This window comes from Pempheris klunzingeri, chromosome 11 (genome assembly GCF_042242105.1).
Source record: "Pempheris klunzingeri isolate RE-2024b chromosome 11, fPemKlu1.hap1, whole genome shotgun sequence".
Lineage (NCBI taxonomy): Eukaryota > Metazoa > Chordata > Actinopteri > Acropomatiformes > Pempheridae > Pempheris > Pempheris klunzingeri.
Window position 1 is genome coordinate 26,144,435 of NC_092022.1, and position 72,089 is coordinate 26,216,523.

Here is a 72,089-nt window from a genome sequence, read left to right on the forward strand (position 1 = left end):
TGATGGTGGAAAAGTTGCCCAATGCTGCAAAATAAAAAAAAATAAATAAACGTAAATTGATAATTCCCCTCAAATGCATTAAGTCAGACAAATAAACACTCATTAATGTACCGATAGTACAGCGATGACGTATTTCCACTTCACACCTTTGTTTTTCAGTTAATCACCTGAACTACGTGTGGCCGTGTTTCTACAGCAGCCCAGAGCGGACAAAAGGGGCATTTTGTGGTTTTTACGTTGAATCTGGTGACACAACTTCACCGGCTGGAAGCGTGGATGTTTAAGAAGAACTGGTTTGGGTTCCAGGTTATGCAGCCCCCTGAATGTGTGGTGTCGATCTCATCGGAGACGTTATTCAGCTTTAAAAAGAGAAGTTTTATGAAACACAATAACTGACTGCGTTAGTAGCTGGAGGCTTTTACAGACGTCTGTTTTACAGCGACGGTTCAGTGAAAAACTGGAAGCAACGCTGAGCGGCGTTCTGATTTAGTGTCGTCAGAAGTCAGACGGATGATCGTTCTTGTTATTCAACCCAAGAAAAAAGCGAAGGCGGCGTGAATCCTCGTCGGCCACCAGAGCTTCTCCAAAGGGAGGGTTCAGCTCCTGCACACGGCTCATTTAATGGCCACTGTTCTGTGAATATCAGTTCATTAACAGCCGGTGGAGCCAGTTCTCCAGTCGGTGCCACTAAACCATCGCAGAAGAAGAAGAGGACACATGGAAGATAATGTATGAATGTCGGACATATTGGATTCACATAAACTACAATGATTTAGAGGCTAAACTCTGACTGTGTGTGTGCGTGTGTGTGTGTGCAGATGCAATTAGAGCCGCTCGCGGTGTGAACGCCTGCTAAAGCTGTGTTTTTATTCTTTCAGCCAAGTACATCACATCATAACACACACCCAGCTGTACCCACAGGCTCACATTTCACTGTGCAACACATTCCTCAGTGAGCGTGTGTGTGTGTGTGTGCGCTGAAAGGAAGCAGAGGGGGTAAATGTATGAAACTGAATCCTGAGGGTCACCGTTTGCTCCGTAACACCGACCTCATGTTGACAGTCTGCAGGGAGACACGACACATGTGTGCTGACCTCTCTCTCTCACACACACACACACACACACACACACACACACACACACACACACACACACACACACACACACACACACACACACACACACACACACACACACACACACACACACACACACACACACACACACACACACACACACACACACACACACACACACACACACACACACACACACACACACACACGCCAGACAACTCAAGTTTGTCGTGTGAGGGTTGAAAGTTCTTTGCATTGACAATATAACACCACATCCAATAAATCTGGGTTCAATTACGTCGAACAGCGGGCGTTTTCAGGGGCGTCAGTGTTGGAAACATCGGAGCTTAGCGAGTTATGACTTTGACGGTGTTCTGAAGACGTCGAAAACTCGACAAATATAACAAACGCAGCATCAAAGCGACTAAAAGTGTGTTTCCAGCCTCTCGTTTTAAAGAACAAATATAGCTGAGAACATCAGATCTGTGTGAAGCGACGAGGACGCAGAAATGTCCCAGATGGTTTTCCATCCTGGAGCTCTTTTCATACGTCTGCACACGAGCTCACGCCTGCTGGTACTCGGCTACTGTTGCATGAGCCTGACACACGATACGGGACACAGTTCAGTTGAAGCCTGAACTGCTTCTCGATCCGATCTGGTCCAGTTCGTTCCGATGCTCTTATTTCTGCTCCGAGCGTCGAGGACGGATCCAGTAGGACGCTTGAGCTACGATACACGAGGAGTCCGAACTGTGGCTCACAGGTAGAGCGGGTGGTTGGATCCTCAGCTCCTGTGGGTCAACAACCTGCTCCTGAAGCTCCTCAGTGTGTGAAGCTCAGATTCCTCCTGTATGAATGAATGATGGGTGAACAGGTGAATGAGGATGTGAGGTAAAAGCTTTGAAATGACTAGAAAGGAGCTAAACAAAGTAAGTAGCTCCAACTGCTCCTCTTTTCTGGTTTAAATAAATGAAATAAAACTGGTGACACTCAGCTAGTAAGTTGTTGAAGGAGCCGCTGATGCTATTAAGGTCGTTTCAGCGAGCCAATAGGAACCCTGGAGTGGACTCAGCTGTTGGGTGTTACTCGTCTTAATGGTGCTACTGTGTTAATCAAGAGAAGTGAACCGGCTGGAAAGTAGTTTTAGACGTTCAGTGTTTGCCGCCTGCTTCTATACGACACGTTTGTTTGGCTTTGACGACTCCAGCTGGAGCCTGAACGCCTCCTTCAGAGGTTTCTGGGTTCCTTTAGCCCAGTTTACTGCCTCCTGGGCCCAGTTTCTATTTGTTGGGAACGTGTTACTTACAGATGTGACAGCTGTGACTCCTCCCAGTCCGTGATGTGGCTCTCTCTCTTCTTCATTGATCACAGATTTCAGACGTCAGGGTTTCTTCTTCTGGGGTTCTGCTGCTCGTAGGTTCCCGGGCAACAGCTACAATAAGAAACAAAGAGAGGAAACAAAGAGAAGCGTCTTTGAACATGTAACTGAGTTTTTAATCCACTGAAATAGTTGTTTGGAAAAATACTCTTAAGCTGAGGTGCTTTTACAAGCTTTTTCCAGAGCTTTCAGCACATCAGACGGGCTTTATGAACGCTTGGGTTCAGTCGTCTCATAACAGAGACAAACTTCTGCACAACAAGTGAACAACCTGCAGAAAAAGCGAGTAAGTGGACCTTTAGTTGATGCTCACTGTTCTCCAGCACTCAGATTCTGACGGGGATCCAAATACTCGTTTTCTGTTAACATAACGAGGAAATGTTGAAGAACAATGTTGATCCTAAACGCTGGCGTGGCTCCGTCTGCTTCCTGAAAAAGCCCACTTTAGCTGAAGTATTTAGTTTAGGTGTGCTTCGGTAGTTCCTGGTTCAACGGTTTGAAAACAAAAACAGAAAACCAATCAAAGACTAACATGCTCTCATTTATCCTCAGCTGGTCAAACACGACTAAATCTAAACTACATCTGTTACAACAACAATTTACAACTGTGTGTTTATTGCACAGATTGGCGCCGACACCGATCGTACGAGTCAAATGTTCACTGACGCCTGCTGGTGAGGAAAATCAGGACAACAACCCTGCAGCATCGAATCAGCTTCAGGCTGCAGCGACAGCGTTTGTTTCTGAAAATCTTCACACTGGTTTGGGGGCAGTGACGCAGCTGGTTAGCTGCTAAACATGCTGAGGAATTATACTGTCAACCATATGGAGTGTTTTTTACGTTAAATCCTGCTAGCATAACGTTAGCTTTGTGGGACTACAAACATCTCCTGTTGCCACGTCGTATCTATGATCCGTCCTATTTCCTGGAGCAGTGAACAACGTTTCCACTGCATGAGAACATAATGGGACGGTGATGATTGTTCCAGGTGTTAGTCAGACCTGCAGGAAAACTGAGTTATGGCTCCTGAAAAACTTTAGACTTTGGTCGCAAAACGTTTGAAAATATAAATGAATGGTTGTTTTCTCTTTGGTAAGTGACTGTGGGTGATGATTGTGTTGTTCCCATCCTCCACGTTGTCCCTTAACTCCTGATTACGGACACCTTGTCGGGTGTCACTTCCACGACCGACACCTTTGTGTGACCGACAGAAAATCACTGCGACAGAAGAATGAAACCAGCGAAGGAGGCGGCTTCCTGCAGCAGCACATCAAGCTCTGATTGGATGAACACCTGGATCAAACCCAGTGTTCCTATTGGTTAGCTGTGACCAGGAATAATCATTAAAACCCAGACAATGTTAGTGAAAACATTTGCAGGCGCAGCAGAAACAGCTGAATGTGCACCAGACTCCCCCACATTTCAACACACTTCACAGATAACGACGCACATAAACTACATCTTATCTTCTCACATAGTTTTTTGTGTGACAAAACAAAAAAGGTAAGATATATGACAAGTGAGACCAAAACACACAAAATTAATGAACAGATAGGAGAGAACATGTTGTGCAAAGTAAACTATGGAGTTAGTTATGAAAAGCTGCGGTAGGTGTCTTAATCTGAGGAGGTCTGGTGAGACGGTGACGACATGAGAGACAGAAGCAGCGAAAACACCAAGCAGAGAAACATTAACACGTTAATCACCCACTGTTTCCTGATAATAATAATAATAATAATAATAATAATAATAATAATAATAATGCCGGTGAGCGAAGCCGTAATAACATTAACTGTTAAGCTGTGACAATGAGCCAGCAGCCTGAAACTCGAGCGGCTAAATGGACTTCAGCCATCATTCATCTGATTATCCGCACGTGTGACAAAGCAAAAAAAATAAAAGTCCCATCAGGATTTTGGTTACTTGGAAAAACAGCTTAAACGAGTAGTTGATTATCAGACGAGTTACCGGTTGGTTTTCTGTCGTCGCCGCCATCAAACATCATTTCACTTATTGGGATTGTTGTTTTGAGACACACCTGAAAAACTTCGTCACCCCCCCTTTACACCTGTAGTTCCTGTTTATCTGTCCCAAAATATAATAATAATGATATTAAATCTTTAAAAACAGAAAATGTCAAACAGGTTTGAGCCAAAAGTGTGTTTGGAATAACAATAAGCTGCAATAAGGAGGAAAAGTATGAAGGAGAAAAAAGATAAAGGGATGAGAGAGAGAGAGGGAGAGAGAGAGAGGGGGGGAGAGAGAGAGAGAGGGAGAGGAGGAGGAGATCGACATGGAGAACATGGTGAGTAAGAGGATTGAGGGGGGGTGTGTTTGTTGTGCGTACCAGTCGGTGCAGTATGTGAAATGTGAACTGAAGAGTGTGTGTGTGTGTGTGTGTGTGTGTGTGTGTGTGTGTGTGTGTGTGTGTGTGTGTGTGTGTGTGGGAGGATCCTCTCTCTCTTAAAGCCCGGTCAGAAAGAGGGAGATCGTCAGAGCTGAGACTGAGAGGCACTGAGGAGGGAACACACACACTTTTACTGACCCACACACACACACACACACGCAGTGACACACACACACTCACACACACAGACAAAGACAAGCGGCCTATTGTACACACACACACACACACACACACACGCAGTCACAGACAAACACACAAACATTACTTCTTCTGCACACACTTAAACACACACACACACTTTGCTGGACTCTGGACTGACCACTCGAGGATACATCCTCCAGGACTCCGTTTCCCATCATGCACCAGCGGAGCCTCTCTGAGCTCCAGGGGGTCTCCACCCAGCGGGGGGCCTCGACCCGAAGGACTACCCAGGATCGAGCCTCGTGGAGCTCCAGGCCGAGGAGGGGGTCCGGGCGCCGCTGCCTCTGCCCGCCGAGGGGAGCTCCTCTCTGGGCATGGCTGCTGCTGGGGGCCCTGGTGGTTCCTGGAGCCTGGAGCTTTCTGAGCGAGGAGGAGGAGGAGCTGCTGGTGGAGCTGCACAACCATTACAGAGGACTGGTGTCACCCAGCGCCTCCGCCATGCTGCCTCTGGTAAGACACCTGCAGCCTGCAGGGCTTAAAATACCACCGTGCATCAGCTTACACTTGATTTGGGGCATTAACGTCAGCACAGACTGACACGAGAAGGAAACAACGATAGTGACGTTGATATAATGAGGTAATATTGTCCATTAAATGTCAGATCATCCTCTGACACGACGGTTTCCTCCCCGACTACAACTACAGACACACAGGCAGGAGGATCTGTGAAGGCTTTCGATTCTTCCACGTGTGTTTTTTTGTGTGAAATGATTAAAACAAATGAATAAAAAGGATAAAACGCTTCTCAGAGTCACTGCATCCTCCAACCGGAGTGAAATATCAGTGATCACAGGCGCCGAGCTGCTGCCGACTGGTTCAGATGTTGTTTCAGAGTCTGACAGGAGAAAAAAACCTCTAAATATCTGTAATTTCGTGGGAATTAAACTGTAAAAAGAAAAACCCTCACAAACGGTCAAAGGTCAATACAGTCAAAGTTCATATTTACTAAGACGGAGCTTCGGCAGCCGACACGAGCTTCCAAATATGATAAACAGATCATTCCACGGCTCTGACGGATAAAAATCATGTTGGAATCAATAGAATCATTTTTTTAAGGCGGTATTTTGTGTCAACGTTGATTCGAGGGACAGCGAGCGGCTTCACGATGATTCCAGACCCGACTGCGTGCTGCATCGGCGCCAAACGTCATCCCGCACTTTGACTTCGTAGTTTGCCGACGTTTGTTCTCCGACCAAAACTTTATCAAACCAAACAGTTTACAGCAAATTTAACTCTTCAGTTTTTTTAGTTTTGAACATGAACTCTCTCAGTTCTGATATTTTGGTCTGATACAGGTGAGATTCAGGTCTGAACACTCGTAATGACGTCATCATCGACGCCGTTGGCCAGTACAAATCGGCTCCCGCGTGCTTCCTCACTCATTAACATGAAACGCCACAACTAAAAGTGTCAGACTCACTTATACATAGAACTAAGCGCTAATTTCAGGGGCCTCCATGTCAGTTCAGTCGGCCACATTTAGGGAAAAGGTTTAAAAAGGCTAAAAACACTGATGCTGCCATGCTTACACTTAGAGTTATGTGTCACTCTGGGAGAGAGGCGGTTCGGTTCGTACGACTGATCCGAACGGCCAGACGAGAAGACAACAGCAGTCAGACATGTAACAAGTGTTGCAACAAATGAAAGAAGGGAACTGAGCCACATACGGTGTTTTATAAAGTCCAGCAGCAACAGTTTCCAACCAAAGTCCTCTGAAATACAGATCCCTGACTCAAAGGAGAACTCTGGTGTTTTAAAAGTGTGTTATTCTAAGTGTGTGACAGCATCATGGAAAGGATCCCTACAGAGAGAGACCTGGAAGATCCTTTTGGTTTAACCACAAACAGCCGTTATATCGCTCTCTGCACACACACCAGACTCCATTCACTAAAACAGGGATTTAAGAGAACAGGACACAGGAGCTGCTGCTCTGCTGCTGCCTTGATCTGTTAGTTTGTCTGTGTTACACAAATATTGTGTTGGATCTGAACTCACCCTTTAAAACACCAAAGTCACACAATAACACAAACAAGCTAACCGGTCGAGGCAGCAGTAGACCAGCGTCTCCTGTGTAAAATTACTGTTTTTGTCAATGGAGTCTGGTGACTTTGAAGAAAGAGATGTTTCTGAACATTGTACTGCTCTCTTCGCCACCAGACTCCACTCACAAAAACACCAATTTTACCTCACAGAACACTATCGTACTTTTAGTGTTTTAAAGGATTAATTCAAAGTAACGAATAAATATCACTGTGTAAAAATACTTTATTAGCATAATTACCAGCAAAATGCACTTAAACTATCAAAATTAAGCTCTAACTATGCAAAATGTCCCCTTTCAGTGTTAAATAATGAAGCCATCAAGGTCCTGAAAGCTGATATACATGTCTGCAGTCCATAATACACTCGTACACAAGTCATCATGATGTACGAGTGCGTGTTGACGTCACATAAATCCCAGCAGAGCTTCACATAACTCCAACATAATCCGTCTAATCAGCAGCATGACCCAAAACACCTGCGGCCTGTGACAAAGCATCACATTAGATGAGCTGATCGTGTGAGTTTTGCCTGTAAAAAAAAAAAAAAAAAAACTCCATAAATGTAGTGAAGCATCAAAAACTGGACTCACTTAAGCACAAACACGCCAAAATGTAAGAACTCGTTTGAGACTCGTTTTGGCTGCGTTCAGTTTAATTGCAGAAGGTTTAAGTCGGACTGAACAGCAGAAGTTTTCAATGAGGCCTTTCACAGCGAGGCTCAAACTGAGTAATCCACAGGCCTCCGGACGTCACGCACTTGTCATTATGCTCGTAAAGAGACGCTGCCGTTGAGTTTTACTAATCTAATTTTGAAGCAATTTCAAGCACTCATTGAGCTGCATTGTACCGGGATGATGGGATATCTCCAAAACCTCAGCAAGCCACACTGAGAGCAACTGGCAGGGATCAAACTGTGGGAACGAGAAAAATGTGTTTTAGGGCGACCAAACCCAGAGGAAGGAACAGATGGATCCACACCAGTTAGACATGAAGACACCCGCTGGAATAGCTCGTAAAGCAAATCACTGTTGGCTCTGCGAGAGAGCGAGGAGAGGATGCGTCTCTGATGAAGACTCCTGGGTGTGAATGTGCTTCGTCTCATCTCCTGTCGTTCTCGGCTTTAACAGATGAGCAGCACATTACAGCAGTGACGTGCCACACCACAGATACCAAGTCCCAGTGACCTGATACTGTGTGTTTGTTAAGTCAAAGTAAAAAGCTTCATGATGAACACAAGACGTCACACTGCTCGGTCTGATTGTTTAGTTATCAAGAACCATGATGCAAGAAAAACTAATTACTGAATAGTTGCCTGTTAATTGACGGCATCTGAACATTTTAACACAAACAAAACTCAAACACTCACAGGTTTTTGTTTAGGAACATCAGCATATTTACAGTTTTCTCTTGAAGTCTGCTCCCTGTTTTTTGCTCACAACCTCTCCGCTTACGCAGCCGTATTTCACATGTGACTATGACAGGCGGAAGAGAAAGTAGTTCCTACCAGCTGGGTGTCATTTAGTTACTTTCCACTGTGTTCTTGTTAGTGATGAACCACACGTTTACTCCAAATTACTAAAATATCGATATTTTAATATGAGAATTGATTCTAGAACATAAATATCTGGTATCGGAGGAATCGATATGTCAGCACACCACTACATTACAGTGACATCCAAGAGAAAATGTGTTACAGCAAAGGTCCAGAACATCTTAATGTCTAACTGGAGTCAGTGTGATATATGTTGATGTAGCCTAGTGTGATCAATAACTGACTGTCAGATCAAATAGATTCAGTTTGATCTTAAAATTGATTTGTCACTTCACATTTAAGTAAACAGACAGAGAGGTGGAACGTTCTTGTCTCATTTAGAAAATAATTTGAATAACTGTGCGTCTTAAAATAAAGTTCATAACTTGAGAGAAATAAAGTTTAGCAGCAGCTTTTCCCTTTTTTCTTCTCACACAGTCTGAACCGGCTTCACAATATATAGATCTCAAACCCTCGTAGCGTCACGTGGGACGGAGCTTAACTCGAACGTGATTGGTCTGTGCGTTTCCTGATCTGCTCACACCTGATCACAACGCCGTAAACACTAGAAACGCTGCGCCGGTTAAAATAGAAACGTCTCGTCAAATTTAAAATCCCCTTATAATTCAATGATAACAGGTCCAGGTCCGTATAGGGCGGCGTCTGGGTCCAGACCGCCAGTTAGTGACCTTTGATCTAGAAGATTCAGAGAATGATGACGTCTCAGATTCGAAGGATGACGGTGAGATTAGTTGCTCCGTACGACCAACACATGCTCCCCTGAGGATGACTCCCTGAACCAAGTGTTTCCAGGCCGATCACAGATGCATTTCCCTTATAATTAATATATTTTATCTCCCCTGTATCATAAAACACAAGTTGTTTAATAGTGAAACTTGGCAGTAGGGATATTGGTGGTTTTCTTACTAAACCTACATCCACAGTGTGTTTTAAAGTGTTTGGTATCATGAAGCCGCTGCATGTTTCTACAAACACGTTATACATGTCTGCTTTTTCTAAGATGTTCTTGGAGACGTCTCACGACTGTCCACATTTTGTTTTAATCGTCTCCAGCTGGGAGTCGCTCCTCCGTGTCTATTGTGCATTGTACTGGGAGGGGGGGGGGGATAACGGCGTCCGTCAGCAGCGCACCCACAAGTAAAAAGGAGTTTTAGCCTTTGAAGTTACTTTACTGAACATCAGACACACATCTCATCTTATTAAAGGTCCCCGAGTGTGTATGAGGCACAAGGAGAGGAGGAAGGTGGTGGATAAAAAGGAAAGTAGAAGAGGGAAGGAGACAAGAAAAGAGGAAACAAAGAAATGAAACGGACTGTTTTCTGTTTCCTCTTTCGCTCACACACACTCTCTGGTGCCTTTTGCTGGCAGTTGTCTTGTACTTATTCTGTCTTGTTCTAATTATCTGTGTTTGCATCTGATTTTTGTGTCCCTTGGTTTGCTGATGAAACCGCTTTAGCAGTGCTGCTCTTGATTTTCCATCTCTGTTCACCAGTCAGCTGCCTTTTGTGGACACTTCTGAACATACACAGCTTCATTTTGAAGGAGAAATCCTTTATCTTCAAACCTGGGCCCTATTTCTACACATGTTGAGTTCGAAATGACTCACAGGTAGTAAAAGTGTTGGAACTGGTCCAGTAGATCACCTCAGCCAGCAGCCACCAAACGGGCTGCAATGGCTGCAACGTGATCCTTTGGGACAACTGCACCTGATCACAGTAGGTCCACTAAAAGAGCTTGTTTGATCCACTGACAGGCTCAGAGTGTTATTCTAAGTGTGTGACAGCATCATGGAAAGGATCCCTACAGAGAGAGACCTGGAAGATCCTTTTGGTTTAACCACAAACAGCCGTTATATCGCTCTCTGCACACACACCAGACTACATTCACTAAAACAGGCATTTTACACGGTAGCTGCTGGTCTGCTGCTGCCTCAGTCGATTAGTTTGTTGGTGTTATTGTGTGACTTTGGTGCTTTAAAAGTTTAGTTGAGGTCCAAGAACATAATTGTGTAACACACAATAACACAAACAAACTAACAAGGAAAACACTATCAAGGCAGAAGTAGACCAGCGACTCCTGTGTGCAAGGTAAAAAAATCCCTGTTTTAGTGAATGTAGTCTGGTGTGTGTGCAGAGAGCGATATAACGGCTGTTTGTGGTTAAACCAAAAAGATTTCCTCTGTTGTTCCTGTGTGTTTGTGTCACCTTGAAGATGACTCCATGGCAGTATAACATGCCGTCCACATTGAGAGGGTTACTGCCTGCAGTGGAAAAACGAAATCGAGGAAAGTAGCTGGTATGAAACGCGAGACGAGCGAAGCCGAGAAACATGGCGTTAGTATGTCAGTTAGTAAGAGGGTGCATCAGGTGAGGATGAATCGACAGGAACTGAACCTCCAGTTTGTGTTTCATGTTGCATCACGCTGCGATAAGCCTGCTCAGATAAGTACCGTCATTAGCATTCATCATGTGAACCCCCCTTGAGCATCAACAGAAATGAACGTGTGAAGTACCAGCTCCTGTCTCTCGGCTTCACGGGAATATTAACGACTCAGAACTTTTCCATTTCTCATGCTTGAGAACAAACAGGTGAGTCAGGCGTCAGATCAAATCTTTTGTCTGGAGCTTCGGGGCAGGTCGGGGCCGGCAGACACGAGCTGCAGCTGCTTGAGCTCCTCATGGGGGTGCGACGATGGCCGACATGCTTCAACGGAAGAAAGGATTGTGTATTTATTTTAGTGTGGTTCTTCTACCTGCAGAATTTTATCGCGTCTAAAAGCTTCCAAAGCTGCCATTTTATCGAGTCATGAAGAAGTTGTTCCAATTTGAACTTACAGGGCTCGGATAAGAAGCTTGTCTGGAATACCTGAGGCGAGTGAGCAGTCTGAATCAAGGGCTTATCGGGAGAGGATCATAAGACAGGATTCCTCTTAATCTGAACACCCGCCTTGATTGCATGTTTCATCAAGCAGCGATTTCAGCATCCAAAAAGCTCTCACTTTTCCCCCATGATTACCTCCGGTGATGCCTCTGCTGACCATGAAACCAATATCTTCATTCATCGAAGTTGATACTATCGAGCAAGTTGTGGAGCTGAGGCTGTTATAGCGCTCTCTCCCAAGCCACCAAACTCCACTGACAAAAACAGTTATTTTACCTCACAAGGACAGGGGAATTGCAAGTCTAGCTGAGGTGAATTTGGTGCTTTAACATGTTAGTTTGAGGCCAAATTAGTCCTTTAAAACACAAAAGTTATACAATAACACATACAAAGTAAGCGAGTGAGGCAGCAGCAGACCAGCAGCTCCTGTTTCCTGTTCTCTAAAATCCCTGTTTTAGTGAATGTAGTCTGGTGTGTGTGCAGAGAGCGATATAACGGCTGTTTGTGGTTAAACCAAAAGGATCTTCCAGGTCTCTCTCTGTAGGGATCCTTTCCATGATGCTGTCACACACTTAGAATAAACAGACATGAAAAAAAAATAGACATGAAATTTTATACAAGCATTCGTGGTGCCCAGAGGATGAACCCCGGTGACACCGTTGATCCTTTCACTTCTCATCTGGTTGACACTTTTGGCTCAGAGTGAAATGCCTCAATAACCTTTACACGCACTGCCAGTAAATGTGGTTCGGACATTCATGTTCCCCTCAGGATGAACTTCCATAACTCCTCATCTAGCGCCATCATCAGGCCACGATTTTAATCAGCTCATTACTTCGGTTTATGACGAAACACCTGAAAAAAGAATAACAATCCCCATCTGCAAATGTTAGCACGCTAATACGCTAAAATAAGATAGTGCTGTCAGTGTGAGGTTGTTAGCATGATGATGTTAGCATTCAGCTAAAGCCTGACAGCTGCAAGCACCTTTTGTTGGTAGTTTATCTGTAGTCTTGTTGGAGAAACACATTTCCTTTGGCTGATAAATGTTGCACAGAAGTGATCACAATGGATGGCAGAGATCCATCGCAGTAATCCACCCCCCCACCCCTCCCTACTTAAAACCTTAATTAATTCTCTGGGTGCGTTAATAGTCTCCGAAAACAAACCGCTTTTCCACACGGGTCAGCAGATCAGGTCACATTTTAAAATCGAACAGCAGCCACATTTCAAGGCACCAGAAATGCTGAGTAAACTGCAGCCTGGGTTCCAGAGACAGATGGGTGTTTCCCCCCGCGGACTCCCTCCCAGTGTCAGACGACAGGGGGGGGAGTCAGCACTCAGGGTTGAGCAACAGAGGAGGAAGACGAAGAACACGATGTTTAGACAGAGAGAGAAATGAAAATTAGGCAATGAATGAACGAGCACCCACAGAGGAATGTGTGTGTGGACCAGGAGAGGTCTCAGCCTGTCTCCACCGGTATGGAAGCCCCACTGGGACATTTCCATATTCATGTTTGTCTTTCTGCTTCTCAGCTGTGCTGGAGAGACGGAGAGAAAAAGGCCAGAGGGAGAGAAGGGAATGGAGGGTAAGAATCAGAGAGAGGAGGAGAAGAAGAGAGTGAGAAACATGGAGGAAGAGAGGATAAAGAGAGAAACGGAGTGGTTATAAAATCAGGGGAGCTGGAGGTCAGAGTGCTGAACTGGGAGGAAATTAGAGGACAGATTTCTGTTTTTATTGGCAGAAAAAAAACCCTTGCAACCTTTCCAGGCAGATTAACGTTCAGAGACCAGCAGACGGACCAGATAAAACCAGCAATGACACCAGTGTGTCCAGTTCTGACGGACCTGAAGGAAACCAGTCTAACCGGACTGAGAAACAAATTTAACCAGTTCAGACAAAACTAAAACCAGCCTAGCCAGATGCAGCTTGTATGTGGTGCACGGACCAGAACAAAGATGACAACTGGGGAAATAAAGTCTGGTTAAAACTGGTCAAACCAGTCTGACCAGTACCAGTAAAACTGAGAGAAACCAGTTTGACCAGTTTAAATGCAACTGGCCCGGGCTACATAGAAAACCAGTCCAGATCAAACTGAAACTAATCCGACCAGTTCAAAGCCACCAAACTTCATAGACAAAAGTAATAATTTTACCTCACAAAACATCGTAATTGCTGGTTTGAATCCAAACTAGTCCCTTAAAAATGAATGACTGTTTACTGTACAGCTGTTATATATCACTCTCTGCAAACACACCAGACTACATTGACTAAAACGGTAATTTTACCTAGCAGAACACAGGAGTCGCTGGTCCCCCGCTGCCTTGATGGTGTTCTCCTTGTTAGTTTGTTTGTGTTATTGTGTGTTACACAATTATCTCCTTGGATCCGAACGAACCTTTTAAAGCACCAACGTCACACAATAACACAAACAAACTAACCGATTGAGGCAGCAGTAAAAACCAGCAACTACCATGTAAAATGACCATTTTTGTGAATGGAGTCTGGTGTGTGTGCAGAGAGCGATATAACGGCTGTTTGTGGTTAAACCAAAAGGATCTTCCAGGTCTCTCTCTGTAGGGATCCTTTCCATGATGCTGTCACACACTTAGAATAACACTCTGAGCCTGTCAGTGGATCAAACAAACACTTTTAGTGTCATTTAGACACCAGAATGTGTAAAAAATAGGGTTAAAATAAGTTCTCTTTTAAAATGTTTCTGACCCCACCTGTTCAGATCAAACTGAGCCACATAACAAACAGCACTGGAGGCAGTCTGATCAGATCAAATATTTAGAAAATAAAAAATAAACAGCAGCAAGAGAAAAACCAGTCTGACCAGTTCAGATCAAACCGGTGAGATTTCACAGAACAAATGACGTGTAATCTGGGGACTTAAACCAGCTCAAACCTTCCTGCTGTGGCTGAGATTTAAAACAAACAAACAGTCGGTGAGATCGCAGCCTCGGAGCCCCGAACCTGCAGCAGGAAACCAGACCTGCAGAGGAAGAATGTAAATCCCCTCAGCGGGGGACGCTGTAATCCTGCAGTACTGTAGTTCACCCCCTAATATTTCATCATCTGTACTGTACGCTGCTGATTATTGGTGCTTAGAAACCAATAAAAACAAACCACGGGGAAACATTTTTCCTGAGCAGCTCGAGTGAACAATTATATCACAGCTCTGCTCCCAGCCAGCTCCGTTTCCAACACACGGGAGAGTCAGCGAAGAAGCTCAGACAGAACGGACCGAAAACACTCAAAAACAACAACTGAAACCAAGCTGCACTCACAAAATACGGAAATAAACAGTAAATTATGTTGAATAATATGATTACATGAAATATTATTGAACTAAAAGGCTGGCATGAGCAGTTCCAAACAATCGGCTCCATTGTTGAAGGGGATGAACAGACTGCTGGGCCTGTACACAGGGCTTATTAACAGTCATCTGTGAATACAATAACATCATGTCTCAACGCCAGCAGCAGGGAAAATACAAGCATGACCTATAAAACGTGCAATATCTGTATCATTCCTGCTTAAAAGTGAAATTACTCAAGTAGTGTGTGCTCAAAGTTTTCACTGCTCTACGTTGCCATCAGACAGCCCTTTCTGAAGGGGAACTGAGGCCGTTATATCGCTCTCCTCCAAGCTACCAGACTCCAAAACCAGTCATTTTACCTTGCAGGTGAGGGGAATTGCAAGTCAAGCTGCTAATTTGTTAGTTTAAATCAGAATTAAACCTTTAAAAACACACGTGTTACTGATTAAGGCAGCAGCAGAGCAGCAGCTCCTGTGTGCTGTGAGCTAAAATCCCTGTTTTAGTGAATGTAGTCTGGTGTGTGTGCTGTTTGTGGTTAAACCAAAAGGATCTTCCAGGTCTCTCTCTGTAGGGATCCTTTCCATGATGCTGTCACACACTTAGAATAACACTCTGAGCCTGTCAGTGGATCAAACAAGCTCTTTTAGTGGACCTACTGTGATCAGGTGCAGTTGTCCCAAAGGATCACGTTGCAGCCATTGCAGCCCGTTTGGTGGCTGCTGGCTGAGGTGATCTACTGGACCAGTTCCAACACTTTTTGTACAAATTAGCTATTTAGATAAGAAATATATAAAAAATATGGCACAAAACGTCACAAACTAATCGATTGAAGTAAACCAGCAACTGAGGTAAAATCACCGTTTTTGTCAATGGAGTCTGGTGGCTCTGAAGACGCCCACAGCAGTACATTGCTTAGTGACCTGCGCCGACCGCCATTTACCGTAGGTAATACACACCGACTATGGATAAAGACCTCACAGTATCCCACTTCAGATAATCTGAAGTGTCCCTTCAGGACCACACTTGAGTATTTTAGTTACATTCCAGCACTGGACGTCTATGTGTGGACATTTTGTCGTACAAAACCACAGAGGTTTAAATCTGAATACAGTGAAACAAAAATCAGCTGTTCACAGACCAGATGACCTCCAGTACGGCTGACAGAGGTGACGGTGTGTGTGTGTGTGTGTGTGTGTGTGTGTTACACTTCATGACCATGTACATGACCTGAAAGTCATAACACAGACCAGATGTTGAGAGCCTGGAGAGAGGGAGGAATGTGAAGGAGACCCCTGACTATTGTTTGTGTTGTGTGTCATCACTGGACAAATAAACACACACACACACACACACACACACACACACACACAGAGGAATATTAAACTCGAGGTCCTGTTGTTCATTCTTTTGGTATCTTTGCTGCAGTGACTCAAACCAGAGGACGTCAATCTGTCGCCATGAAGACGGCCCGAACTGTAAAACTGATTTACATCACAGGGCTGCTGGGATCTTTAAAATACACCTCGAAGGATGAACCTTCATTTCTGAAAGCTCGCTGCTGTAGTTTTTAGGGGTTTGGGGACTATTTTCAGCGGCTTCATTTGGTTCACTGGTGGTGTGTGTGACGGTTACTGAGCGGGTTAACGTTGCTGTGGTGCCGACGGCAGGGAGTCCTGCGGTCGGAGACGATCTGGCTGTTTGTTGCAGCCGGCAGCTCGTCTAAATAAACAGGACCAGCAGAGGAAAACCATTAGGCTGCGGTCCACATCACAGCGCTCGAGTTCAACCACACTGGTTTGTGTATTTCCAGGCTCAGTTCTCCCCTCGGACTCCTCCTGCACAGGACGGAGGAAGTGTAGGCAAACTACGGTGATCTGCCTCACAGAAAATGTTAACGCCAATCAAAATGAGTTGGCTTAGAGTTGCTTCTCTTCCACTGACCTTCGTCAGACAAGAGAGAGGTGAAGTCCTGCCCCCTCTGGTGAACCTCATGGGACGTTATTTCAAGAAAAAAATCTGTACGATTGTCAACAGCGAGAGACAAATAAAGTTTAGATCCTGTTTGAATTGCGCCACGAATCTCACACATGATGTTTGTCAGTTTAAAGATGTCGGTAAAGTCTCAGTTTGTGGTGAAGACGGTAAAGAACCATTCAGTCTGGTGTCAGACCTGCTAGCTAGCGAGCTAACTCTGCTACGTCCCCGTGCTAACGGCCCTCATGTTCTCTGAGCTGCTGTGTTGGATCCCAGACTCCTGGTCCTCTGAGGAAGGATCCCAGACTCCTGGTCCTCTGATGATGAAGGATCCCAGACTCCTGGTCCTCTGATGATGAAGGATCACAGACTCCTGGTCCTCTGATGATGAAGGATCACAGACTCCTGGTCCTCTGATGATGAAGGATCCCAGACTCCTGGTCCTCTGATGAAGGATCCCAGACTCCTGGTCCGCTGAGGAAGGATCACAGACTCCTGGTCCTCTGATGAAGGATCCCAGACTCCTGGTCCTCTGATGATGAAGGATCACAGACTCCTGGTCCTCTGATGAAGGACCAGACCCTCTACCTGCTGCTGGACCACATCCTGGTACCAAACACACTCACAGCAGCTTTAGCGCCGCCGGCTAGCTGGACGCCATGACAGGTCTGGGTATCGACTGTCTGATGACGGATCTTTAAAAGTCTGATACATAAAGTTTCTACCTACGTTACTACGTTACTTTGATCAGCTGAGGTGATCCACTGGACCAGTTCCAACACTTTTTGTACCGACCAGGGCCCAGGTTTAAAAACACTAGACTCCTCCTTTAAATCGGGGACAGTAATTGTTGAAACACGACACTTGAGGCTCCTTCTGTTCGGCCGAATCAGAAATCTCTGCAGCCGACGTTTCACCACATCAGCCTCTGAGGAGGAAGCTGCTGTGAGGTTAAACCCCAGGGCATGATGGGAAGGAAACACGGCTGGGGATGGAGGTCAAGGTCAGAGGTCAGGCCACGGATGAGTGGGTGATGAGGACGTTGTTCAGAGGAAGGAAGGAAACAGGACAGAAAGAACTAAACCTTTGTATGAAGGAGTGTCGACCTTTGGGCGATGACTCGGTCGGGGTCAGACACGGTGCGCTGTTCATAAATCAGAATGTTTTTCTTTCCGTCTTCCTGCCTTGATATGACATTAAATATCATTTCAACAATGTTTTTCTAAGTAGAGGCTGTCAAATTAAGCCAGACATCCATCATCGGAAATAATCAGCTGAAGTCAGCCAACCTGTGGTTGATTTTACGATAATGGGACATAAATTATTTAATTACTTATGATTATATAATAAAAATGAAACAAACAAGCCACACAACACAATTATCACGCTAATTAAAAGCAGATTTGACGGAGAAAAAGACTTTGAACAGTTATAAAACAATCAATTTTATCTCACGAGCAATAATATGAGAGTTAGTTTGAGCGCAGTAACTTCCTGTGTGACAATAATGAGCCAAATAAACACCAGCAGCTTCGGCAGGTCTGACATCCAACAGCTCAGCACGTTTTACATGACGACATCGAGGGTTTCGTCCCTCTGCAACACCACGAGAAGCCCGTTTCTTTATAACATGACGTAAGAGACTAATGGGACAATACGAAAATGTTAGCATGCTGAGACGCTACATTAAGATGGTGATCATGGTAAATATCGTAGAAATCTTCTAACAAAGAGATTTTTAATCGAGAACGCTGTCCAGACTTTTCTGCTCTGCCTTTGGTGCTCTGCAGAAATGGGAGCCGGGCCTGAAGCTCATCGCCGAGGGCTACGCTGCTAAATGTGTCTGGAACCACAACCCAGAACTGGAGGACACCGGAGAGAATCTGTTTGCCGGGACGGGACCCCTGGACCTCCGAGAGGCTCTGGAGAAATGGTTTCTGGGTAAGTTTGTCCTCCAGCAGACGCTCTTCTTTCATTATGCACCTTGTTCTTCAGCTTTTTCAGGAGTTGGTGAGACCAAACCACTCGAAAAGGAGAGTGAATATTGGACTTTTTACTTTTTACTTTTTCAAAGATGGATGAATTCCATTTAGCTGATTCAGTTTCAGGGTCCTGGCAGTGTTCAAGGACCTGAGCTTTAATCCAACCTGGGCTAATACTTATAGTTAAACGTTAACTTTTTTCAACCTGAACCCCTATTTGTATATTTTGGTGTCTAAATTACCAGTAGAAAGTGTTGGAACTGGTCCAGTAGATCACCTCAGCCAGCAGACACCAAACGGGCTGCGACGTGATCCTTTGGGACAACTGCACCTGATCACAGTAGGTCCACTAAAAGAGCTTGTTTGATCCACTGACAGGCTCAGAGTGTTATTCTAAGTGTGTGACAGCATCATGGAAAGGATCCCTACAGAGAGAGACCTGGAAGATCCTTTTGGTTTAACCACAAACAGCACACACACCAGACTACATTCACTAAAACAGGGATTTTAGAGAACAGGACACAGGAGCTGCTGCCTCAATTGGTTTGTTTGTTTGTGTAACACACAAGAACACAATTATTGTGCCACATTAGAATGAACCCTTTAAAACACCAAAGTCACACAATAAGACAGACAAACTTGCCAATCAAGGCAGCAGCAGAGCAGCAGCTCCTGTGTTCTGTGAGCTAAAATCCCTGTTTTAGTGAATGTAGTCTGGTGTGTGTGCTGTTTGTGGTTAAACCAAAAGGATCTTCCAGGTCTCTCTCTGTAGGGATCCTTTCCATGATGCTGTCACACACTTAGAATAACACTCTGAGCCTGTCAGTGGATCAAACAAGCTCTTTTAGTGGACCTACTCTGACATACTTAGTCTCTTCCCTGCATCACTGCAGTAACTGTTATGGTAGATAGTTACTTTTGTAGTGTGGTATTGAGACTTTTACTTTATTTCTAACTGTAATGTGATTGGCTCCTGTAGAACACCTGGACTACGACTTCCACAACAACAGCTGTGACGAAGACAAGATGTGTGGACACTACACACAGGTCAGACACACACACACACACACACACACACACACACACACACACACACACACACACACACACACACACACACACACACACACACACACACACACACACACACACACACACACACACACACACACACACACACACACACGTATCTCTGGGCTGGATTTAAACTCTGTGTGTGTGTGTGTGTTACAGATGGTGTGGGCAGACACACACAGAGTCGGCTGTGCCTTCCACCTCTGTAACAACATGGAGGGACTGGAATGGGAGAGAGTCTCCTTCCTCGTCTGCAACTACTTCCCGGCGTGAGTACTACTACTTCTACTACTGCAATGATACTACAACTCTACTGCAGTACTACTGTTGGAGCCACGGCTAATACTCCTTCTACTGTAGTATTACTGCTATAGTAGTACTGCTATATTACTATTACTGTTATTACTTCAACTACTACTACAACAAGAACTAATACTTCCACTACTTTCTCTACAGCTGCTATTATCATACCTCTTGTAGTACTATCCCCAAGTTTACTGCTACTACTGCACCTCTAGTACTGCAGTACCGTAGTTACTACTACCCCAGTTACTATTACCGGTTCTCCAACTAGTATTACTACAACTAACTGGGCCATTGTTTAAACATCTACTACTGTTCATCCCACTAGTAGTACTACTACATGACTTTAAAGTATCACTACTACTGCAACCATTACTACTACTAGTACTACTGTAGTACTGCTACTACTGCTAATAATAGGACTATGGCTACTACTCCTTCCACCACCATGGTACTATTACTGCTAGTACTATTAGTAGTATTACTGCTGGTGATGCTCTTCATCCCACTACTTGTGCAGTAATACTAGTACATCAATATAAAGTATCACTACTACTGCAACCATTACTACTACTATTTCTACTGTAGTACTACTACCACTGCTTCAAGTACTAATACACTAATACTACTTTCCTACTACTATTACCACTAATAACTGTAGTATTGCTGCTGCCACAAGTACTCCATGACTATACAGTATCACTACTACTGTAGTAGTACTAGTACTACTGACAGAACTATGGGTACTCCTTCTACTACCACTAATACCAGCTGTACTTTTATTACAAATACTTGTGCTAGTATGACTAATAACTGTAGTATTTGCATGTACTGCTGCTGCTACTACTGCAAATACTACAACTGTTTATCCCACTACTACATCACTACAACTACCACAAATACTACTGCTACAAATACTGCAACTAATACTACTACAAGTAGCATCGATGCTGCTCTCAGTGGTTCGTCTACCACTACTACTACTACTAGTCCTACTGCTGCAGTACTACTACTAATATTACTGCTATAACTGTTACTATTACTAGTATTAGTACTTGTTCTGTTGATGATACTGCACAGCTGCTGCCTCCATCACTGGGTTTAACAGTACAAGTACAAGAGCCACTGCTGGAGCAAGAGCTCCCCTCTGTGGAGAGCAACACTCTTCTTCACTCTGTGTGTTGAATTATTATCATCATCACTTCACAATATGCTTTACTTTCTATTATCTCCCCCTCCTTTTTTATATTCCCACTGTTTACTTTATTGTTTCTATTTTCATACTTCCTCTACTGCGACATTGTAAATTGCCTCAATTGGTTGGTTGGTTTGTGTAACACACGAGAATGCAAATATTGAGCCACATTAGAATTAACCTTTTAAAACACCAAAGTCACACAATAACACAGACAAACTAGCCACTCAAGAGAGCAATATAACGGCTGTTTGTGGTTAAACCAAAAGGATCTTCCAGGTCTCTCTCTGTAGGGATCCTTTCCATAATGCTGTCAACCACACCAGACTCCATTCACAAAAACAGCTTTCATACCTCACAGAACACAGGAGTTGCTGGTCTGCTGCTGCCTTGTGCGTTACTCTGTGTGTGTTATTGTATGTTATACAAATACTGTGTTGGATTTGAATTAACCCTTTAAAAACACCAAAGTCACTCAATAACACAAACACACTAGTTGATGGAGGCAGCAGCAGAGCAGCAGCTCCTGTGTCCTGTTCTCTAAAATCCCTGTTTTAGTGAATGTAGTCTGGTGTGTGTGCTGTTTGTGGTTAAACCAAAAGGATCTTCCAGGTCTCTCTCTGTAGGGATCCTTTCCATGATGCTGTCACACACTTAGAATAACACTCTGAGCCTGTCAGTGGATCAAACAAGCTCTTTTAGTGGACCTACTGTGATTAGTTATGTTATAAATTGTTGTTTTTGCATCCCTGTACAGTAACTTTAACTTGTCGCTCATTATTTTTATAGTGTTATATCTCCTTCTGTCTGCTGTGACATTGTAAATTTCAACATCTCATCTTCTCTTATTAGAGTAATGACCCCCCCCAGTTATGATATATACTGCAGTACAACTCTTAGTGTGTGTTTTATGTGTTCTCAGAGGGAACTATGAGGACGAGAGGCCCTATGTGGAAGGCGACTGGTGCTCCAGGTGTCCCGAGAACCTCCAGAAATGCGAAAACAACCTCTGTGGTACGTCACGCTCTCTTTACTCCTCTGCTCTCATCCTCCCCTTCGCTCGAGAGTTTCAAAACACACCCAGACAGATTCAAACCCGCCAGACTCTGGTGTTTAAACCACAGTTTCTACGGTTCAGCTCTGGCTGCAGGTTTTATGTCCTGCAGGCTGATGATCGCAGTACTTTGTTAGGTGTAAATCACCCCTGAGTAGTTCAGCAAAGTAACAGCTGTACTATTAGAGCAATAGATGTGGTTACTACAGCTACTACTACTACATCTAGTACTGGTGCTACTGTACTACCACCCCCGCTACTACTACTGCAACTAATACTATTACTGCTATTAGCAGTCCTAGCTGGTTAGATTTCGATGGTTAATTAAACACATTTGTTGAGGTATGGAAGTTATATAACAGCCTGTTTGCCCGCAAGAGACAATCTGAGGTCATAAAAAAATCATCTTTGTGTGTTTTCTTTGCTGACTCAGTGGAGGAGCAGGAAGAAGGGGAGGAGGAAGAGGGGACAGTCCTTCCTCCGCCAGCAACATCCGATCCTTCCCTTCAGCCCGAAGAAGGCGGCGTGGAGGAGGTTGTTCCTCCTCCTGCTGCTGCTACGACCGACCCTCATGTCCAGCCCGCCGCCGCCGCCACCACCCTGACCACTACTGCCAGCATCAGCACCGACTCCGAGGACGCCCAGCCGCCGGCCACCCCTGCTCCGGGCACCCACCCTCCGGAGGTCCCCTTAACAACACTGAGGGAGGAGGTTGTGGTTGAGGAAAAGGTGGAGCAGGAGGGGAAGGAGATGGAGGAGGAAGAGGAGAAGAGAAAGGAAACTGCAGATAAGATGGAGGAAAAGGCCGAGAAGGACGTAACAGGAAATATATTGAAGAGGAACAACAATAGTGCTGGTTCAGCATCTTCACCGTGTCTCCTGCTAGCCTGTCTGACTGCCATCCTCACTCTGAGGTTGTGAGGAAGAGGAGGAGGGAGCAAAAGAAGAGGAGACAATGAGTTCGCCTCATCTCACCACCCTTGCGTTGACTGCACACTGCCTTGTTAATCCGCCCCGTGGTAACAAACACCTCCCCCATCTCTGCCCCTGCACAGTAATATGGGTCAATTAATAATTCACCCTCATCAGAAAACAGCTGCCATCTTTGATTCGCAACATCTGCATGTAGTCTGGGCCGAGATCTGGGTCAAATAATGTGCATAACAACCTGCTTGGAACAAAACCATTACTGCCAGTGAGTTTACCGCCCACTGACAACTACTAAATCAATATGTTGAATAAAAGGATCGAACACAGAAACGATTAGAGAGAAAATGAGGTGAAGCTTTAGCAGCAATTATTCAATTATCAATGCTAATTGGCTTTTTCCTCCATGAGTGAGATGTTCAGATGGTCAGTCAGGACGTGGTTAGCCTAGCTTAGCATAATGACTGGAAGCAGGGGGAAACAGCTAGCCGGGCTCTGTCCAAACGTCAAAAATTACACCTACACCTGTAAAGCTAATTAAGATGTACGTTTAAACATAAATGGAAAAAAGTCAAAAGTTGTCATTTTAAGAGGAATTCCATAAAAACAGAGCATAGAGCAGTTAGCATACAGCTAGCACAAGCTACCTGATCACATGGATGGAGCATAAACAGCCTTAAGGTCATATGTAGGAATTTTAAGCTTTTCACACGTCATTTAACGCCGTTTGCTTCACCTGAGCGTCAAAACTTCATATTCTGAAGTAACGTCGGCAAAAATAAATTCGTGAGAAGCTGAGAAACAACTTCTGGTTACACTTTCAAAAATAAATCTTGCTAATAAACATGATCCAGTTACGCTTTCAAATTAAAGTTTGCTAAAAAAAAAAAAGCCTGGTTACATTTTCAAACATTTCAGGTGACAGTGGGGACGTCCTTAGGTTCAGGAACAGATGATGGTTTAGGTTAGAATAAGTCTAAATAAGAATAAATGTTAGGAAATGGTGAGCAGATGACCTGAGGCATTAACATGTTATGTCGTAATTATGAACAAAACCCTGCTGACTGAAAATCAGTTCCTCTCGTCCTCGAGATTAATAATCACATTTAATTTCCCGTCATTCATTCAGTCTGTTTTCACGTTCGCTGCTTTCTGCTCAGAAACTCAGAGTCAAAGTTGAAGCTGAACATGTTTCCTTCGCCGTTGTTTGGCCCTTTGATTTGCCGCTGAGATGACGTCATGCATATCATTCTCCTTGGGCTTTGGGAAAGTTTCACAAATATAAAATCATAATAATAATTTACTTTTGTAGCATTTGGAAATGTCATTTCAACAGTTTATCTGATGTCTCTTATGATGGAGGTTTATGGGGAAAATGATTTTTGGGCCCATTCATAGTCCCGCCCAGCAAAGCTCTGATTGGACGATAGTTTCTCAAAATGGTGCACGACACCAGAACTAATTCAGAGCTCTCAAACCAGGCTAGCTGTTTCCCTTTGCTTCCAGTCTTTGTGCTAAGCTAAGCTAATTAAAGTCCACACTTTACTTTGGAGAGAGTGAGTAAAAAGTGTTTGATGTGACAGCAGACTGACGGGTTAAGTGGGTTTCAAAGTTCACCATCAAGTGACGCTGTGTTGTGCTAATAACATCTGATGATGACCAAGTTTTCCAACCACAAATGTGTTAAACTACAGACGCAGGATGCCAAAAAAAACAACTGGGTGTAGCCACCGTGACATGGACAACCATTTCGAAGCCTCTTGTTTGTCATTTTGGCCGTCGCCAACTCAGTTTTGTGGAGCCAGAAGTGACCATATTCGGACGAGAGGGTGGAGCTAACTAGCTAGCTAGCTAGGTTAGCAGGTGCATCCATAATTCACGTTAACTGGGATGCTAGTTTAGGCTGCAGAAAAACAGGCTTAAAACTAATTGTACTTGCAGGAAATACCAAACAGCCGACTCTACAGTGTCTTAGTGTCAAAGTCAAACACAGACAACGCCCAAAAACAAGGCTACGTCAATTTAAATGTACAAAGCACCATGTATACACTCTGCTACCCCTGTGGCAGCAACTTGTCAATCAGCAGGTAGCCCCGCCCTAAAGCCCCGCCCCTCTTCCTGGTGTATCTTCCTCTAAATGGACCATAATTTACTAAACGAACATCCTGCTGTGCTGAAGAAGACTGTAAACTAGAGACTGAGAGCAGAAACTCATCAGGAAACTGTTCACTGAGCTGATAAATCAGGAGAGAAGTCGGCTCATTTCCTCATTGACTTCCATCCAATCAGACTTCTGTTTGGAGCCGGTGGAGTCGCCCCCTGCTGGCCAAATTGGCTTCACTTTTCAGACCTGGAAGCTACGTCCACTTCTTTTAAGCAGTTCTGTGACATTTAAAAGTTTAATTTGGCCTTTGAGCTGAGCTGTGGATCCGTCTCACTGAGAACCAAACAGGGTTCAAGTGCCGTAAAGAGAAGCTTCTCACCAGGTGAATGAAAGTCGGCCGCTCAGACGACCTCTTCGTGTTTGGCAGTTGATTGTCTGTACCTGCAGGGTGAAGGTGGAATCAGTCAATTTAAATAGACAAAAATCATCTCATGTGTGAAAATAAAGTAAAAGCAATTCTTTGTGTTTGTAGTGTTTAGTAAATGCGGGAGAAATGATGCTGAACAGTTTTTGTGTTTCAAACTGACGACCCTGCTTCTTCTTTGATCTTTTTCCACAAATATATATATAGATAGATATATCTATCTATATATATATATCTCTACTGTACATCATATACTCTCTCAGACTGGAGCTACAACTGGACAGAGTCTCTAATACTTTACATTATCTCTGTTACACTGTCTTAGACAGCCAGAAATGACCATAACCATCTTTAATAACTTTAGCAGAGATTGCTGTAAATGTCTGTATATAAGATTAATAAAGAAATAAACCTCATTTCTTCTTTTTGACAATGAAACGTATGCGGCTCTTTTTTCCACCATTTATCCTTTGAATCTTTGTTCAGATTGTGATGCACTTACTTCATACACTTAAAGGAGGACATGCATTTTCAAACCTGGGCCATATTTGTTTATTTTATTGTCTAAATGACTCACAGATACAAAAGCAGACCTTATTTATAGATAAGGACCGTTGTGAATTGGTCTCAACAATAAACAGATATTTGGGGAAGGTCGGCCTTCACAAAGAGTTGTGTTTGTATTGTAACACCTCTTGAATTTGCCCCCGTGTTATGACAAAAACTCTAAAACTGAACTGAAAGGAGCAAACCCACTCTGGAAACTATAAAACCTGACAGAAAATACAGAACTAATGAGATGGTTTGACCCAAACGAAGACGCACATTTTCAAATAATTTAATAAAACACAAACTTACATTGCAAACAAAGCAGGCAGGTGGATGTGAAGGTAGAAACAGGCTGACGAGGGAGGGGACGACAGGTGAACCAAGCCAGGAGCAGGTGCAGACAATCACAGGGGCGGGAAAACTGGACAGGAAGTGAGGTAGGACAAGATGAGACTCCTACAAAATAAAACAGGAAACAAGGACCGGACAAGACCACAAAATAGATCCAGGTGACACAATCACCTGTTAGACCACAGCCACAACTTTTTCAGTTTTGTCACGAAACTCTGAACCAATCGGCCTCTCAGAAGACCAGCTGCATGACCTCGATGAGAATATCCCTGATAGGATTTGGGATCTCGTTATTGATCGTTTGGATTGATCGTGACCAGTTTGGATGCCAGATGCATACACCAGCTACAAGGGGACTTATGTTTAGCTTGTGCACCTCTTTAAACAGTTTCTGCACCTCAATATCTGAACGGTTCTCCTGTATTTGCAATACAAAATAGACCCAAAAACATTTATGCCAACTTTTGAGGAATTCACTTTAAATGGATCTCTTGAAAAATGTTCTTGAACCTGGCCTCCCTGCATCTTTTCTGCTCTCATGATTGCTAATGTCAGTCACAAGCATACACTCTGACTTTCCTTAAGTTCTTGATGTTTTATTCTATTGTGTAATTACGTCTGTGTACTTATTTAAAGGTATCTGTCCTTTGTCGTCGTCGTCGTCTGTAGTGTTGACGCTGTTGTGCCACATTGACACACTGAACAAATAAAATGTACAAAGACAAAATAATCATCAAAACACCATGAAGAGGACGACGGGAGCCAAACTTACAAAGAAAAATTAGGAAAAATAAACTAACCACGTAGTAAACTAAACCAAGATTGCATGTTGGGGGGCTGCCTGAGTACTTATTCATTTATGATTGTCTTAAACAGCTGGTAAGCATGATCTAGTAGTAACACCCAGAAGCTAACATTAGCTAGCATAGTGTCAGCTAGCTAACACGCTACTTGCCACTGTGCATTTCAAAATGTACATTACAAACGCATGAATGCTACTCCCACAAAAGCTGCCTCGCCAAGTGAATTTCCAATTACCGTAAATAAGTAAACATGATTTAGTGGCAACACACAGAAGCTACCGTTAGCTAGCATAGCGTCAGCTAGCTAACACGCTACTTGCCACTGTGCATTTCAAAATGTACATTACAAACACGTATGCTACGTGAATGTTACTCCCACAAAAGCTGCCTCGCCAAATGAATTAATAAGTAAACTTGATTTAGTGGCAACACACAGAAGCTACCGTTAGCTAGCATAGCATCAGCTAGCTGGCTAACGCTGTCACCATCCAAACAAATATTTCAGTGCTGTTGACAATCTTCTTTTTCTAAACATTTAAGTGTAATATATTCATTTAAGTTTCTGCAATATAAAGAAAGAGGTGAAAAGAGGAAGCGAGGGGTTTCGTTTTGTGTCTTTGTTTTATTAAAAAATCAGAATGCAAACTGATTTTCAAATCATCAATATACAATTGGTAAACGGCATGAACGCCCGTTGGAGTTTAGCTCAGATTCAGCAGCTCGGAAAGGACCGGATCCACGTCGAGGAGAGCAGCGATCAGGGCCGAGCTGGCCACAGGCCCCTTTCGTCGCACCATGTCGATCATGTCTCGTGCCTTTTCCACTCGGACTTTCCCTTTGGCCACCTGCATCTCCTCATCGTTCAAAATGCCTTGTTGGAGAAGTCTGTCCAGGATCTGGTTCAGATTGGGATCAGAGACTTTGTCCACAAAGTTAGACCGGATGGAAAACAGCTTCTTATCTGCTGGGACTCCGTCTGGGGCTGGGCCACCCGGAGCCTGAGCTGGGCCACCCTGAGCCTGAGCTGGGCCACCTGGAGCCTGAGCTGGGCCAGGACCTGCAAGAGGAACAATCAATCAATCAATCAATCAATCAATCTTTATTTATATAGCGCCAATTCACAACAGGCGTTATCTCCAGACTCTTTCCATAAAGAGCAGGTCTAGACCAAACTCTTTAATTAGAGAGACCTGACGAATCAGGAATTCAAAACAAAAAACAAAAGGAACAAGACAAATGTGTTCAATAAGCAGCTCCCATGGAGGAAAAGAACAGGATCAAAACTGACGCTGATGTTTCTGCGTCCCAAAGACTTTGAACCCTCAGTTGAAATCAGTTGATTTGCTTGCTGAAGACTCGCCACTGAGCTGTTTTTTTTTTTTACATTTAACAAAATAATGCCAGCAAATTACTAAAGATCACTGGCAAACTCCACGACAGTCAGACGTGGCCTTTTAATGGCATGGTTCTGTTTATAATGTGTTTTCTTATGACACTGAATAAAAAGACATAATTGAAGGCCTCTGTTAGCTGTTAGCTCGCTAGCTTGCTGACTGCTGCACTGATTCTAATAATAATAATGCATTTTATTTATAATGCACTTTATATCTGACAGTACAGACCTCAAAGTGCTACAATTTTAAAAACCAGATAAAACAACATGATTCTGAGGTAAATTCTGCTGTCAGGAGACGTGAGCGACAATTTAATGTTTGTACGTTTTGCGTCGACAGCAAGGACGATGAACGGCGGTGAACGGGGTGATGTTGATTAGTCAACAGACGTAAAAACAATCTGCAGTTGTTTTGATATTTGAATAATTAATTTCAGACATTCGGAGGATTTTCTCAGTTTTGTATCACAGTTTTTTAAAAACTATTTTGATATCTATGAACCAAAACGATTAATCGATTAAACATTAAACTTCGGCGTGTAAAACATCCACGTCTCTACACGATAATATCTCCTATGACGTTTATAAACAGCAGAAAAAGACTTGTTGTACAGCGTCTGCTACCATTTAATGTTTTATCCACAGTCCTGAATCAAAGAGAAATCTCCACCCACCTTGTGCTCCCATCAGCTTGGTCACCAGATCGGGCCTCTCCATCTCTTTCAAAATGAGCACGGTCACCTCCTCAGCTAGAGCGGACTCGTACCTCTGCACCATCAGATCCACCACCCGCCGCCTGTCTGCGTTGTATATCTGGCTCTCCTGGATGGGCTCGATGTCGCCCACCTTCTTTTTCTTCAGGATCCACTTGAAGTCATTGAATTCCTCGTCGTTTAAGTCACGCAGGATTCTGAAGAGCTTCATCGCTACCATCTTGGCTTCCTGGTCACATCAGAGCACATGGTCAGCGTGAGGGACGGTTATTGACACTTTCAGAAAGTCATCACACCACCAAGAAACACCAGCGCTTTTCCATAATCAGGGGGTTTTCAGTCTGACCCCCACTTTAGGAAACAGCAGAGCTTCTAAGCCACCAGCCTCCATTGCCAAAACAGTCATTTTAACTCACAGAACGCAGGAGTTTCTGATCTCCTGCTGCCTCGATCGGTTAGTTTGTTTTGCGTTACACTGTGACTTTGGGGTTTTTCGCACTCATTTCGGATCTAAACTGAGGTGTCAGTTAACTGATTGAGGCAGCGGAAGCACGGCGAACTCCTGTGTTCTGTGAGGTAAAATTACTGTTTTTGTCAATGGGGTCTGGTGGCTTTGAAGCGAGCGAAGAGAAAGAGAGAAAAGCATCAGTTTCCAGCCAAAAGGGCTGTCTGACAGCAAAATAAAGCCGTGAAAATATTCTGAATATAGCGCACACTGTCACTAATATTAATTTTTATTCTTATTTATTTTTTCTGGAGGCTAAAATCCATCTTCCAGCTGCCCCCCGTTCCACAGCAGGACATCACTTAAGGTCTGTGCTCCTGCTCTGGACTCCTGGCTGCTTTTCCAGACTTCCATCTACTGTAGGTAAAAACACTGAGGGCGGAGAAGGAGCTCATGCAACCACACTTCAGATAATCTGAACTGTCCCTTTAGGTTTGCAGCATAACCTCGGCGTTAGACTGGATTCTTTCTGAGCTGCCGTGTGATTTAATGTCTGCCGCTCGGCCTCGGGGCCTCTGGATCACTGTGAAGTTAAACATTAGCCACAGGTTAGGAGCAGACTTGCATTAAAAACTGGTCGGTCCTGTCCTGTACTGGTGGATTTACTGATAAATCTTTGCAGCAGGAAGAGCCGTCAGAGGAGCTGCTGTGTGGCTCAAGCATTATCTCAAAACTCAGCTGGATCTCAATATTTCACTCTTATTTTGATGATAATTGTATATTTATTAGTTGATTACTAGTAATCAGATTGTCTGAACATTAAATGTTACAGTGAGGAAGAAAACACGTTTTATTCTGGTGCTAATGTCCCAACAATGGTTAGGTTTGAGGTGAATGTAAGAGAAACGGTGGTGTGTCAGGCCCTGCTGAGCAGTGTTGTGTAACAGCTGGATGAGGAGGAGGAGGAGGAGGAGGAAGAGGCCGCTTTTACGCAGGACTCTTCACCCTCTCCTCTGGATGAACATGAAAGAAGAGGAAAGAAATGGACACCAGAGTGGCTGGAGGAAACTTACTATGTAACCTGGGTGAATGATGAGGGTGGAGACCCGCAAACAGGCCGCAAGACAGCGACCGAACACCAGTGGGTCAATTAACCGACTGGCAAGTGCGCGCATCGGACATCGGGCATCGGGCATCGGGCGCGCTCCCGACTGACACCGCCTTGGTTTTATAATACTTTTATTTTAGCAGAAAGTGACAGTGAGAGTGAGTTTGGTGTCTCTTCCTCTTTTTCCTCCTCTGACTCTGTGAGGTTTGAAACGGACAGAGTGAATTCTTACTTTCAGTTTCGCCGTTTTCGCCTTCCCGCTTCTTATTCTGAGGAAATTAGGAGTGTGTGAGAGTGTGTGTGTGTGTGAGTGTGAGTGTGTGTGTGTGTGTGCACTAAATGACCGAGAAAGAGTGTCTTCTTATGAGCGTGAGTCTTTAGTGTTCAGTCTTAAGTTTCAAATAAGCCCTGAGAAGGAACTCTTCCAGTGAACCAAGAGGAAATGCAGAAAACTTCAGATAAATTTACGCTGAAACATGTTTTCATAGCCCCCCCCCCCCACACACACACACACACACACACTCCTTAATGCACCGCTCCTGTCTGATCAATAATACTAATAATAATGATAAGGTAATAATGTAAAACTCACCTTGTGTCACCAGAGCTCCTCCGCCAGCAGCAGTAGTCACCTTTCCTGACAAACTTTCAGAATAAAAGCACCACACCTCCGCCCTCCTCCTGAGAGCTTCATGTTCGTCCTCTCTGGGGGGTCTGACTCCTCTGAGACTATCATGGGATCATTCTGAGTCCTCAACAGGACATCTTGGGCTTTCTAGTGATTTCTTAGATTTAAAAAAAAACAAAAAAAAAACATGTTTTAATTGATTTTGATTGGTTTTATGAAGATATACTGTCTGCTTTGTTTTTCCTCTCTAACATCTGTTCATGCAGCCGCTTCGTCTTTGAGGAAAATAGTGTATTTTTTTAACTTTAAAATAGTTAAAATGAGCAGGACTTTGGACCTTTAAGGCCACGAAAACAGAAACAATAAAACATCAGAACAAAAACATTCAAATTCAAATATACACGGTTGTGTTAAGTATCCAAAAACTACTTTTCAGTAAACTTAATTGCTAAAAGTAGTTTTAACCCTTTAACCTTCTGCTCGACCATCTGAAACAGGTGGAATTCTGTTTCTCACTAAGATACAGTGAGTCTAAACGTGCTCTACCGTAAGGTCGAGGAGGTTAAAGGGTTAAACGTTGTATCCTGCCTTTATTTTGAAGGGCAGATGTTGTTACCTGCTTCCTCCCTCGTGCTGAGACAGGAGGGCGGCTCCCATAGTGCATTGCAGTCACCCAGTGCTTCCTTATCGGAGAGCAGCTCGCTGTGTTTAGAGACGACTCGTGTTCTCTGCAGCTTTTCTCTCCTGGTCATCATCATCTGGATTCAAGAATCCACACATGAGCAAACATCACATGTTATATTAGGCAACAGTGGCAGGAAGAACTCCCCTTTAACAGGTGAAAACTCCCCTTTAACAGGAAGAACTCCCCTTTAACAGGTAAAAACTCCCCTTTAACAGGAATAACTCCCCTTTAACAGGTAAAAACTCCCCTTTAACAGGAAGAACTCTCCTGTAACAGGGAGAACTCCCCTTTAACAGGTGAAAACTCCTCTTTAACAGGTAAAAACTCCCCTTTAACAGGAAGAACTCCTCTTTAACAGGTAAAAACTCCTCTTTAACAGGTAAAAACTCCCCTTTAACAGGAATAACTCCCCTTTAACAGGTAAAAACTCCCCTTTAACAGGAAGAACTCTCCTGTAACAGGGAGAACTCCCCTTTAACAGGTGAAAACTCCTCTTTAACAGGTAAAAACTCTCCTTTAACAGGAAGAACTCCCCTTTAACAGGTGAAAACTCCCCTTTAACAGGTAAAAACTCCCCTTTAACAGGAATAACTCCCCTTTAACAGGTGAAAACTCCCCTTTAACAGGAAGAAACCTCAACCAGGTGAAAAACATGCCAATAGTTAAAATATGAATAATAATAACAGGACTAATGGCGGCTGTTGCCCTCTTCTGTTTGTCCAGTGTTCTGAGTTGCAGGTGGAGGCTGCTGATCGGCTGAATCAATGATTACTGAAGGAGATAAACTGTATTTATCTGCACGTAAAGGAATCAATATCGTTGAATCACACATTACATCCTCTTGATGTTTTTATTCATATGTATTCTTTATTTTTTCTACATGTATGTTGTCTTTAGTACTATATTATATATTTTCTCCTTTTGTGAAGCGTAACTTCACATGTTGTTTCTGAGTGTTGCTGCTCCGTCCTGCGTCGCTCCAGACACACATTCAGGTGAACGGGGACTTTAATGGCGGCCTCTCATGTAGGCGTGGAGCTGGAGGGAGGGAGGAAGGGAGGGAGGACGGGGGAGGGGAGGGGAGGGGAGGAGATCGGTGGAGATTGAAGATTAAAAGTTTAAAGAGGGGTGAAAATAGAAAAAGGAGAACATGCGGTGGAGGAGAGGAGGGACATGAGATAGAACGGCTGAAATATTCATCGCTAACCGCTCTTACTGCTCTCAGGCTATTTCTGGTGCTACACTTACTGCAAAACTGTGTGTGTGTGTGTGTGTGTGTGTGTGTGTGTGTGTGTGTGTGTGTGTGTGTGTGTGTGTGTGTGTGTGTGTGTGTGTGTGTGTGTGTGTGTGTGTGTGTGTGTGCAGCTCTTCCCTGCAGCCAAACAACATTTCTGCTCTTCTATTAAAACGATCCTGTCTGATTGCGTTCGTCTCTTTTGTCTCTTTCTCTGTCTCCTCTATCGCTCTGTTCACTTTGAGTGTGTTGCTGCAGATGTGTGTGTGTGTGTGTGTGTGTGTGTGTGTGTCTTATCCAGTCTACAGTCTCACTCTGGTGGTTTTAAAGTTCATGAAGCACCAGGAGACAAATGTGCTGGATGGACAAACGCCAAAGGAAAGGCCGTGTTTCCTCCTCTGTACGGGGGCTTCCCACAGCTCTATGTTCCCACAGCTCTATGTTCCCACAGCTCTATGTTCCCACAGCTCTAAGTAATCTAACTATAGAATAGAGACAAGTACGTCTGTGTGTGTGCATGTACGTGTTAGGGTTAGTTACTTGTCTCTATTCTATAGTTAGATTACATAGAGCTGTGGGAACATAGAGCTGTGGGAACATAGAGCTGTGGGAACATAGAGCTGTGGGAACATAGACACGCTCCCGCCGAGCCGGTCTGCAGCTGCACGGTTTGAGCAGGGGTGGAGGTGAAGTGTCCACATCCGTCACTGAAGACACGACGGGCCTCCGATCGCTCAGATGATCACTTTAATCGGTCCCACGGGGTCACAAACGATCCCAGTGTGACAAACCTGCAGCACCAAACACTCGGTGTACCTGCAAAGTGCAAACTCACATGTGAACCTTTATTCATTGTATAAAGTTTTATATAAACACATTTTTATCTCTGCAAAGGTTATTATTGTTAATGAAAACTATGGAAACTGTGGTTTTACATCAAACTGACTCCTGGCTGAAACTGTTCTGTGTGTTTACTAAACCAAATGAGACAAAGAGAGAAAATGTCCTCTGATGACAAAAAACACTAAAACTATTGAAAACTAAATGAGCCGACAAGCAAGTTTGAAGAAAGCAAAACTATAATAACCTCAATCTGCACACGGCAGTGAAATGTTTCTACCTTCGTTCAGCTTTGTTGGCCAATAAAACTGCTTCTGGTTCCAATGAACTAAAAGTACTGATGCTGATGTGAGTAAATTCTCCACTACAAGTGAAGATCCTGCATCCAAAACCTCACTTGTATCAAAATATGTGATTATAATCAGTAAAATGTGCTTAAAGTGTGAAGTGTTAGTGGCAAAATGATCTAGTGATATCAAGCTGTAGATGTTATTATAATCTACAGCAATGCATTATGGGACATAAGATCACCGTGTGCTTGTGGCGTCTTCGGTCCTGAACCACAAGTCTCATCAAAAAAACGGCCTGTTTTAAGGTTCGCGATGATGAATTCTGTGAGATGACTGCGTCCAGTACTTCCCTCTGAGACGAGCCGGAGCAGGAAGTGGAAATACTCCAGTGAAAAGTACAGAGCGGCGTCCTACTGGCATAAAAGTGCTTCGTTACACTCGACTCTTGATGCCGCAGTGGATATTTTCAGCACAATGTCACTTACTGACGATTTTAAAGGTCCCATATTGTGCAAAACGCACTTTTTAATGTCCTTTCAACAGAAGTTTGTGTCCTCTTAGTGTCCAGAGAAGGCCTCTCTCTGAGCACAGGCCGTCCTCTCTTTGTTCGCTGTCCGTCATTGCTCCCGATAACGATGTAGAAGATGAAACGGCTGCAGCAGACACGTCTATACCAGAGGAATAACGTGCCTTTGAACACTAAACGATGTAAACTCCACATGACAAACAGGACTCCACAGTGTTTCCCTGCTGCAGTGGAAGCACAGTGAAGCAACCACTGCACTGCTGCACGGGCCCCCAGTGACCACAACACCAACAACCTTCCCCCCGGCGAGGCGGGGAGTGTGTGTGTGTGTGTGTGTGTGTGTGTGTGTGTGTGTGTGTGTGTGTGTGTGTGTGTCTGCACTGGAAGACAAAGTGATGGGGAGAAGAGAGGCGAGGAGGACGAAGAGACAGAGAGGATCCTTTCAGGCACTTTGAGGGTAAAAACACAGGATGTTGGGTTTAACATCAGATTCAGCTTTTATAGTAAATCTATAGTTTAATGACGATAACCGGAGCAGATGTGTATTAAAAGCTGAGATGGTGGACTCTAAGAGAAAGGCCTCCACTCTCATGCCTTTATCCTCACATGTAGATTGTGAGCGTCCCTGTGTTTGTTTTCTCAGCTGTTCACACGTCCGCTCTGCAGCAGCTCTTCCTCTCTATTATAAAAGGACTGCCTGGCCTGCCACCACAGATCCTCCTGTTCTCCAGCAGCTGATGGGCAGGTACATTAGTTAGCGAGCCAACAGATCAGAGGAGGTAAAACACGAAGGAAAAACACCCCCCGTTCATTTGAGCACCCGGCGTGTCTGTAGCTATTACAGGGAGGATGATATTCTGAGAAAAACAACATGAATTTACTAAATTATTTGCGAGGAAGAAGAAGACGAAGATTCTCTGAGATTTATATGAGAAATATAGAAAAAACAGACACATTTAAGACAAAAAAAGAATATTTTCTGAGATTTAAGTAATAAAACTGACAAATTAAAGCCGAAAAACTGAATGTTCTCTCAGATTTATGTGAAAATGTTAATTGTCTCTCTTTTTAAACCTCTAATGGCCCTAAATTGCTGCCGTAGGTGTGAGAGAACACAGGTGTGTTTGTTTAATTTCACATATTAAAATATTTCTGGTTTTCATGAGCGAAGCACCAGATTGTGTTGAAGATCAAACATTCTTAAAGGAGCACGTCTGAATTAAAGCATCAAACATTTCCCGAACTTTCAAGACTTTCAAGCAAACCCTGAGTAGAAGAAGAAGAAGAGGAGAGGAAGGACAGAGAGAGAGAGAGAGAGAGAGAGAGACAGAGAGAGAGAGAGAGCTACAAAAAACAACAGAGAGAAAGTTGGAGTCTGAGAAAGAGTCATTGAAGCCAGAGACAATTAATAGTGACGTGGCCTCTGGCTGCCCCAGCTCACTTCCTCCCTCTCTCTTTCCTCCCTCTCTCTTCCCTCCATCACCCCTTTTCATCCACCGTTTCCCTCCATCCTCCTCTTCCTAACTTTTGGAAAATATTTCATATATTGTGTTATTGTGCAACTTTTTAAAGGGTTATTTTTTATACAACATAATATTTGAGTCACACAATGACACAAACAAACTAACCAATTAAGACAGCAGTTCCTGTGTTCAGTGAGGTAAAATGTGTGACAGCATTATGGAAAGGCACACACACACCAGACTACATTCACAAAAACAGGGATTTTACCTTGCAGAACACAGGAGCTGCTGGTCTGCTGCTGCCTTGATAGTGTTTTCCTTATTAGTTTGTTTGTGTTATTGTGTGTTACACAATTATTTTCTTGGACCTGAACTAACTTTTTAAAGCACCATAGTCACACAATAACACAAACAAACTAACTGATGGAGGCAGCAGCAGACCAGTAACTACCATGTAAAATCCCTGTTTTAGTGAGTGTAGTCTGGTGTGTGTGCAGAGAGCGATATAACGGCTGTTTGTGGTTAAACCAAAAGGATCTTCCAGGTCTCTCTCTGTAGGGATCCTTTCCATGATGCTGTCACACACTTAGAATAACACTCTGAGCCTGTCAGTGGATCAAACAAGCTCTTTTAGTGGACCTACTGCAGGGCTGTCCAAGCTTTTTTCACTGAGGGCCATATACAGAAAAACATACAAAGGGCTGGGCCGCTCACTAGAAGTGAGCTAGATTGCTAACTTTAATCCACTAGAGCCCCTGGTGCTCGAATCAACAGCCTTACCTCCACTTTCTCGCCCCTCAGCGGACACCGTAGATTCCTCTGTGCTCACCTGTCCCAGCTGGAGCTCCATCCCATCGTACCTCCACACAGCTCGTCCCATTTAAGTCCCATCATGCCAACTGCACCTGGCACAGCTTCAGAAACATCCTCACCCATCCTGGTGCTCTTTAGCCTGCTAACATCAAGCAGCTCCTCCGTAATGCAGAAGTGATCTTCATTAGTTATCAGCTGTGCTCTCATCGCTGAAACTTTCTACACTCACTTTCTCTCTTACATTTCCTTAATTCGGCCATCTTGGGTCACCTGTAGCACATTTCTTCTTCTATTACTCATTTTATAGAGAAGCTGCCTCGTTCAAAGACAGTTACTCCACCTAGTGGTGAGACTAAGAAGTACAACACAGTCCAGCACAGGTTCCATGTGTGGGCCGCATTCCAATACAGTTTTAGAACTTCCTGCGGGCCAATGAAAATTGGACCACGGGCCGCAGTTGGCCCGCTGGCCAGAGTTTGGACACCCCTGATCTACTGTGATCAGGTGCAGTTGTCCCAAAGGATCACATTGCAGCCCGTTTGGTGGCTGCTGGCTGAGGTGATCTACTGGACCAGTTCCAACACTTTTACTACCTACCAGTCACTCACACACCAGGATGAGGACAGAGAGGATCATGGGTTATCCTTAAACACATTAACACTGATTTTCACAGCACTATTCTATAAAATAAACCACAAACAGCATCATCGCTGCCAGAAAGGACACTGAAGTCACGTCGTCTGTACTTTAACATTTAGTGAGCACACAGTGGACACTCACAATATTAACACTTTATGAGTTTCAGGCCAAAAAATGAATGAACACAGAGTTCTGTTTGGCAGTTTAACCGTATTTCCACGCCCAAACTTGGACACATGATGTAAATATTTCTACAATCTTTGCTTACAGCTCTGTTCCTGGTCTGTCATGATCATTTGGGGTTTCTTCTGTATTCATCTGTCGAGTACCAAGCTTCAGGCTCAGAGGCCGCTGATGAAAGACAGACGCTGATATGCAGAGACAATCAGAACACTTTGAATTTATTTCAAGTCTTAAATCTGAACTACATAAATCTGCAAAACATCACAAGGAACAAAAGCGAGATCCTGAGATTCACACAGACCCCTTCATGGAACCGGAATAACGTTGGACTTTCAAGAACTCTCACAAGTGGAAAATTGCTCCATTAATTTGCCAGGATGAAGAAAGGAGAGGATAATTGTTGTGGTGATGTGAAGAATGAAGTTTATTACTGGAGAGTTATATAAGTCAAATTAATGCGGCTTAATGAAGCTCCGCTGACTCCAGGGAGACCTGAACGCACCGGCACACACACACACACACACACACACACACACACACACACACACACACACACACATGCACATACATAAAAACACAAACTAGGTTATAGAAGAAAAAAACACAATCAACCAAACTCATGACACATGAAGTCATTTCTTTCCTTTGGTCCCTCGGGGGCTTTAACCCTTCAGAGTCTGAGGTAAAACGGTATGTGATTCTACAAGTATTTATTTATTCTGACATAATATATGGACACACTGGATGTAAAAGTGCAAAAGAAACACAAAATCCCAGCAGGAACTAGTTGGATCTTTGGAGGAGTGGGGGTCTGCGCAGACACCTCCTCTCCTTCGTCTTCACGTGCAGCATCCTCTTCATCCTCTGAAAGGAGTCTTCCTCAGGATCAGAACGTTCTTCCCCAGATTCAGCATCTTCTAACTCGTAGAAGAGCTGTAGTGCACCACTTCGGCTCTTCATAACTTTAGTCTTAATAGGCCGATCGACAAAATTCAAACACTTGTAAAAAGTTTGAAGTGTCCGCTTTCCAACAGTCTTTGAACTGAGCACCTGCGTGCTTGTGTCACAGCTTTACGTTTTCAAACGTGCGACGTGTGACTTTGACGCCGTGTGGCGGTCCTAGACTCTGAAGGGTTAAACTCAAACATCCTGAGTTCATATTATTTCAGTAAAAGTGTGTAAAAATACCACAAAGTAAAAGTACTCTAGTAAAAGTACTGCACTGAAAGTGTATAAAATAAAAGTGCTCTGTGCAGAAAAGCCTCTTGTACTATTATATATAATAATAATCATCATTATATCATTATGTCATTTATCATTATTATTCCTCATCAGAAGCAGGATTTTACTGCTGGAGCTCATTTTGAACTTTTTATTATCAGACTGCAGACTGATAATTATCTTCTCCATCAATCCATCGATGGTTTGGTTTGTAGAAACAGTAAAAGTAGTGAGAAAAGTCGACTCGGTCATGATGCTGGTTGTGTCCAGCCAGCAGTCCAAAGCTCAACGTTATTTCATCAGCAACATTTTTGGCATTTCTGCATGAAAAATGACTTAAATATGAGTATTATGGATGGATTAAGGAGGTTGACACTTCAAGCTGCAAAGTGAATCAAACAAACACAAAAAGACAAAAACAAAAACAACTGTAACGAGACAAAGAGACACAGATCAGCATGTTATATTAAAAACACTCACATGACTGAAATAATTAAAGGGAAAAGCAGCAAATCTTCATGTTTGAGAAGCTCGAACCAGGAAATGTTTTCAATCATCAAAGTCGCTGATTCATTTTCTTTCAACTGACAAATACATCAATTGACCAAATGTGTGCAAATATTCTTAATCTGCAACATCACTAAAGCTGCAGAACTGCCTGCTGGGAGATGTAGTGATGTAGTCTATTAGTAGTGTGTGTGTTTACTGTGTGTGTGTGTGTGTGTGTTTACTGTGTGTGTTTACTGTGTGTGTGTGTTTACTGTGTGTGTGTTTACTGTGTGTGTGTGTGTGTGTGTGTGTGTGTGTGCTTACTGAGTGTGTTTACTGTGTGTGTGTGTGTGTGTGTGTGTGTGTGTGTTTACTGTGTGTGTGTTTACTGTGTGTGTGTGTGTGTGTGTGTGTGCTTACTGAGTGTGTTTACTGTGTGTGTGTGTGTGTGTGTGTGTGTGTGTGTTTACTGTGTGTGTGTTTACTGTGTGTGTGTGTGTGTGTGTGTGTGTGTTTACTGTGTGTGTGTGTGTGTGTGTGTGTGTTTACTGTGTGTGTGTGTGTGTGTGTGTGCTTACTGTGTGTGTGTGTGTGTGTGTGTTTACTGAGCGTGTGTGTGTGTTTACTGTGTGTGTTTACTGTGTGTGTGTGTTTACTGTGTGTGTGTGTGTGTGTTTACTGTGTGTGTGTGTGTGTGTGCGTGTGTGCTTATTGTGTGTGTGTGTGTGTGTGTGTTTACTGTGTGTGTGTGTTTACTGTGTGTGTGTTTACTGTGTGTGTGTGTTTACTGTGTGTGTGTGTGCGTGTGTGCTTATTGTGTGTGTGTGTGTGTGTGTGTGTGTGTGTGTTTACTGAGTGTGTGTGTGTGTGTTTACTGTGTGTGTGTTTACTGTGTGTGTGTGTGTGTTTACTGTGTGTGTGTTTACTGTGTGTGTGTGTGTGTGTGTGTGTGTGTGTGTGTGTGTGTGTGTGTTTACTGAGTGTGTGTGTGTGTGTGTGTGTTTACTGTGTGTGTGTTTACTGTGTGTGTGTTTACTGTGTGTGTTTACTGTGTGTGTGTTTACTGAGTGTGTGTTTACTGTGTGTGTGTGTGTGTGTGTGTGTTTACTGTGTGTGTGTGTGTTTGCTGTGTGTGTTTACTGTGTGTGTGTGTGTGTGTTTACTGTGTGTGTTTACTGTGTGTGTTTACTGTGTGTGTGTGTGTGTGTTTACTGTGTGTGTTTACTGTGTGTGTTTACTGTGTGTGTTTACTGTGTGTGTGTTTACTGTGTGTGTGTGTGTGTGTTTACTGTGTGTGTGTGTGTTTACTGTGTGTGTTTACTGTGTGTGTTTACTGTGTGTGTGTGTGTGTGTGTGTTTACTGTGTGTGTGTGTGTTTACTGTGTGTGTTTACTGTGTGTGTTTACTGTGTGTGTGTGTGTGTGTGTGTGTTTACTGTGTGTGTGTTTACTGTGTGTGTTTACTGTGTGTGTGTTTACTGTGTGTGTGTGTGTTTACTGTGTGTTTACTGTGTGTGTGTTTACTGTGTGTGTGTGTGTTTACTGTGTGTGTTTACTGTGTGTGTTTACTGTGTTTGTGTGTGTGTGTGTGTTTACTGTGTGTGTTTACTGTGTGTGTGTGTGTGTGTGTGTGTGTGTGTGTTTACTGTGTGTGTTTACTGTGTGTGTTTACTGTGTGTGTGTGTGTGTGTGTGTGTGTGTTTACTGTGTGTGTTTACTGTGTGTGTTTACTGTGTGTGTGTGTGTGTGTGTGTGTGTGTGTTTACTGTGTGTGTGTGTGTGTTTACTGTGTGTGTTTACTGTGTGTGTGTGTGTGTGTGTGTGTTTACTGTGTGTGTGTGTTTACTGTGTGTGTGTGTGTTTACTGTGTGTGTTTACTGTGTGTGTGTTTACTGTGTGTGTGTGTTTACTGTGTGTGTGTTTACTGTGTGTGTTTACTGTGTGTGTTTACTGTGTGTGTGTTTACTGTGTGTGTGTGTTTACTGTGTGTGTTTACTGTGTGTGTTTACTGTGTGTGTCTTCCGGCGGTCATATTAGCTCCTAAAAGTCTGAAATAAGACCAAAAGGATGAATTTCAAGTCTGTCTCCTGTTTCCAGTTACAAATAACATAAATAAACATTACGTTGCTCATCAGTTCACACATTCATTCATATTTTCATGAATCTTGCAAACAAAATCTTACATTTTTCACAAGTCGTGACCCGCAGGTGTTAGCTCAGCTGTTAGCCACAACGCTAACGTCATGCTAGCTGGATTCAACATAAACAACAGAGCGTACGGTTAGAAAACAGTCAGAATCATCTCACAGCATGTTTAACAGCAGCAGCTAACCAGCTACGTCACTGTTCCTGAATCAGTGTGAAGGTTTCCACGAACTAACGTTACCGACGTGTAGTTCCTCTTTCAGCCACCGCAGGGCAGCACTCACTGCAGGAAACAACACTCATCTTTCAAAGTTTCACCAGAATTACTCAGTAGGTGTCACCCAGCAGCCAATCAGCATTGAGTATTCACCCAGACCTGTGTGTGTGTGTGTGTGTGTGTGTGTGTGTGCCTGTAATAACTTTGACTTACATTAATTTCCTGGATAATTAATCAGAACCATAAGCACGGCTTAAACCAGGTCTTCACCCTAAAATTCAATAATTCACATCATGGGTCCCCACAGTGTGACGGTGTAAACAAATATAGGTCCCCACAGCGATAGTAATATATAAGCACACACACACACACACACACACACACACACACACACACACACACACACACAGAATAATATCAGCATCAGTCAAGGCTGGGGGCATAAAACGGAGAGTAAAGCACAGGGGGAGGAGGAAGGCATTTTGAGACAGATGGTGATGAAGATGTGAAGAAGGATGAGAGAGACAGAGAGAGAGAGAGAGAGAGAGACAGAGAGAGAGAGAGAGAGAGAGACAGAGAGAGAGAGAGAGGGGTGAAGGAGAGAAAACCTCTGAATGGATGCTGAAAACGATGCTGCTCTCGGCCAATCAGAGCATCCGCCTCCCCTCCTCCTTGCATCCGGCCTCTGTGATTGGCTGATGGGCTGCAGCGCTACAGAGGAAGAGAGAGAGAGAGAGAGAGAGAGTGAGAGAGAGAGTGACAGGAGGACAAGAAAGAAGAAGAAGAAGAAACTGTCAGATGAGGACAGCTCTGTTCTTCACACCTCTCTCTCTCTCTCTCTCTCAGTTTCTCAGTAGCTTCTCTGCCTCGCTCGCCCCTCTCTGCTCCTGCTGCCATTCGCTCGCCCGTGCTGCTTTCTGATTCCTGAGGAGAGGGAGAGGTTTAATGCGATGGACCTGCTGCCCACCGACTGCTGCCGCCGCTGCTGCTGTTTGCACCGCAGCATCATGGGAGCTGTAGTCTCCTCTGCAGTGCAGGAGGACAGCTGATTAGCCGAGGATTGTGGGTTATCAGAGTTCGGAGATGTGAGCTGGTGGGCGGACGAGGCTCATCGAACTCTCTCTCTCTTTTTTCTCTATCTTTCTATTCTCTCGCTCTCTTTTTCCTCGTTCTCTTTAACCCTTGTTCTCCCTTTCCACTCTTCCCCTCTGCAGTTCATCTCCTCTTCTTTCCCTCCTCTTCCTCACACATGTTTTGTTTATTTTTCGTGGTAATTTCAAATCTCTTCCCACCCTCCGTCCTCTCCATTCGCCCGTCCTCCTAACTTGTGCGTATCTGAGGAGAAGTCAGAATGGGTTGTCGTCTCACTCGGACCAAGGTGAGTGACCTTCTGCGGGTTGTGTTTTTGGGGTGAGAGAGGGTGAGGAGGGTGAGGAGGGTGAGAGAGAGAGAGAGAGAGAGAGAGAGAGAGAAACAGGGGGAAGAGAGGAAAGATAACAAGATGTGACGGTTACTGAGATGACCGGCTCTCTGTAAGATCACTGTAGACACACACACACACACACACACACACACACACACACACTCACGCACACACACACACACACACACACTCACACACACACACACACTCACGCACACACATCCCTAACCCAGATAGTACAGTGAACCCAGACAATGGCTGAGGGAGAATCTTTGATAACTGAAGGCTAAAGGCTGTGTGTGTGTGTGTGTGTGTGTGTGTGTGTGTGTGTGTGTGTGCGTGCGTGCGTGCGTGTGTGTGTGTGTGCGTGTGTGTGTGTGTTTGTGTGTGCAAGCATAAAACGAGGACGACGAGCTGAACAAAAAAAAAAAAAAAAGGAAGTGAAAGACCCTGAAAGTTCTCTACATCAAACAAATCTAACTGGTTCACTGAGTTAAACACCCGGTTTGTGTTTTAATTAACTGTATTAATTAACTGTTTTAATTAACTGTTTTAATTAACTGTATTAATTCCAGTGTTTTCACAGCTGTGAAGTGTGAAGTGATTCACCGTTTAGTTTTCACTGCTTTTCAGTCTGTGTGAAACCAGTGGTTCATGACCAGAGGGAACAGGTTATCTCCAAACCTACAACACCCACAATGCACTGTGACTCCCCTGCCCACATAATGACACAAAGCTGGTTGAATATTGTCAAAGTCTCCCTTTTAATTATCTCAGAGTTCCCCAACGAACACACAAAAGTCTCAAAAGTAAAAAAAAAAAAAATCTGGATACTTCAACCAGTTTTAGTCCTGTTTACACCCAATCAGCAAATGCAGATGCAAATGCAGCATGCTAACAGGCTAAGCTAAGATGTCGAACATGGTACCCATGAGCCTCAGGTGCCAGTTTTATGGAGAAGAAGTGAACCACAGTTCTTTTGATGGTGTTTTTACACATGTGAAGTGAAGTTGTTCAGACTGTGAAGCGCTCCTTTTGGACTGAGTAGATTAAACTGATTTGACTTGCAAACATGAAACAGTCAGCTGTTGCTGTCGGGATCAAAACACTGCTGGATGCTGAATCTGTCTGAAAGTGAACTGATTTGTGGGCGTCTAACTTATCCGGCTTTAACGTGGGAGATTAGAGTTTGTGTCCCGTGTTGGTCCAACAGTTGATGTTTCTGTGAGCTCTCAGTGAACACCCACCGTTCCCACAACGTTCCCACAACGTTCCCATAACGTTCCCACAACGTTCCCTTTATTTTAACCTGTTTTCTATTTGCTAACCACAACGGTCTGGACGGTCTGTAACCACATGAAATAATGTTTCCCCTCAGCCTCCTTGATGGTAGAACTTCTGTCAAACAACATTTTAAGAGCGTTTAAGTTTCCTTCCTAGAACGTTTTGGAAATTTAACGATTACATTTGTTTGACATGTTTTACCATCTAGCAAACTTTACGGGGGAACGTTCAAGTAACCTTCCAGGAACGTTTAGGGAGGTGGGTGATGCTCTCGTGTGTTAATAAGCGCTAAACATTTTGTGTATTTTATACAATTCTCCAACATCCCAGATGTAATCTAAGTATCTTTATCGTTCATGTCAGATACAACACTTAAGCTTCAACCTACGGCGTCTAGTTTCTTTCCTCTCGCACAGTCGTGTCTGCGGTCACGTTTGCAGCTAAGGGTTCATGTACAGTGAGCAGGACTTGAATCGTCCCTTCGTCCACTGATTACAAATTCTCTTTATCATGAATTGTACATTTAATAATAACTAAGCTGCATGTACGAGGAAGAATAGAGTATAAAAAAAGAGCCCAGGCTGGATATTAAAAGTACTTTACACCTTTGACAGGAGTCTTAAATAACCTTACTGATTCATTTACAAGTTTAAGACTCTTAAAGGCAAAACGTTCAACACACTGTTGATGCTTCTTTGTTTTAAACTCCTAAGTATGACGCTGTGGTTGTGAGCTGAAGCTGATACTGACCCACTTATTTGATTCTGACTTGTTTCCTTTCCTCTGTTATTGTGTCTGAACACATGATGAAGACGCTCTCCGTCACTGGGAGTGTTTTCTTGGAAAGTGTGTGTTTGTCGTGGTTACCGAGCCTTCCTCCTCGTCTCTCCCCGCTTGTTAGAGCGCCGAGCCACATCTCGGTAATTGCTGTTTGTGGATAACTGAGGTTTATCTACCGCGAGGAGGGGCTCGCAGCTTCGCCGTGATTTCATTTCGCGCCGGGTCTCGTGGCTGAACGCCTCGATGATCAAAAGGCTCGGCTGGACGCGCTCTTTAGAGCAATCTGCAGCAAGACGAATGCTTTCTGGCACGTGCTCGTCTCCAAACGGCAGAACACGCGATTATTCCCTGCAACGTACGTCAGAGAGAGAGAGGGGGGGGGTTAGCCTGGATACCTTGATGCTGCGTAAACAAACACCTTATCAGATGACTTCCTGTGGCGCGCACACACAGTTCGGGAGAGCAGCAGGCCTCTGACAGACTAACACAGATGATAAGTGGATCTGATGGCTGCTGATCTGTGAGACGGAGGAAGACGAGCGTCACATAAACACACAGCACGACATGAGGCGTTCACAGACAGCAACTACACACATCAGTCTGCGTACAGACACGGATGAACAGAGGCGTTACAAACTCACCGCTTCAATTCTTACAACTGTTTTAATGTGCCAAAGTTCAGCTCAGCTCTATTTATCTTTGATATGAACATGCAGCCCAAAGGGCTTCAGAGCCAGATCTCGACGTAAAGACAAGAATAGATGACATAAACACAACTTTACTAGACTAAAAATTAGCAATAAAACGTTAAAGTGTTAATAGACATAAAGAAAAGTCAATAAAATAAACACAAACAAGAGATAAAAATGACTACAAGTTAAAACCTGAGCTAACAAATGATGAGGAACCCAAAGTAATTAGCAGGCTAATGACATGTGTAGACCTGTAGAAGTGTTGTGTCATTCTGTTCAAACCCACCAGACTCCATTGATAAAAATAGTACTTTTACCTCACTGGACACGGGAGTCACTGGTCTAGTCGCTTTGACTTTGGTGTTTTAACACATTTGTTTGGATCCAAACTAACCCTTTAAAACAATAAAGTTACACAAGGACACAAACACACTGACTGATGGAGGCAGCAGCAGAGCAGCAGCTCCTGTGTCCTGTTCTCTAAAATCCCTGTTTTAGTGAATGTAGTCTGGTGTGTGTGCTGTTTGTGGTTAAACCAAAAGGATCTTCCAGGTCTCTCTCTGTAGGGATCCTTTCCATGATGCTGTCACACACTTAGAATAACACTCTGAGCCTGTCAGTGGATCAAACAAGCTCTTTTAGTGGACCTACTGTGATCAGGTGCAGTTGTCCCAAAGGATCACGTTGGCTGAGGTGATCTACTGGACCAGTTCCACCAGGATGTGGACAGATAAAAGCCTAGGTTTAAAAATACTGGTTTCTCCTCTTAAATCGATTCCAAACTGACCAATGCAATGATTTTAAAACTAACCGTCCATGAAACCAAACTACCCCGTCATAATGCTAGCTTCTGCCACCGAAGACGTAAATCTTTAAAAAGTCCTCACAACTATGTAGTTAGATTCTTTAGTTGAACGTCTTCAGCGGGGTGACGGCTGAGGTTTTGTCTCGGAGAGGATCGACTGGGATCTTCCATAGCGGCGGCTAAAGCTGAATGTAAATGTTTTGACAGCGTTGTGAGCCGAGGGAGGACCACACTTGGTGTATTTGTCTGGCTGGCAGAGCGTGAGGCAGCAGGATGTTGTGCCATTTGATTGTAAAGACATTGACAGTTTGACATAAAGGGGTGAAGGTGCAGGACTGGATGTACAGCACACTTTATATCCTTCTAGCTGCTGGAGAACCCAGAGTTAATATAATAATAATAATAATAATTTTATCAACTGTGTCCAGCCTGCGTGAGCTATGGAGACACCACAGAATATTAGAATACTTCTTTAAACAAAACTAAAATCTAATCTTGAGACCTTCCAGGAAAAATCATTGACAGAACAAAGTGTGTCAGCGTTAAAATCTATAGAAATAAGAACTAAACCGTTTCATTTTCCTTCATATCGTGCACCAGAATATTACAGCTGATAATCTCACTGTGGACAAAAGAAGATGTGACTCACTTTCCTCTTCACCCAAATCATCTGTTTTGCTACCGAATGCTGCTGAATCTGCCTCGATTGTCAGAGGGAGAAAAGGAGTTCAGCTTTGGCTCACAGAAGAAGAATGAGCATAGCTATGCTACAGTCAGGGTCATGTGTTAGTTCAGTAAGAATACACAGGATATCTACAAACAGTTTTGCTACTAGTCGGTAAAGCTGAGTAAACAGTACAACATTATGGAGAGGATCCCTACAGAGACAGACTTCAGTTCAAACCCACCAGACTCCATTGATAAAAATAGTACTTTTACCTTGCAGAAACACAGGAGTCGCTGGTGTAGTTGCTGTGACTTTGGTGTTTTAACACATTAGTCTGGATCCAAACTAACCCTTTAAAACAACAAAGTTACTCAACAACACAAACAAACTAACCGATGGAGGCAGAAGTACAGCAGCAGCTCCTGTGTGCAGTCGGGTAAAATTCACTGTTTTTGTTAATGGAGTCTGGTGGATTTGAAGAGAGCGATACAATTTGTTGACAGTTTGGTGTGTTTATAGCGGAGGCCAGAATCCCTGCATATTACATAGAGACAACCAACTTTTCAACTCCAAAGCAGTCCGTCCGTAGAGTGATAACATTAACTGTTAGCTTGCCAACCCGTGGCAGCGAGCCAAAAAGCCGAACTATGGAGGTAATTCCAGTGTTCATGACGCTTTGCCCAGATTGTTTGTGATTGTGTTTTTTTCTTTTTTCAAATATTTTTATATGTTTTCTGCAGACATTTCATCAAGGCAATTTGGCAGGTTCACATGAAGAACACGGTGAAGTGTCTGCAGTAGAATTACCCCACACCCATCACTGAGGCGCTCTACTGGACCAGTTCCAACACTTTTTGTTCCTACCAGTCATTTAGAATAATGGAATAATGGAAAAATGGACCCTGGTTTCTCCACAAAGCCATAAACATCATTTCGAATGTAACATAACTTCTATTATCGGCATTTCTGTGTGGTCACAGGGTTGTACAGTGAGTCTGAGGCAGCTCACACTGAACTGAGTCATCACCAAGTGTGTTTGATAACATTTTGCATGAATGTACAGAGATACTCGGTCTGCTTTTTCTTTCTCGTATTGGATTCAAGGTTGCTTATGAAACACGTCGTGATTTGTGAGTTTCAACACTTACTGTATAGCATCCTAAAACACTAAATAAAATTTAGGGTGAACGTTTATTCAGGACGGCAGCGGAATGAAACTCACACCATCAAGTCCGCCTTCTGACCGACTTTACAAAGCTCGCTGCATTCGACACTTTTATTCAATTTTTGCACGCCGACCGTGATTTTGTGCTGAGAACGAGGAGTGTCACATTCTGCAGAGTTTTGCACTCCGAGGCCGAGTGAAAACTGAGTCAAAGCTTCGGAGAGAAACAGCGAGAGAAAGAAAGAGAAGGAGAGACGGATACGTGGGGAGGGAGAGAAAGAGATCAGTCTGCGTTACTGTCAAAGTGCAGTGGAGCGCAACACACTTCTCCAGGGTACAGCACATCACTCTCACTCTCTGACTTCTGTGTGTGTGTGTGTGTGTGTGTGTGTGTGTGTGTGTGTGTGTGTGTGTGTGTGCATATTTGCTTGCACGTTTCTGCATGTATGACTTTGTGTGAAGCAGGTTTCCACTGGTTACGTAGGCTGTGTGTGCACATCTTTCTGCATCTATCTAGTTTTCTGTGCTGATGTCTGTTTGCGGGTAACTGTGTGTGTGTGTGTGTGTGTGTGTGTGTGTGTGTGTGTGTGTGTGTGTGAGGCCCCGGGCCTTGCATCGAGAGTGTAAAGACTCCAGCGCTGGTCCAGGGGTCACGGAGGGCTGCTGCTGAATCCTGACCTACATCGCGCTGCTTTTCAGGCCGAGTGTCTTTGACTTCGCCGCGTCTTAACTTTCACATGTGATGCCGTAACACAAAACGCCGCTATTGTCGTTTTTGTCGTCGCATAAACGCGGCAGACATAATGACAGAGCGTCCTTCAGGGCGTGAGCTGTCCTTTCATGTCCTGAGCTGACAGAATGGTGACACGCTTACATTTTGCATTTCAGAGCCTGTGTGCTGCTCCTGAGCTCTGCGGGGCCCCCAGTGTGTTTATGAGCCAGACAATCCATCAAACAGTGACACGTTTCAACGACAATTAATCATCAGTTAAATTAGTGTTATACAGTTACAGAATGTGAATCTGTTGGGTATCAGTGCTTGTTTTATTCATAAGTATGATCTAAACCCATGAATAGTCTCACTGAGAATAAATATAAGTAAATATATTATATTAAATATTATATCTTAAGTCCTGTGGACACTGATAGCAAGACAAGTGATGGGGTAGTGAGGGAGATAAATAAAATGGAAATACTCAAGTACATCAAACTTTTACTTCAGTGCAGTACATGAGTACATGTTTTCTTTTCTTTCTGGGGATAATGTCCGACACCATGTTTACAACTTAACAGACAAAAGCTTCTCATTAAAGAGATTAGACTAATACTACCAGTACCATTATTACTACCAGTACTACTACTACTACCACTAATACCAACACTACTACTATATAACTAGTACCACTTCTACTATACTGTACATTTATGGTCATAGTGTAAATATTTATTTATTCTCATTACAATATATATTTATTTACTTATTTTTCTACTGTTGCTTATTTTATTTATTTATTTCTTATCTTGCCTCTGTTGCTGCTGTAATATGTAAATTTCCCCCTATGGGTGATCAATAAAGTCTATCTTATCGTATCTTACTACTACCACTACTAGAGTACAGCTAATACTACCACTAATACTAACACTACCACTCTTATTACCACCAGTCTTCAGCGTACATCAGATGGTCAAAGGGACGACCCCCCCTTTACATCCAGTCTTTAGAAATCCCATCCACATTCAGACTGAAGACAACAGGTGACTTGTTGGAGACTCTCCTTTTCCTGCTCTCCAACTTCTACTAAAAGTCCCAATCTTTTATCTTTTTATATAAAGAGAGAGTGAATCATATGCCACGTTATGTAACACAATTGTAGTCAGGCATGCCAAAAAGTGAGAAACCAAAGAACTGACCGACCCTGAATTGGAGGCTAAACTCCCACTGTCACTGAGCAGTTATTCTGCCTCCATCCTCCGCCCTTTACCGCGGTAACAGGTAATAAAAGTTAGGCAGTAGCATCGTGGTACGGTGCAGAACCGTAGGACTGTAAAACAGAGCTTCTCTTTAAAGCTGAGACTTAAATGGAATAAGAAGATGGAGCCAAAACGTTCCTTTGGTTTTCCAAAGAGTGCTGACCTGTGGTGTTCCCTCTCGTCAGGCCAAGACCCACGAACCCTCCCGCCGCCGACACCGGGAGGAGCTGCACTTCGTGGATGAGTACGGCCAGCCAATCACTATGCAGGTGGAGGGAAGGAGGGGGCGTGGTCACAGGAGGCGGCGGTCACGCTGCACGATCGAGTGCAGCGCCCCGACGGAAAGACACTGGGAGGCGCTGAGGGCCATGGGGCTGATGGAGGGGGAGGAAGGCCAGGGGGACGGCTACGGCGCCGGGTAGGTACTGCTGGAGGGCCGCATGGGGGGAGGGGGCAACGCCTGGGGTGAGGAGTGTGGCAACCTCAGCTAAAAAGGTAAATAAGTCAATAAACAGTAACACTGAATAAAAGCAGGCAAGCATAAAAGGTACCATATACTGTATATATATATATAAACACAAAAATGTGACATTTCTGATAAAATAAAAAACAACAGTGGATGTAGAAACAGAAACTAAAGATCTGTGAACCTCCAGAGGAGATCTGAACTGTTCCAGGTTCTACTTTCTGAGCGAAGCTCATTTTTATGAGCAGAGAGCGACGGAGAGTTGATAGAACAGAAAGATTTCCCCAGAGCCTCCACTGGTGTTTCTGCTTATTGTCCTCATGGAGGCTCCATAGACCTCCACTACACACTAACACACTGACTAACTAGCACACACACACACTATAGACCTCCACTACACACTAACACACTGACTAACTAACACACACACTATAGACCTCCACTACACACTGACACACTGACTAACTAACACACACACTATAGACCTCCACTACACACTGACACACTGACTAACTAGCACACACACACACTATAGACCTCCACTACACACTAACACACTGACTAACTAGCACACACACACTATAGACCTCCACTACACACTGACACACTGACTAACTAACACACACACACACTATAGACCTCCACTACACACTAACACACTGACTAACTAGCACACACACACTATAGACCTCCACTACACACTAACTAACCAGCTGAGTGCGACGTTATAGGCCTATATTATTATATATGAATGGAAGTCAATGAGAAAATGAGCCGACTTCTCTCCTGATTTATCAGCTCAGTGAACATTTTCCTGAACAGTTTCTGCTCTCAGTCTCTAGTTTACTGTCTTCTTCAGCACAGCAGGATGTTCGTTTAGTCAATTATGGTCCATGTAGAGGAAGATACACCAGGAAGGGGGGGGGCAAAGGTTTTGACTTGGCAGGTTGAGTTTGCAGGGTCAGCATGATGCTGCATTGAGTCTCATAAATATTCAGGAGTGGAAGGTTGTTCTGCTGAGACAGCTGTCAGTGCGACACATGCTGTGATTATACATGTCGATGAAGACCATAAATATTCATAGAGAGAATTCACACATCGCGGGTCACACCGTGTCCAACCGAGCACCACAGAGACCCACATGATCGGGGCGCTGAGCTCTCTGCCTTATAAATGCTCTTTGATGTCAAAACACGACTTGCTTTCCCCTCACAGGCCTTACTATGGTCACATGACGGTGTCACCTGACCTTTACTCGGCCAGCAGTCACATCATGATGTCTCCGGAGGTCTATGCACCCAACGGCTACCTACCCAGATCCTCAAATGACCAGCATCCGGGTAACAACTACCTGCCCAGTGTGTCCTACAGCTTAGATCACCTGGACAGACTGGACTACCAGGTGACCTACTGTGGCGTATTCCGTTATCATGTTGTGTTTGTGTGTTCTAATTCATTTTATTGATTACGTTATGATCATATTCTACAAATGTAATAAATCCACACTCATTTCCACTGTGATCTTGTTTCTTTAAATATTTTCCAGGGTCCAGAAATGCTGCCCTACCAGCCGAACTCAGAGAGCTGTCTGATCGGCTGCTACAGCACTGAAGAGATGGAGCCCAAGAATTTCTCCAGACAGGTAACCATTGTCATTGATTTGCATCAATATTTTATTTACAGCGAGCAAGAGTCTGACCATCGTGTTGCTTAGTGCAACAGTGGACACTTTCCATCCGACCTGAATCCATTAGACGTTATAATCTCAAAGAGGTTCAGTCAAATAAATGTAAGAAAATAAAAACATCAAAGAAAGCAAAAGAAGAGTAGAGAAAGCAAATATAACTAACTAAAAACTACATTTAAAAAAAGAAACCCAAGCAAATGGCGTCACCACAGAGGCAGGAGGTGGCGTAGGGAGTAAACGGTTGCTATGGCTAAGATCAATGACTACAGACAATGAAACTTTACAGAACAAATCCAAGACAAAAGAAACAAATTCAACATTCAGAACAGTTGAAGTCATCATCAGCTGTTTGGAGCTCTGTTTAAGTGAAGTCAATGACTGCTTATTACCAAAGAGAACAAAACACATATATTCAGATAGCTACTTTCAATATGCACGTAAGTAAATCAGCTGTGCAGTCGAGATCAGACTGGAGACTAAAAGACGGTTACGTACTTACTATCTTCCTACTTCCTATATTTAGATGTTTCAGTTATCGATGGACTTTTACGATCCGTCTGCCACCAGCTGCTGCCTCATTCAGGCTTTAGTAGTTAAATGAGGACGACGGACACTAACAGGTGAGAACTCCTCGATTCACCTTCACCAATCAAACGTTTCTCGTCGGTGATGAAGAGTAAATACAACAGGGCGTCCAGCAGAAGCTCGGCTCAAAATGTTGCTGCAATTTGATGCATCCATCGCAGTTTTATAATTAAGGATTTTTAAATAAATTCAAGTTCTCTTGTTTTGCCTCTAGTCCGACTATCGCCCCCCTTGGAGGTCCGACCGCCCTCTTGGATACCTTCCCCTCAGCGAGCTCGACAGCGGGCTGGGATGTGGCCCGGACAGCCCGCACAACCGGGTGGCGCTCTCCGAGGCCGAGACAGACGCCATGTCGTCACTGCCGGGCCACACCCCTTCCTCCCAAGGCTCCTCCTCGTCCTCCGAGTCCTTGATCTCCTCCGAGCCCAGCGACTCCGGCTTCCACAGCGTCAGCACCGGGGAGCACAGGCGACTGCACAAGATTCACGGAAGCCACGCCCACCGACAAACCCACCACCTCCGCTCGGGCCACTCCCCTCGTGAGCAGAGAGGACGCTGGGATTTGGAGTCCATCCCCGAGACCACTCAGATGACTCACTCCGGAGCACCGCAGGCGTCCCGCTGCACCGTGGGTAACAGCACGACCACAACTGTTCACTTCCACAGAGCTGAGAGGAGTCCCACCCTACCTCGCCACCGCTCACCGCCTTCGCCTTCCACAGGTTTGTAAAACTCTACAAACAACTTCCTTAAACTATCCATGTAAAGCCATAGCCTACAAATTCTGACGTTTCTGACGATTCATCATCAGATTTATCCAAAACAGACAGTAATCCTAAAAATTTAACTTTTACTTTAAAATAGAATTTTAGGCATCTTCAAAAATCTTCAAATCAGTTGTGAATAGTTTTTTAGTGTCCATACATAAATAGATTGTTTGGGTTTTGGGGAATATACTTAAAGGTATGCATGTCCCCGAGACGACTCATGGTGCATGGTTGATTTTGTTGATTTGGTCATTTTCCCGTGATTTTCGTGGTTCCAATGTGACCAAACAAGCTACGTTTTGTATTTTATCTGCTTTAAATGTGTCTCTAACAGGATCAAACAGGCCGCGTTTCTTCTTCTTCTGCTTTAAATGTGTTTCTAACAGGATCAAACAGGCCTTGTTTCTTCTTCTTCTGCTTTAAATGTGTTTCTAACAGGATCAAACAGGCCACGTTTCTTCTTCTTCTGCTGCTTTAAATGTGTCTCTTGGATGTACTTCCTGCTTTGTTGTGCTGCAGCTACAGACAGCAGCTAAAGTCACAGTCAGAGTGTTTCTCCATCCCAGATGAACCTCTGGTCGTTATGGTGTTAAAAACCCTCTGAGTGGCTGACGTCTGGCCTGGTGCCCCCCCATTAGAGAATAATACTGATGTGCTGCTGGAATAAACCACTGACAGTCTGCAGGGGGGCTTTTACTGATCAGATTCTCTCTGTTTGTTTATCTGACTTCCTGCCGCCTCATCTGCTCTGTGCTGCTTGACCTCCCGACAGAAATTGATCAAACACAAATCTTTAGTGGAGCACTGAGATGCTTCTGCTGGGTTTTAAAGCGTTAACTAAAATGGGTGCATCAGCTCCAGTACCAGACTGGTCTAATTAAGCCTGTGTGTTACATAAATATTAAGACTGACTCCAGCCAATCATTATGCTGTGAAACAAATGACAGCGTCAGTGTTATCTTATTTGGTATATCATTAAAGACGCACTGAAATAACTAATGATGCCACCTGCGCTGTGTGTCACCACAGAGTTGCTGTGAGCTGATTACTTCTTTCTGTCTGCAGGTTGTCGCACTGAGCCCTGCCAGCGGAGGGCAGTGTGGTTGGAGAATCAGCGAGGAGGAGGTGGGACGATGGAGGCTCCAGGACGGAGTCGAACGATAACAGATCTGAGTGACGGACAGCACCGCCGCAGGGCCAGCCACCCCAACATGACGGACCCAAACGCTCAGAGACTCCAGAGCAGCCAACCAGGTACAAACAGCAACTCGCTGGGGCCAAGGAGCAGGGCCAGTTATCCCAGTAACTGCCACCCTACCAGTCACCTCAGCATAGACAGAGCCAGTCTGACCAATCACCAGAACGCAGCGAGAAACAACCAGGGCTCAAACAGGAGCAGAGAGGAGGACTCCCTCTCCAAGAGCCCTGGATCTGGCTCCAGCGGAGCGTCAGACTGGCGTGGCTTTCAGACTCTTGGGAGCCGCACCGGCAACCCCAAAGGTTCCTCTGTGCCTTTCTATAGCACACTGGGAGCCCCACAGCATAGCCCTCGCTCTCCGCCCTCTCCACGCTCCAGACTGTCCAATCAGAAGTCAGTCAGAAACCAGCTGCTCAAAGCCCGAGCTTACCGATTGGCCAGGGAGCGCAGTGAGGTCACAACAGACGAGGACGTGCGAGGAGAGGGGGAGAGGGAAGGCGAGGAGGACGGGGAGGATGGCAGATGGGCGGGGCGATACTGGAGTCGGACCGAGAGGAGACGCCACTTGGCGTTGTCGCGGCAACACCGAGAGAGGAGAGGAGTAGGGGAGGAGCAGGCGGGCGGACTTCAGGGGTCGCTGTCGTCTCAAACGGTGCTGGAGCTGAGCCACATGAAGCAGAACCGACTGAGGAACAGCAAGCTGCTCGATGATTGGACGACTGTGGAGGAGCTGCTGACTCATGGGACAAGGGTGGAGAGCGACAGCCAGCTGTGTCCCAGCCCTCTGCTGTCGGTCACTACTGTCTGATGGGAAAATGGCTCACAGCACCCACCGTTCGTTACTGCTGATTGATGGAAATATCCAATCCAGCACTCAGGCCGAGATTCATCGAAGGTTTGTGCACTCGTGCGCTAAAATCACCAAATCAGATGGACGAGTTTGTGTTTAACGCGAAATTGTGCTGACAGAAGTCATGGTCATGCATCAATTACGTATAAATCACATTATTAACGCTGCGGCTCGTGAAGAATGTACCAAATCCACAAGCTCACTGAGCACCACAACTCAGTAGCAAGTGTAGTGAATCTACGATGTTTTCAAAGGGAGCACTTCTGCAAAGAGGCGGTTGGCAGCAGGTAGGTTTTGTAGCCTACCATTCTTGTAATGGTTGTATTCCCAAAACAGTTAACGCCAGACGTTTACAAAGAAACTTTAAAGCTGTCATGTTCAGTGTCCATCTGCTAAATGTGCAGCACATGCTCAGCCTTCAGTATTGCAAAACAATGCTTATTTTGTGTCAAACTCGTGGGAGATGCCCGACGGCCGATTATTCCTAAACCCCAACAGCCCACAAAATGTCTGTTATCTCAAAAACAAACACCCATCACCCTGAAAATGTACATTCCTCCTGCAGTTGTAAGTTCATTGACTGGTCCTTGAAACCTTCTTAAGTCTTTCTGACTTTAAACCAAATTTGTCAGAATAAACTCACAACAATTTGACCTCAGTTGTCATCCAACATTGTAACGCTGTTGTTGGTGGTGGACAAGGGGTTGGATAAAAATGGGCTTTTGGTTCAAATGGACATTTTTCAGACTATTGGGGTTTCAGAGTACGGGTCGTCTGAACAATTGCGTGGCACCCAAACCTGCTAGCTGGTGAGCTCAATAGTGTAATCACTTCATTTGGACGTCTGGATCTCTTTTTCAAGACGGACCAGAAGCCAAAACAAAGTGTGACAACCAAAAGCATCCAAGAAACAACACAGTGCATAAAAGCTTGTTTGCTAGTACTGCCTGCTGACAGTTTTATGTGGACACATTGGCGAGAGCCTGAGGGAATCAACCACGCAGTCATAGTAAAGCTGGAGAGCCAAAACTCTGACTTAAAGGACGCTATGGAAGTTGCGTAGAGCTACTGGGTTTGGCAATACTAGTGTCTAGTGTCCTTTCCACATTGCATTGCAACTCTCTATGCAAGATTAATATAAAAATATTGCTTACGGCCCTTTTATACTCTAAAATGGATGTTCTCGTGGACACGTCAAATGACCCTTATGGAAACACAGCTTAGTTTGAGCTTTAATGAAACTCCAACTGCAAAAACACAATTAAAGTGGACTAAACAACGCAGTCTGCGTGAATCTGGATCTCGGACATGTTACTCACCGTCTGACAGGAAGCTCTGACTGACTTGTTGATGTGTCAGAGCCTGGAAGTGTCTCTTCAAATGGGTCAAGAATTAAAAGGTCAGGACAAAGCAGCTGCTGAGGCTCAGGAGGAAACTCTGAAACAGTGGCAATGAACAGAACAATCATGAGTAAGACAATCTTTTTACCAACGTTGGAGAAACTGACTGAATCTAAACCAAGTTTAAACGGCCCGACTCCTCCAATGCTTGCTTTGGACTTTAGTTTGTACAAGTGAAAGGACACTGCGTGAGCTTCAGACTCTGCAGTGTTAACAGATTCGCTGGACGGACTCGTTGGATTCTTCACACACCAGACCGCCTGTGACTGGTCTGAAATATCACACAATTGGTTGTGTTGCCTTGTGGGAAAGAATCACCATCTCCTTTTCTGGTTTTACTGCCTTTGTTTCCGTCTCTGTGCCATAACACGTCGAGGTCGACTCTCTGAAATTACAAAACTGTTGTGAGGCTCTGCTCTCTGTAAGCTCGTCTAAGCTCGATTTCTGCACCTTGTTGATCAAACAGCCTGTAAATCCCCCTAAGACGCTGTTTCACCACACTGTTGTTATTTTTTCAGTCGCCATCTTCACCGGTTTCTCCTGTGTGGTTAACCATTTTAATCTCCATGCACTGGCACAGACATGGAGTGTAAATAAAGGAGACGCTGTAGAGAGAGAAGTCTCCATGCAGCACTGTGTGCAACTGGGTTTCTACTTCAGAAGACTTGTGCTGCATTTAGTGGGTTCATGGATCTGCTGTGCCGTACGTCATCCATCAGAAATCTTTTAACGGACACATTTTGGGAAAACGCACTTTCTTCATTTTCTTGCAGAGAGCTGGATGAGAAGTTTGACATCACTCTGTATGTTAAATTTGAAACTACAACCAAGAGATGGTTAGCTTAGCATAAAGACTAGAAGCAGGGGGAAACAGGCAACGTGGTTAAAACACCTGGTTTGACTGTTATCAGCCCAGTAAATGGCCCGTTATCAGATGGTACCGCTAACATTAGACCGCTTCAGATGCACCTATCAGTAGGCCAGAAGGTGCACATCACCTGATATTATCAACAGCCAAAACCAACCAGGGTGTCAAATACCGATGCTCTGTCACCCCCTTTGTCGTCTCTTCTGCGTCCATATTTGACGCTCAGGGTAACTAATCTCTTAACCTTCTCTTCATTCCAAATGGGTCTTATTTTCAGTTCCAAATTGTTGCAGGCATACCGGTAACTGTTGCAGTTTGGTTAGGTTTAGGCTTTAAAACTATTTGGATTGGTTTAGGAGAAGATGAGGGTTTGGATGAAAATGATTTGGGACACGAAGCCCCTAAATCCCAGCCTTGATGCCATCCAACTACCTTTCTGGACTTTTACTGCTGTTTTACGTTGCATCACCCTTTAGTGCCTCATACAGACGTAGAAAGGGCGTCTCATAGGGACGCCAAAGACGGTGACACAGCGGCAGTATTTGACACCCTGAGAATGAGAACAGACTGAAATAATGTAAGAGATCCAGCGACAGGCGTACCAGGACGTTTACTGTCATGATTGCATTTTGGTTAGGTTTAGGAAAAGAAGATGGTTTAAAGTAACTACGTTTAGTTGGAATGAAGTTATTTAAAATAACATTGACTAAAACACGCTGCATAGTGCATCACCTCCTTTGCTCCTGTCACATTTACAGCCGCTAGAAGTCGCCGCCAAACAAATGTAAGTACGGGACCCTCACCTATAGATGGTAACGGCCTTCTGCACCAATGAGGTGGCAGAGCGGAGCCATACGACCTCAAATCCACGCTCCGGATGACAGCTGATAACGGCCATTTAATGGGCTGGTAAACATTCAAACCCAGCGGGCTAAAACGGGAAGAACATAACTCCCCGTAATGTTTTTACACTTTGGGTATTTTCATTATTTTATTGAGATTTAGAGGTGCTGATAGGCTGTATTTTATTTGCATTCTGAAAGAGCCAGTCCATCCATTTCCCATTGTTTCTAGGCTTCGTGCTAAGCTAAGCTAAGCTAAGCTAATCAGCTGTAGCTTCATATTTAATGTGCAGATGTGAGAGTGTGTCAGTCCTCTCATCCAACGCATCCAACAAACAGACTCAGTTTAGTTACAAAACATCAGCAGCAGCGAGTATAACCAAATGGTTTTTAATTTTCATGTGACGACATGACACTTAAATCCAGCCTGTACCGGAGCACCGGGTCACAACAACAGTCTCATTAGCGTCAGGGGCGACAAATATCGATATCTCTCTTGTTATCTTGCCACAAGGGCTGCTGAAAGCCATTATGACTACAGGCACCTTTGAGAGAAATGGGTCGTTTGATTAATCTGAGAAATATTAATCAGGGTTAAAACGTCATGATGTAATAATGTGAACTGTTCAATGCAATTTTGTTAGAAATGAGAAAATGTCCATTTATTTTCATATTCTGTCGAGGTTTGGAGGAAATGAAACGGAGTTGGACTCGTCAAATGAATATATTTAAGGTATTTAAGGGGTTTCTTTTTCTAAATGGAGAGTGTGTGTGTGTGTGTGTGTGTGTGTGTGTGTGGTCCTGAAAGAAAAAAGAGTATAAAGTTTGATACTGACTTGTTAGTAGTGTTTAGCCAAAGATATTGTGTAACTTTGGGTTGTGGACAATCTAGAACAACAATCTCTGTATGATGTAAAAGTATATTTTATATATTTATATTCTCCTTTATTTTGCCTTCAGCCGACATCCCGACACGCTTGTGTGCGCACGTAGATGTTAGTGTACGATCACCTGTTAGCATAAACTAGCTTTATTATTAGCGCCTAAACCTAGCATGCTAACTCCTGATTAGCACAGAAGATTTCTACGATTGCTGAAAGTGTTTAAAGCGTCCAGGGCTTTTATTTTGTCAAACATGTGTCAGAGGAAGAGATCTGATCTAACTTAAGTTAAACCTGATTGGACAGTGCATGTTCATAGATATTAAGCCCATAATATTTATGTATAATAGTTATTATACATATGATGTTTCAATTGTCATGAATAATTTAAAGCATAAATAAGCTAGCTAACTACTTAGCTTAGCTAGTTTCATCCGTCTCCGCCACCGGCGAGAAAGAAAAAAGGTTTTTAGGGACATTTCATATTTATTTTTATTCTGTGATTCCTCAGAAATGTTTCAGATGTTTTTTCTTTTTCTTGAACACAATTGTTCGATGCAAAGCTTTTTTACACACATTTACTGAAAGGTGGAGCAGAAACAGACACATAATTATGTAGAAAAGACATTTAAAAAGTCCATTTTGCATATTTTTCCCCTCTGGAGCACTTGAGATTATGATTTTCAGGTTTTTTGTATTTGGTTTCGGCCGTTCTTGTTTATTTCAGGACTGTGTGCAATAATAATCAGAGGCTCGGAGGGACGGTGTCGCCCTCCACAGACGTGTTTAGTGCTCGGGTTTGATTCTGTGTGTGTGTGTGATGAGCTTGTGTAACCGGCTGGACATTTCCTGTGTGTGTGTGTGTGTGTCCGTGACCCTGTGACCTCACAAATGTACATGAAATCCAAAACCATGATGTCCACGAAGGTGTCGGCCCCCCGAGCGGCGGTGAACCAGATCCGATGGGTCTCATCCCCCAGAGCTCCTGTAAAACAATGTCAGTAAACTGTGACAATTCTAAACATCCCTGTTGTGGCCTCAGCTTCCTGTAAAAATCCCATTTAAAGGTACAATCTGCCGTTTGTTTGTTGCACTTTCTGCTTCACTTTCAGGGAAAAGGGCACGCACGTTAGCATAGCAACATGCTAACGCTGAACGACTGAATGAGGCGTGTGACATCACAAATGGGGCCAAAACTAAACAGAGCGGTTTTTTTTTACACATATTCACTGAAAGATGGAGTTTTTCTCGTAGTTTGAGGATCTGTAGACGCACCGAGGACACACATTCATGTCGGAAAGACATTAAAAAGTACATTTAGCATAAAACGTCCCCTTTAGCAAAGGAAAGGTCAAACTCCGACATCCAGAGGTGGAAGTGAATCTATTGAAGTGCCGTCATTTTTGAGATTCTTTTACTTTGCTTGAACTTCAAGTTACTTTATACGTCACTACTTGTTGGGGCCACAGTAGGTAGGAAATGAAAAACAATGATGAAGCTGGGAGAAGGAGGGAAAATATTTAGGGAGAGAAAACGGATAATTTTTCAGATTAGAGTCGGAAATTTACAAAGAAATTGTAAAATCATAAATTTTTGATCAGCGTCATCGCTCCACAGATTACGTCTGCAGCGGACGATTTCATCACATTATACTTTGCGATGAGGAAATACTTATTTTTGACATTTCTTCACAGAAATTTGTGACTTTAATCTCAAAGAGTTTCGGCGTTTTCTTTACCACTTTAGTCTCAGTGTCTTTTTTCCAAACATTTCAAACTTATTTTCTCTAAATATTACACCCCGACCCCAGCTCTGTGATTTTACTTTACTTTATTTGACCTACAATAACCCTTATATGCCGTCAGACTTTACAGATCCAGATTTTCCAGCAAGTATGATGCTTATTTAATCTATAGATTAACATTATTGTTATATCAGTAACAATATTCCAGTATAATAATATATAAAGACATGTCTCTCTGCCCAACAAGTACTTTTCCTTAATACTTAATTTTATTTTATTTACAGGACAGATACTTGTGGTTTTGCTCCTTCTTCCACAGCTGATAACATAAAGTATCCCAACTACAAACATCTCTCATCGTCCGGGTCTGAAATGCGGAAAAACAGCGAGAGGCTACAGTTAGTGGGGTTGAGACGCTCTGATGATTTCATAGATTCAGTGCGAGAGGACAGCTGGGCCTGAAAACGCTGCCGAATGCAGCTTCAGGGAATCAAAGCATGATGGGAAAACAGCCGCACATGCTGCCTCCCAGTTCAGGGTCTGGCTCCTTTAAAGGACACGTCCCACAACCACACGCGGTCGCTGCTCCTCCCCAGGGGAGACGGTCGGACTTCACAGAGAACAGAAGTAGGTGAGCATCCACCTCTAAAGTCAAACATCTCCTTTTTTAGTCCAGAGAGCTGACCGGCAAACAGAGACAGAGAGTTAGAGCCAGTCGAGTAGTTTTTAAACACACAGTGTTGGAATTAGAAAGGAGGCTGCAAGCTAATACGTTTGGATGTAAACAACGAAGGATTTAAATTAAATTAAAGCAAATTGCAAATGTTTTACCAGGAAGGAAAAGCAACATGTTTGCTTGGCAACAGTTTTTTTCAAACCGTCTTAAAACTTTTTACTTTTATATACCGGGGCCCCATTTTTACTTATTCTGGTGTCTGAGTGACTGGTAGGTAGTAAAAGTGTTGGAACTGGTCCAGTAGATCACCTCAGCCAGCAGCCACCAAACGGGCTGCAATGGCTGCAACGTGATCCTTTGGGACAACTGCACCTGATCACAGTAGGTCCACTAAAAGAGCTTGTTTGATCCACTGACAGGCTCAGAGTGTTATTCTAAGTGTGTGACAGCATCATGGAAAGGATCCCTACAGAGAGAGACCTGGAAGATCCTTTTGGTTTAACCACAAACAGCACACACACCAGACTACATTCACTAAAACAGGGATTTTAGAGAACAGGACTCAGGAGCTGCTGCTCTGCTGCTGCCTCCGTCCTTTAAAACACCAAAGTCACACAATAATAATGATAATAATTAAAAAAAAAAAGGGTCCAGGTATAAAAAGACCATTTAAGATGGACAACTAGTGGAGCAGGTTCATAGAATTTACACAATGAAATGAACAACACGTCCAGGCTGGTGGCTGAAGACTTTATGCCCAGCGTATATAATTTAGCCCTTTGTGTGACTTTCTGTTCTGAACGGCAGATTTAAAACGCGCCTGCTGGTTAATAGACCTTTTTCCACAAGAGACATCCTGACACGTCATAGCAGGAAAAAGCACCAGTTTAAATAATAAAAAGAATGAATTTCATTCAGCTGCTTCACTTTCAGGGCCCTGCTATTGTTCCCGCTGCCTCACTGTCGCACTAAGAGCAGACATGAGTGGACTCACTGAATAAACAATGACGCACACGACGCATGTGACTGGAAGTGAAGAGCCGGAAACATCAGCGTGAGGATCTGTCTTCTGTGTGGAGCTATGAGGATGAGGAGGCTGTAACCTTCCTCACATTAACAGATAAAACTACATGAGTGGAGCCAACAGGTCTCATTATTGACAGCAGCCTCCTGTGAAAAAGACTTATGGAGCACCTGAACGCACCGTCAGACTGAGAACATGCCCCTTGTGGAGCTGTTATCTTATTTTTCCTCTCAGTATGCCCACCTCACTGGCTCCTCACGCGGGATGCTTAAATAGTACAAAAACTGCATGGACCCTGGTTGGACAGCGAGTCAACAGCAATGAAGTTAAAGGGTCAGTTCCATGTTTAAAACCCTGATCGCTCTGGCCCACATGCTGTGGTTATGTCATCATTAACGCACTGTGAACATTGACTGACAGCACTTTCCTCTGACAGCCATGTTGGCTCCTCAGTCCTGCTCCGTGACCGTTGCTATGGCAACTGGTGTTTCTACGGCAGCTGATCTCTCAGCTCTTGGCCTTGTCACCATGGTGATGTTTTGTGGAGGACGACGGGACTTATTTACAGCTGACGCTCATCAGCTGTGCAGAGAAAGGCAGCAGTGGTGTTAAGGAGCACCAGGACTGAGTCTGGGTGCAGCTCTGCTTCCTGCCTCCTCCTCAAAACCTCAGATTCACTTCACCAACTATTTATTTGACTGCTTTGATGCTGCAGTGAAGCACCAAACTCCAGACTGATGCTATTGTTCTTCAGCATCTGACCTGAGGAATGAAGTGAAAGTGAAGTGCGTCACCGCTCCAACATGGACTGAGGTACGGCGCCCTCCGCTGGCCGCCATGTGGAGATACAAGATGAAACCTACAGTGGTCATTAAGAAAAGAATTGAGGACGACTGCAGCTGTGAGAGGAAAATAAAGATAATAAGGGAGTCTGTACACTGACAGAGCAAAGAAGACTGCTGCAGAGACAAAGCTGTTCGTTATGAAACCGTCACAACCTGAAGCAGCCAAGGCTGGTGTTAAAAATGTACTTGTTTCCATGTTATTTGGTGACTCTGGAGTTTTACAGGGTGAATTCAGATCCAACACAATATTTGTGTAACATGCAATAACACAAACACACTGACTGATGGAGGCAGCAGCAGAGCAGCAGCTCCTGTGTCCTGTTCTCTAAAATCACTGTTTTAGTGAATGTAGTCTGGTGTGTGTGCTGTTTGTGGTTAAACCAAAAGGATCTTCCAGGTCTCTCTCTGTAGGGATCCTTTCCATGATGCTGTCACACACTTAGAATAACACTCTGAGCCTGTCAGTGGATCAAACAAGCTCTTTTAGTGGACCTACTGTGATCAGGTGCAGTTGTCCCAAAGGATCACGTTGCAGCCATTGCAGCCCGTTTGGTGTCTGCTGGCTGAGGTGATCTACTGGACCAGTTCCAACACTTTTACTACCTACCAGTCATTCAGACACCAGGATGTACAAACAGATCCATATTTCATTCAAACCAAACTCTCTCCCACCAGCGGGACAGCTTCACAGCCTGTTACATGTTACCGCTCAGGAAATAACAGGAGAGAAACTCAGAATCTGTAACAAATTTATTCCATAAAATACACTGAAAATATACTTGTAAATGACTCGATGAAGCAGCGCTGCCACAGCTCCGTCCACACGGGACAGACGGGCTGAAATCTGAACCGTCGTTTTGTCTGTCGCTGGTTAAACTGGGTTTGGTTTCCAGTGGAAACGCAGCAAGAACACAGAAATGTTTCAGAACAGCTGTTTGGAAAAAACAAAAACATCACTGAGATCTGATCAGCCTGCTGGAGAAATGAGCTCATTTTGAAATCAACAACTTTCTTTTTCCAAATATTAAAAGACTCCAAGCTACGACAGCGTATCAGCGCCACTGTAGGAGTAATAATAATGATAATAATTATAATAATAACCATTATTCTGAGAAATACTGAGAATTAGGTTGTAAATTTACAAGGAAAAACTCATAAATTCTCTGAGATTAAAGACACAAATTGTACTTTGCAATCAGATTCAGCAAAAACAAAATATGATTTTAGCCCAGAAACACTATTTTTCAGACTTTAATTGGTTTGTAAATTTAATATTTTTACCTGAGAAACCTTTTTTTTAATTTTGTTTTTAGCCCCTCTGTCCTTTATAATCCCAGAGAATATTACATTTGTTCCTTGTAAATTTACTGCTTTAATCTGTTTTCTTTGACCTACAGGGGGTCTAACATGCTGTTGTACCAAACTGCCTTTTAAAACACAAAGTCACAAAAGTAGTGAACGTCTCTGGAGCGACCGTGTAAACCTTTAGTCCACGTGCAAACATCTACAATCATGCAGCACACACAGTCACAGCTGGATCGTCTGGAGAAACAGCAGCTCAACTGTTTCCAAACTAATATCAAGCCAGTGTTTGTGTGTATATGTTCTAATTTATCGCACCTTTTAGGGTTCAGTGTGATATTTCGTGATTATTTTGTCGTCTTGTGTAAAACCACAGACTGTTAGAACAGAAGCCATCGTGATGTCACTCTTTGGTTTGTGGATCGCCGTTTTTGAAGCTTCGAGTTTGGCTTCACGAGCGCCGCCATCTTTGTTTTTTTTTGGAGCCAGAAGAGAGAAGACCTCCTCTAATTGGTCAGTCACATCTATCTTCCTCTAAATGGACCATCACTGACTACATGAACCTCCTGCTGTGCTGAAGAAGACAGTAAACTAGAGACTGAGAGCAGAAACTGTTCACTGATAAATCAGGAGAGAAGTTGCCTCATTTCCTCATTGACTTCCATCCAACCAGACTTCTGTTTGGAGCCAATGGAGTCGCCCCCTGCTGGACACTAGAGAGGATGCAGCTGTAAGGCTCTTCAGCATCGGCTTCACTGTTCAGACCCAGAGGACACCGACACTCTTTACAGACTGATACCGACCAATCAGAGGACGCTTCTTTATAGACTGATACCGACCAATCAGAGGACGCTTCTTTATACAGACTGATACCGACCAATCAGAGGACGCTTCTTTACAGACTGATACCGACCAATCAGAGGACGCTTCTTTATACAGACTGATACCGACCAATCAGAGGACGCTTCTTTATAGACTGATACCGACCAATCAGAGGACGCTTCTTTACACAGACTGAGTGTAAAATGATCTAATTTACTGTTGGCATAAAACTTTAACTAATCTGATGATTAATAATGAGACCACATCAAATAAAAATATGCAAAATATAAAATATTTTTTAAATTCTTATAACACAAAGCGAAGAAAAGCAGTCGATCATCAAACTAGTTGCCGATCAGACTGATCGACTGATTATCAGACACTGTGAGGGTCCACTGTGGCAGCAGAATACATCTAAGACACTTGTGTGTCTGTTATGTTTTTCCCACAAAATTTCTCTATAAATCTCTCAGCAATTTCCATTTTTCCCCATCATGTGACCCCCAGGGGCCCCGTAGATATGCCCCTCTCCCCCCAAAAAAAACTTGTAAATGAAGCGTCAGGATGCAGACGACAGAGCTGCATTAACGAGGCATGGCAGTAAGGCTAAATATGATATTACTGGTAACATAATGTGCATAATGTTGTACTTGTATGGTGCTTTCAGTCTCCACAGTCCGACGTCTGAGCCCAAAACATCAGAGTCTCGGGTCCCAAAACGTCCTTCAGACTGGAGGCGGCGACGGTTTCCTCCAGCCAGCAGCGTTACACAAGCTTGATGTGATGTGTTCACGGGATTAGTGCATAAATCTGTGCGTGTGCATAGAATAATATAATGTTTCATTCAGTTTACAGCTCAAACTACTTGCCTTATGATCTTCCCTGTGTCTTAAAGGAATAGTTTGTGTTATTTCAAATGGGGCCATAGTGGAGGAAGGCAGGAGTCCCACCGCTGCCGTTTATGGGGGCAGCAGGAAAACAGCATCAGTTTAAGTGTGCAGTATATTTAGAATATTTTACTGCTTTACATTGCCATCAGACTGATGTGAAGCCGCCAGACTCCATTAACAAAAACAGTGATTTTACCTTGCAGAACACTAGAGCTTGGTGTGCTACCGCTGCCTCAATCAACTAACTACCACGTTAGTTTGGATCCAAACTAACACTTTAAAACACCAAAGTCACACAATGACACAAACAAACTAACCGAACGAGACAGCGGTAACACCAGCAACGCCTGTGTGCTGTGACGTAAAATTACTGTTTCTGTCAATGGAGTCTGGTGACTCTGACGAGAGCGAAGAAAGAGGGGAAACAGAGCAGCTTCAGCTCCCGTCAGAAAGGACTGCGTGACAAGGAGATGTCTGGAAAGCAGTGAGGATATGTAAATATAGTGTACAGCTAAACTGGTGATTCTTTTAGGAGGCTAAAATCAGTTTTCCTGCTGCTTCAGGCCCACGGCACCACGCTGCCTAGCGTCTGTGCCTGCTTCTCCATCTACTGTAGGTACCTCATACAACCACACCACAAATAATCTGAACCGTCCCTTTAAGCCATTACTGACCCGTCCCTTATTCATCACGTTTTACATCCGGATAAAAACCTCAAACTGCACTTTCACATCTAATTTTGTAGAAAATAAGAGCAGAAAACTCCACCAATCAGGTTGAAATTACATTTTTCCAGCTGATGTAAAAAATAAAAAGTCTTCACGTCTATTTCCATCCCTTAAACATTCGTCCTCTCCAGCAAAAAGCCACAGAATCACTGAACAGCAGCAGGTTTTGCCTTGAAAGTGTGAGCCTGTAGATGAAAAGCTCCATCAGAGACCCAGTAATGATTTTATGGCTCTTTAACTGCTGAATGTTACAGACAAAGCTTCAGTTTGTATTGTTCACTGCAGGTAGAAAACATCTGAGATGCTGATTCATGATTAAAAAAGTGCAATAAAATAATTTCTTTCCCTCTTAAATCTAAATTAGAGTCAGATATCCAGTGAATGAACCAGGCTGCATTCAGAGAGGTTTACTTTTAGGAGGTTCTTTCACAGAAAAGTGCTAAAGAGTGACGATCCTGATTGTTTAACTCACTTTGGGATGAACTGTGAAGATACAGCTCCTTTTTTAAATTCATGACTTCACAGTTTTTCTGGTAATGTTTTTAAATCATGTTTTATTTTATTATTAAGAATTGTTTGATTTTATTCTGAAAATATTACTTTTCATTTAACTTTTTGCTTGTTTTACTTATTTCTCATAATGTTACAGGTGTTTTTTTGTATTTGTTATCCATTAAACATAAATATAAAATATAAATAGTGTTTTTTTGTGACTGTAATAATAATAATAATATGACTTTTTTCTCTTCACATTATGTTTTTTTTTTGCAAATATTTTGATTTTATTCTAGAAGTCTCAGATGTTTTCACACTCCTGGGTAGTGATTGTCCTCTGCAGTGTGTGTGTGTGTGTGTGTCTAGCCCTCCCACTCGCTCTCCTCCAGGTTGTGTTTGACCAGAAACTCTTTGATGGTTGGCTGATTGTCTAGCCCCGCCCACTGCTCATCCAGGTGCTGCAGAAGCTCCTCCCACTGCCGCTTGTCCCTCCCCGTCTGCCACGACAGCCGAACCACCGCCCGCAACAACGGCAGCAGGAGGGGGTGTGGCCTGTCCGTGCGCCGCCGTGGCACGTCGGGCTTTTCGCTGAGTGGGCGGGGCTTATCCTCGAGTGGGAGGGGCCTTTCCTCTGCGTCAGTTTGAGTCTCGGCGGGGGTCAGGACGCGGAGGGCGTGGTCACAGTGATCCCGCGCCTCCTCCAGCTGGTCCACTTCCTGGAAACAGCTCGACAGCCCCACCAGCGTGTAGAACCAATGGGAGTAGGCCGGGGGCGGGGCCTGCGCCTGGTTGTCATAGTAACTCGCCCAGCCCAGTTTGTGCTGCAGCCTCTTGGCGTTGAGCAGCGGACCCAAGGCCTCCTGGTAGCGTCCCACCCTCAACGAAACGAGACAAACTCAGAATCCATCAAAACGCCTCCAAAGAGCGAAGCTGTGAGTCAAAACCTGGAAACTTGTTTATCGAAAACATTCACAGAGACGGAGAGAAAAATAATAAACCTAAAGAGCAACACTTCCTCTACTTTCTAGGAATCCATCCTGGAAGACGCCATGTAGTCAATAACACACGTCTGTATTAATAAGGATATTTTGTGTCTGATGTACGTTGTCTTTTATTTTAGTGTCCCACTTTATTATTTGAACCCAAACTATCATCTTTCCTTCTTTAAACCCAACCAAGTAGCTCCGGTGTCTGAACCACCAAACTGGGACTGAAAACTGAAACATCTGAGTCTACAAATAAATTAATGTAATTTACTCACAAAGAATTTGAACCCTGTTTTCACCACCCACATCAGTCTGGACAGGGATTTTCATTCTTGTGAGTAAAAAGCTGAATAACGGCGATTTAATTGGACTTTCAATGACTTTCAATGACTTTCAATGAGTGTCTGTAATTCAAAGAACACAGTTGTTTCACTGTCAGCAGTGGAGGAAAGCATACAAAACTTTACTTCAGTAAAAGAACAACAGTATTATCACGCACTGAATTAAAGTGCTCATTATGCAGAATGATGCTCATTTCAGAATAATAAATATTGTATTTGTGGGTCATAATTATTGATCAGTCATGTGTAATCACGTTAATGTTGCAGCTGGTGAAGGTGGAGCTCATTTCTCATCCCGTCTGAGATCAATAAAGTTTTATCTTCACCTACAATAACCTACAATAACGCCTCGTGTTTCATTTTTTGATTATGTTTTGTGTTACTGATCCAAAAGTAAAGTACAGATCTTCACGTAAATGTACTTTGTTATTTGGCTCAGGAGGCGTTCAGGCTCTCTGCCCAATCGTGGGCCATCAAAGCGTTAAACAACAGTCCCACCTGTAAGTTCTCAGTGATACTACTCTTCCTGTCCGTACTTCCTGTTTGTGCAGTACATTATTGACGCCTGTTTTGTTTGGGATACTTTGCAAGAAAATGTGAAGGGATTCAGTCACACACACATTTCAGAGCTCAAAACACATCAGCTGCTCAACACGATTAAAGTCGTGCATTTATATAAAAGCTTGGATATTCTCTGAGGTTACAGCGGTAAAAAAAACTCACATATTCACTCAAACATTATCAGAAAGTTACAACATTTGCGAGAAAAACTCGTAGAAGTGGCTGAGCCCATTACGTTATACTGTGCAAAAACACAACAGGAGGGAAATACTTGTGATTTTAGCCCAGAATCACCTTTCTTTTCTTCCAAATGTATGACTTTATAATATTAATTATAATATTCAGACGTTTTTCTCTTAAGTTTGTGCGTTTCTTTCTTGTATTTTAACCATTTCAATCTCAAAATCAGAGTATTTTTCTCGTAAAAATGTCTTTAATCTCAGGATATTACCCCCCCGTTAGTTCCTTCATAAAGGAGTTCAGCTTATAATATAATATAATTTATAAAACAGGTAATAGTTTATGTCAGCGTCTGAGTTACCTGATGAGCAGCTGGCCGGTCTGCAGGTCAGACAGGTAGAAGAACTGTCGGACACACAGCGCCTCCCGCAGGGCAGGCAGGGAGCACAGGTGAGACAGGTACTGTTCAAACGCTCGGCTCCGCTTGGCGATCGTCTCCGCCGTGAAGTTCCTTCGCAGCTTCTTCCCTT

General features: G+C 43.8%; 3 protein-coding genes across 4 annotated transcripts in view; 1 reads left to right on the top strand and 2 right to left on the bottom strand.

The window, feature by feature from the left end:
• The first annotated feature begins 4,968 nt into the window (after positions 1–4,968).
• Positions 4,969–24,029, top strand: LOC139210119 (peptidase inhibitor 16-like). Its single transcript, XM_070840091.1, has 6 exons — positions 4,969–5,513; positions 18,628–18,778; positions 19,799–19,866; positions 20,053–20,162; positions 22,314–22,405; positions 22,879–24,029. The coding sequence occupies exons 1-6, from the start codon at positions 5,220–5,222 to the stop codon at positions 23,364–23,366; spliced, it is 1,203 nt and encodes a 400-aa protein (XP_070696192.1). The 5' UTR covers positions 4,969–5,219; the 3' UTR covers positions 23,367–24,029.
• Positions 24,030–28,205: 4,176 nt separating this feature from the next.
• Positions 28,206–31,907, bottom strand: LOC139210083 (uncharacterized). Its single transcript, XM_070840048.1, has 3 exons — positions 31,855–31,907; positions 29,671–29,938; positions 28,206–28,660 (listed from the first exon to the last, which is right to left on the bottom strand). The coding sequence occupies exons 2-3, from the start codon at positions 29,927–29,929 to the stop codon at positions 28,305–28,307; spliced, it is 615 nt and encodes a 204-aa protein (XP_070696149.1). The 5' UTR covers positions 29,930–29,938; positions 31,855–31,907; the 3' UTR covers positions 28,206–28,304.
• A 37,932-nt stretch (positions 31,908–69,839) lies between these two features.
• Positions 69,840–72,089, bottom strand: part of snx21 (sorting nexin family member 21) — an 8,294-nt gene continuing 6,044 nt past the window's right edge. For both annotated transcript variants that reach the window (XM_070839981.1, XM_070839980.1), the window contains exons 5-6: positions 71,921–72,086; positions 69,840–70,367 (exon numbers count right to left, since the gene is read on the bottom strand). In XM_070839981.1, the coding sequence (XP_070696082.1) occupies positions 69,854–70,367; positions 71,921–72,086 (680 nt within the window). In that variant the 3' untranslated portion in view covers positions 69,840–69,853. The remainder of the gene's footprint in view (positions 70,368–71,920; positions 72,087–72,089) is intronic.

What these genes read in the sequence shown, in the direction of transcription:
- LOC139210119 (XM_070840091.1), top strand. Translation starts at nt 5,220, where the DNA reads ATGCACCAGCGGAGCCTCTCTGAGCTCCAGGGGGTCTCCACCCAGCGG. An exon ending in TCTGGAGAAATGGTTTCTGG is followed by an intron (nt 18,779 to 19,798) that starts GTAAGTTTGTCC and finishes TGGCTCCTGTAG; the next exon opens with AACACCTGGACTACGACTTC. An exon ending in TGTGTGGACACTACACACAG is followed by an intron (nt 19,867 to 20,052) that starts GTCAGACACACA and finishes TGTGTGTTACAG; the next exon opens with ATGGTGTGGGCAGACACACA.
- LOC139210083 (XM_070840048.1), bottom strand. Translation starts at nt 29,929, where the DNA reads ATGGTAGCGATGAAGCTCTTCAGAATCCTGCGTGACTTAAACGACGAG. An exon ending in CAAGCTGATGGGAGCACAAG is followed by an intron (nt 28,661 to 29,670) that starts GTGGGTGGAGAT and finishes TTCCTCTTGCAG; the next exon opens with GTCCTGGCCCAGCTCAGGCT.